Source organism: Sciurus vulgaris (assembly GCF_902686455.1).
Source record: "Sciurus vulgaris genome assembly, chromosome: X".
NCBI lineage: Eukaryota > Metazoa > Chordata > Mammalia > Rodentia > Sciuridae > Sciurus > Sciurus vulgaris.
The window spans coordinates 33086003-33158091 of record NC_136471.1 but is presented as its reverse complement, the minus strand read 5'-3'; the positions used below and the strand labels follow the sequence as shown (position 1 = coordinate 33158091).

At 39.9% G+C, this 72089-nt stretch overlaps 1 protein-coding gene across 1 annotated transcript; it reads right to left on the bottom strand.

Annotated features, from left to right (window-relative positions):
* Nucleotides 1–12991: 12991 nt before the first annotated feature.
* KIAA1210 lies at nucleotides 12992–63493 on the bottom strand (the record flags this gene model as incomplete). Its single annotated transcript, XM_079124226.1, has 10 exons — nucleotides 12992–13185; nucleotides 14815–14920; nucleotides 17510–17667; nucleotides 18634–22935; nucleotides 24711–24819; nucleotides 27437–27631; nucleotides 46066–46221; nucleotides 50258–50384; nucleotides 56750–56918; nucleotides 63433–63493. The coding sequence occupies 10 exons, from the start codon at nucleotides 63491–63493 to the stop codon at nucleotides 12992–12994; spliced, it is 5577 nt and encodes a 1858-aa protein (XP_078980352.1).
* Between the last annotated feature and the right edge of the window lie 8596 nt (nucleotides 63494–72089).

Genomic DNA, 72089 nt, shown 5'->3' with positions numbered 1-72089 from the left:
AGTGTGACCTCCTGGATAGGTTTGCATGCCCAGGCAGTCTCAAGAAGATGACTAAGGCTGTGGAAACCATCCCATGTATTTCTAGGTAACATGCTTGTCATACAGAGAACACACATATGGGAGCTGAAAGGCAATTTTCCCTATTTCACTTCAGGGAGTTTTGCGAAGCTTCCTGAAGGTACACCTACTCAGTTTTCCCTTTCTCCTTTGTAAGCTGGTGCCAATTTTTTCCCTTCCCAGGGTCTTGGAACCACCTCCAACCATCTGGGGAGATATCATGCTGCCACAGTGAAAAACCATCTCTTTTGGGATCTTCTATACATCTTCACAATACCTTGCTACATGACAATCCCAGTGTCCAGTCCTACCTACTAGTAAAAAGAAAATAATCCAGGAGTGTCATTCATTGCCAGACTATAATATTGACAGTAATCAATCAATCAGATTTCATTCCCATTGATAAGTGCAGGAGAAAACTGGAGAGGAAATAGTTGAGTATAAACTAGACTTTGGGCAAACATATCAGAACACTGATACTCTATATGGCTGGTAGGATTTAGTTTCCAGAGATACTGGATAATCCCCTCTCCCATGGAGCACAGGAATAATGGGGTATGAAGCACAAGGATGTGAATCATGGACAGTTCTGTTATAGTTGGATTTCTTCAAGCAAGCAACAGACAAATCAAAGTTCCAAGGGGCATTCCAGTGATACTTGGAATACACACAATCATTGTGGTAAGTGAATATATATGGTTAAATGAATAGTTAATCAGTTTATATAGATGTTGAAGAGGATGGGAAGGCACTGACCAGGGAAGTGGGGAAGAAATGAAAACACAAAGAGAATTACATGCTTGTATGGAATGCAGAAAGTCCATATAGTAAAGAATATTAGTGGTAATGAGTAATTATCAGTAGTAGTAATTATGGTCTCCATCTGCTTTATAGGTCCTTTTGCCATTCTGCCCCACTGCAAAAATTTCATTCCTCTGAAGGGTAGGTGCACATGAGTGTGCACACACACCCAAGTGCCATATTTGTCAGAGTTCTCCAGAAAAACAGAACTGATAGTATATATAAGATAAGGTTTGTATATTATGTATAATATGTTTTATATAATAAATTATGTATAAAATAAGGTAATGGTCTGTGAAATTAGGGAGGTGGACAAGTCCCATGATCTGCTCTCTGCAAGTTGAAAACACAGGAAGGAATGTCAGTGGTGTAGTTCAAAGGCCTGAGAACCAAACAGCCAGTGGTAGAGATCCAGTCTGAGTCTGAAGGTCTGAGAACCAGTAGTGCAGAGAGCAAAGTTTCAATGTCCCAGTTAAAGTAGTCATGCAGAGAGAATAAATTCTCCATTATCTACCTTCTTGTTGTATTTGGGTCATTGATGGATGGGATGATGCCCACCCACATTGAGGAGAGCAATACACTTTACTCTACTGATTTCTGGAAACACCTTCACAAACACACCTAGAAATAATTTTTAACCAGCCATGAACCAGTCAAGTTGACACAAAGTATTAACTCTCTCACACACACATCCCTACCTCTGTCACTGTATATCCTGGTTTCCTAGTGACCTCCCTTCACTTCAGTTAAACTCCTAGTTTCTTCAGAGCTCTGCTGAAGTACTTCATCATGAACACACTTCCAGGCACCAATTCACTTCCCTCCTCCCTCTTCCTAGCTCATAATTTTCTCTTGTGCTCCCATAGCACTTTTTTCTCATCCCCATTTTAGCACTTGACACCTGTGCCATCATTATTCAATATCTGTCTTCCCTTATAGGTAATATAATAGAGCAAGCCAACAGTGCTTAGACATCTGTGAGTCCCTAGTCACAAGCACAGCTCCCAGAACAGGGTAAATGCCCAATAAATGTCAATGAATGATTGAAAGACTAAGGTCTGAAAGGTTCAACATGAAGTTTCATGAGTTGATAGATGTTGTATATATTGCTTGTTTGCTTTTTAGTTGAGCAGTCAATGCTGTTCAAAGTGACTTAAGAATTAGTCCTTATGAGTAGTCTGCATGGAACAACTATAGAGGAAATATTTTCTTAAAAGTTGAAAAACATCAATTTAGTATAACCTGGAGTGGAATCTGCTAAAATGTGTTGCAACTGATGGTGGTAAAAATTATATGTGGAGCAGAAAAAGGGTTTGTGAACAAACACAAAATTTTTGAAAATAGAGTATTTAACTCCTATGGTCTATTCATTTTGTTATTTTTCTTCAGTTATATTGCAGAAAACATTTTAATCCCTCGTGTGCTATTTAGCTAGTTGTGTTGATGTGCAACTTCACTTACTTTCATGAACATAACCCATTGCTGTTCAATGAACTTATAAGTTCGCCCTTCCACAGCAATTGTATGGATGAACAGTGGTAAAGGAAATTTTTGTATGTGATGTGTTTTATTTTAGCTCTGGACTGATATTGAATTATTTTTGATCAAGAAAACTATCTCTTTATTATTATTATCACTGAATGGCTTTGGAAATTAATATTTTTGTAAGCCTGTTAATGTTTCTTGATGAATTCAACCTAAAATTACAAGGTAAACAGTGCTTATATGAGATTTATACTGGGTAAAGTCATCTCAATGGCAATTAGTGTTGGTTGAATCAAAGTAATGTCAGGTTGCTTTAATGTACTTCTCACATGAATGTGCAGTGGATATTTTATCCAAGTTCAGACTAAAGTTTCAGTATTTTCCCCAGACTTCTATACAAGTACAAATGAAATTTCCATATTTCAAACCACTTAACTGTACATTTGAGGAACTTCCACCTAACTGTAAATTGGAAGTGATTAATCTGCAGTGTAATGACATGCTAAAAGGCACATGCCAAGAGAAGAAGATTGAACTTTGTAAATGTCTTCCAAAAGATGAATATGCTCAATTAAAACCATATGCTTGTGAATTGATATCAGTGTTTGAAAATACCTCTCTCTTGGATTGGTATTAGTGTTTGCCAATATGTATTTGTGTGAAAGGATATTTTCAAAGATGAACAATGTAAAATCTCATTACAGATAAACAGATGAACATTTACAATCAATTTTGATGATAGAGAACATTAATATTGAAACTTAAGTGAATGTTATCCTCCCAAAAGTTTCATTCTCATCTTTAACAAGCCTATATTATCTTTAAAATGTATGCAATTATCATTATGTTTTTAGTTTCAATAATAAAAATATTTGTGGAAATTTGTTTTTTCTCCTGTTATACAAGTACTTTCATAATAACCTCGATTCTGCCTCTGGACCCTGCAGAAACTAATGTTTACTCTCTGCCCTTGACAGAATAAGTTTCCCCAACTCAAGGTGCCTTCAAGTAAGATCATTACACTTTCGCCAATAATAATCAAATCAAAATAAACAGTACTGGCATGGGCCTAAGGGGTTGCCTTCGTTACTAAGGCTCCAAAAATAAAGGTAGGTGATTCTCAATAGTCCTAGAACCTAAGGTCCTTGATCGTTCATTGGATGTGGGGCACGTCAATCTTCACTTTTCAGCAAATGAGCTTAGAGCTTGTTATGAGGGGACACAGCACCCTGTTGACCCTTCTGACCCGTCCTGTCACCTGTCTCTCGAAATTTTTCGTTTCTAGTGGGGGTCTTCTGAGGCTCAAACTTAATAGACAGCTCCTGGAGCCTGGGATTGGCTCCCTGCCCTTAGTTTAGTGGAGCCTCCTTAGGCACCACTGTAGATTGTCCCCTCGGTGGGCGGGTCATCCACGCTCCCCTCCCCTCAGATTCCACTGCCAACCCCCTTCCCTCAACGGCAGCCAGTCAGGCCGTTACCATCTTCACTGTCCTCATTACCCCAGTTCGATTGCAGCCCAGTTGAGGTACCGACTGGTGTCATGTCTACCACAGGGGATCGAGACCCAACCCAAGAGGGCCCAGATGGAGAGTGGATCAGGGCGGCTGGAGTGGGTGAAGAGATGGGCCTCGATTTGGGCCCAGACGAGGGAGACATGGCACCTGAGGCCATGGAAACCGAGATAGCGGGGCCTGAGTTTGTGGAGATCCTGGAGCCCGAGGGAGGCCCTGAGGAGGAAGAGGGTGCTCCGGCCCTAGTCCTGGCCAGAGCCCCGGACGGCGGGAATGAAGAGGAAGACTCGGACATTGGGCCGGCAGAGGAGGGGGGAGAGGACCTGGCGGAGAACCAGGAGATCCTCATAGATGCCCGTCAGTTCCCCATGGTTGGCTTCCGGTTCATGTTCCTGGATCTTGTCCACTCGCTTCTGCACCGCATCTATTACAACGACCACATCCTGATCCGGCCCTACCGTGGCCCTGTGATGGTTCGATCCCGCTCGCCACTGCCGGATGGCTCAGGCGAGCTCCCAGTGCTCCATGTACCCCAGAGGCCGAATATGAGGGCCCCGTCCCAGGAGGGCCAAGATGAGGGCCTTCGCCTGGGCCTAGACTTGCCTGAGGTAGCCACCTCGGTCCTGGAGTTCCAGGAACCAACAGACATCGCCGAGGCAGTTCAAGATTCTGTGGAGCAGACAGAGACAGTGGCAGAGGAAGCAGAGGAGATGATAGAACAGGCCACAGAAATAAGAGGTGAGGAATGGGTGGTGGGGCAGCTGCGTAGGCACTTGTTTGTGGGTGGTGGCAGGGAGCCAGGATGTGTGCTGGCATAGGGAAGTAGCAAGGCCCAGGCCTCGGGTGAGGAAGTGGTGGGTCCCGACCTCCTCCAAAATAAGGCCGAATGTGCTGTTTAGAAGCCCGATTCAAAGCAACCTTTACGGTTTTGAGGAAACGTGCTGCCCTCTACCAACCTGCGTTTAATAAGAGCTGAGATTATCAATGCAATTTGTGAGCCGACAGATGAATGTCAGTGGGAAATAAGGTGTTAAGGAGGAAACGAAGGAAACCTGAAGGAAAAGAGCAAGCAAAGGGTGCACCTCCTCTTCGGTTCATGGCTTTTAAAAGTGAAAAGGATCTTAGAAAGTTGACCCCTAGAAATGATTTGGGAGCACTTGGTACAAAGGACATATTCTGGGGTTGAGGAAACAATTGGCTTCACTGCAGAATTTGTCTGTGACAGAAACAAATATTTTCCCAACAAAGATCTGACCAAAACATTGAAAATGTAAACTGACTCAATGACTTTGATCCTTTCTTCCCCAAAGGAGAAGTGACCAGCGGCATTAGGTGGGAGATTTCCTGGGAGGAGGGGAACATGTCACTGTGCAAATGATCAAGCAGCAGAAGTATGAGGGCCACGGGAGGGTGATGCCAACCAGCAGGAAGGTGCCCAGCCGTGTTTTCTTAGCTGCTTCTATCCTCCTGCTTCAGTGGGAGAGGACGGATGCTGCTGCTGGGTATGAACGGGGCTGGTTTTTCCATGAGTATATGATCCCACTGTTTGTATTATTCTTCACTAAAGATATAACTAAATATCAGTATGGTAACTGGACTGAAGAGGAAGAACATGTCAGAGGTGAAGAACAGAAAGAAGCAGAGGAAGAGAAAGAGAAGGAAAATGAAGAACAAGAAGGACCTGAAAGGGATCCAGATCCAGTGGATGGTAACCTCAGAAAACCCAGGTATCTGTGTATAGCTTTGGGTATCACTCAACAATTCTGGCATTTATCTGCTGCTGACATCTTTATGTTTTTTAATTCTAGGAAATCGAGAAAAAATTTACTTAAAATCACATTAAAATTTGATTTAGCCTACTTTGAATGTTACTAGAATACTCATGTACCTAGTAGTATAAAGTAAACCATATTGTGATATATTCTTCACAGTTACTCTTGTTCTTATGAGGTTTTTTGTTCTCTGGCAGCAGCTAAAGTGACTGGGCCAGGCACTAGTGAGGTCTTTATTACTTGGCTATTGAATTGGAGTCTCCTGTACTATCAGGCAATGCCTTATAGAATATGACTACTAACAAATAGCAAAAGTTAGGAATTTCAAGTAGGACCACATTTAATGGTTAATACCTATATATTTGTTTAGTTGTTGAATTTTGTATTTTATGTTAGTCAGAAGAAAGAAACTTGGTTATAGTATGATTATTTATCACTGAGATGGTAAGTCTTAAGCTATATTTTATCTTTGAGCATGTTTAAATTATCAATATTTTTCTTTTCTTTTTTGCACTTCACAGTTGTGTATTTCACAACAGCCTCTTTCTCATATGGTAGATGTGAAAACTAAGGGTCTGGGAGGGTAAAGGAATACCATTTGTGGGATGAGCACAGGATTTTAAAGCCTGAGAGATTCATTTATATGACAGAATGGCCTTTCAGGTAAAACAAACAAACAAAACACACACACACCAAGAATGGCTGGTGTTTGGCAAGAGGGATACAAGGTTGGTGTGATCACATAATTGATGCCCTCAGTTGCATGAGCACCCTGATACCCAAGGGTTTGAGTTACCAGAGGAAAATGTGCTGTTCTTCTGTACTTATTGAGTATGCAGTAGGCATATGTAGAGCCTATTTTCTTAGATATAGAAAGCAATTAATATTGTATAATTGTTTTTTCTCTTATTGTATTCATAGTTTGAAAGAATAGAAAAGGATGAAAAAGGAAGAAAGAATCTGATCTTCACTCTTTTTATATGTTTACTTTTCAGAAGTCCAAGACAATTTTATCAATATAGATTTCATTCCAAATTTCATCACCTCAAGAGTGATATCCAATTTTACCTGACTTTTCTATTTATTTATTACACTATTCTATTTGTTTATTAAGTTTTAGTGGCATTTATTCAAGTGAACAAATTAATTTGCTTTCAATGACTAAGTTGAAATATAGGTATATTTTTAAAAAGGTAACACTCAAATCTATTTTACCTCTTTTTGTTCTTCATTTGAAATGGATCACATTCTACCACTTGGTAAACTAATGAAGTCTTTTATAGCAGACTAAACAATTAAAATGTAAGTTTAAAACTGTTTTATAAGGAAAGAGATTGAGGTCAAAGTTTTAGTTAAAACTATACTATTCATTTTATTAGTCACTTAGCCATGTGTGGCCCTGAAATGTGATTAGTCTGATTTAAGATGTACTGTGTGTGTAGAATAAGTCTAACATAATTCTATGTATGCACATGAGAAAAACCTAAGTGAATCTCACCATTGAATACACCCAAAAGAATGGGATTCTAATTGCAATAAGATATATCCCATGCGTGTACAATTTGATCAAAATGTATTATCTTGTATACCTAAGAAGAACCAATAAAAAAAGAAACACCACCTGACTGTTTGAAGTTTGTCCAAAGTGTTTTAGTAGTTCATGGATCCATGTGTTCATGGAGTAATAGAAGCTCATAAGGGGGTACAAGGGTTCTAAATTTGTTTGAGCCTAGGAAACAAGGTTGTGATGACTGAAATTCCCTCACGTGTGAATTCTCCTGTTGTAGAAAAGTAGTAAACATAAAAAGGTGTAAAAGAGTAAAAAACAAAGTAATTTATTAAAGATTCTTTGTCCATGTTGTTGATTTCATCTGTATCTCTCAATGCCAATTCATTTTCTCAATAAATCTTAATAAAATATACTTCTTTCAAGCCATCAAAAAAGATGTACTGTGTGAAAAACAATGTAAACTATCTCAATAATAACTAATGACATGTTGAAATGATATTTGGTTAAACAAAATACAATATTAAAATGATGTTCATCAGTTTCTTTAAAAATTTTTAATGTGGCTACTAGAACATGGATAGAGTTATATGTGTATTGGATAGTGCTGCTCTAGAGCATGGTTTTAAAGGAAACTTCACTGGTGGCTGGAGTTGCCTGGAGGCCACATGTTGCTGCTGAGGTTGGGTCCAGACTTTGATTTGGAGTGGTGGCTAAGTGTAGTCTCTGGACTAGCAGCATCAGCATTACTTGTATGCTTGGAAGAAACGCATGTTCTAAGGTCACATGCACAATCTCTGAATGAGCAACTCCAGGGATGGGGACCACCTCTGTGTTTTAACCAGTCCTCCATGGGATTCTGATGTATACCATGATTTGAGAATCACTGGTTTAGAGCAACACAGGAAGCAGATGACACTTAAGATAGGACCAGCCTTAATTCAGGTAAACTCAATGGGATGACAAGGGCTGAGCTGGGAGGAAACATAGAGGGACAAAGATTGGGAAATGGCAGCAAAAAATGCATAAGGGAAGAAGCTGGTTCCAGAGGGATATAACATGATACCACACATGTGAAATCTTAAACCATGCAAAATGATCATCATATATTGATTGTGCATACAAATATCAAGTAGAAAGCATGCATAAGAAGGCAGCATGGTTGGGAAAGATAAACACCTCATTTAGGGTGGGGGTTATCTTCTGGGGCAAGAAAAGAAGGCAGATTTTACTGGAGAGGGCTTTACAGTGGGTGTCAACTCTACTTTAAATGTTGCATTACTTAACCTGGGTGGTTGGTAGATACATGCTTGTGATAATGTTCTATGTACCTTTGTATAGGTCTGAAATATAAGTTAATACAAAATGAAATAAATTTTAAAAAGGAAAGAAAGAATGGGCTTAATCTCTAGACTCTGTTGAAGTGGAAACAAATGTGAAGTCATATTTGACCAGAGTAGGGGATCTGAGGGCGGGGAGGGCACGGGAGTTTGAGATTAGATAGCCTCATTTCTGCATTTAGCATCTTCTCAAGTACTCTCTTGCTAGCACTGATACTTTCTCTCATACTGTGGGAGGATGTCTAAATTATAACTTTTATTAGCATTACTTTTTAATATAATTTTAGATGTTGATGGACCTTTATTTTATTACTTATATGTGGTGCTGAGAATTGAACCCAGTGCCTCACACATGCTAGGCAAGTGCTCTACCACTGAGCCACAACCCCAGCTCCACTAGCATTATTTTTAATTGAAGTGAAATTTACATAACCAAATTAATGATTTTAAAGTAAACATTTCAGGGCTGTGGTTGTGGCACAGTGGTAGAGCGCTTCCCTGGCATGTGTGAAGCACTGGGTTTGATCCTTAGCATCACATAAAAAAACAAGTAACTAAAGATATTATGTCCATCTACAACTAAAAATAAAGAAAGTAAACATTTCAGTGATGGTTAGTGTATTCATGATTCTATGAATTACCACCTCTATTTAATTCCAAAACATTTTCATCACCCCCAAATCCTCTATCCATTAAGAAGTCACTCTTCATTTCCTGCTGGACCCCAGCCTCTGGCAACCACAAATTTGTTCTCTGCCTCTATGGATTTGCCTATTCTGGCCATTTCATATAAATAGCATTTGCATCTGGTTTATTCACTTACCATAATGTTTACAAGGTTCATCTACATTATAGTATATATCATTATTTCATTCCTTTTTTGACTGAATAATATTCCATTATATGTACATTCTGAAGTTTGTTAATCCGTCCTTATTTTGATGGACATTTGGGTTGTTTCCACCTTTTAGCTATAGTGAACAGAGCTGCTATAATCATTTGCTTCCAAGTATTTGTGCAATATTTAAATATGTGTGTATCTACTCCCCTCACCACCTCACCTCCTGCATTGGAAACTTCTGAATGATCAGGACTTTAAAGTGTTTTATTTATCTTCCTGTCCCAAAGTCCTAGAGACTGAGTTTTCCACATAGTAGGTGTTCAATTAAAGTCTACTAAACTGAACTTAGCACTTTCACGACCCCTTTTTATTGTCTCCAGGGCTGATATTTTAAAGTGTACTATCATACAGGAGTCCTTATGGCTAGAACTACACAGTGAGACAGAAGCACAGGGCCCCTTATCACCATTACTTAAATTGAAAGGGCAGGATTGTTTTCCATATAGTGTTACTTGAGGGTCTTCAAATTGGTTCTGACTTGTTAGTGTTTGTGTTTCATAAGTTGTTAATATGCTATTGCTCTTAGACTTAGGCAAGAACGATGTATGTGCTGAGCTCCATTCTTTAGAGGACCCACTTTGGCCCTATCATCCATGCCCCTATCTATAGGGTCAGGAACAAGGGTTACTTCCTTGCTAGGCCATGTTCCAGGAAACTGGGACCTCTGAATAGTTTCAAGTCTGCTGTCAGGGTCTTTGTGCTCCTCTTGGAGCTGTCCTTGGGAAGTTGATTATTCTATCAGGGTATCTGCTCCCAGAACTAAGGGGTGGCTATATGCCTGGAACAGGGAATGGGACCTGGTCTTGGAGACAGGCCAGAATCAGGGTCAGGGGAGCAGGAATGGGAAGGAGGATCACACCAATGTGGCAGAACTTTGAGGAGTCTGAGAATTTGAAAATCCAACCTGACCCTTCAGGCCATTATTAAGGTACATTTGTCATGTAGTATTAGTTGATTTAAACATAGATCCCCAACTGAACTCTTATCTTAACCCAGTTAAATGTCTGGTTGGTCAGGCTAAATATCTGGTCTAAAACCCTTTTCCTTCCCTTACTCCAAGTCACACCTTCTTGCCTAAGTACAGTGGCCCCATGTTTCCAAAAATACTGGTTCTAGGAACTCACCTTGCTGTAAGACTTAGAACTAGTCCCTGAGCTAGGCTAAAGGACAACCACCAACCATCATGTCCCTTCCATTCACCCAGCTGCACCCCTCCACCCATCTCTCTCTTTGTTCCCTGGCTAGTCATACACAAAACCTCTTCACTATCAGTACTCCCCAATACGAGTGCCCACCTGGAGCCACTGGCTTGGTCAGGCACACCTGCGTCGAGGCCCTTTATGTGCAGCACAAGCTCTTAAGAACACTTTACTCCTCTGGCAACCTTCTGGTCTGAGTTGCCAAGATTCTACTTGACTTCCCTCCCCAAGTCACCAACAGACTGAGACAGACTACCAAACAGGCTTTGTTGAATTTATTTGGTTTGCACATATCAAAAATCAAGAAAGTTAAAAGAAGCTGAAATCTTACCAAAATATGCCTTAGGCATTAATAATCCTTAAACTCTTCATTTTAAAACAGCTTTGTTAACAGTGGAAAATAAATTGTTAATAGAGAGTTGTCAGAGTGAGAGTAACAAAATAGAAGTCCATTCAGAAAAGTAAGAAAGAAGGTATAACAGCTACTCTTCCAGGATTACCTGGATAAGGGGTATCTACTTTAATAAACTACACTGTTCACTATGGAGACACAAAGGAAATAATTCAAATCAATTGAAAATCTAGCATAGTCAAAAAGGCTAAGCTACAATATCAGGAAAAACAGGTATTTTATAGAGAAAATGCAAAATCCAGCATGTGTTTGTACAGTGTCACCTTATACCACCATCAGCAAAACCCAGCACCAGGTATTTAAGTTAGCTCTTTCATCTCATTACCTCTCTGGACAGTTTTGCATGGGGCAGCACCCCACTAGAGTGTAAAGGTGCAATTACATTTGTAGGCCTACATTTCTGTTTAAGCACAGTAGCTCCAGTGACAGAGGATGATAGGTGATTGCTATCCTGAGAAGTTGTTTCTAGGGAAATGAATGAGGTTTATTGCCCAGGTATCTAAGGGAGCTCCCCCTAAATGTTTGGTGGGCTTGGGAGTGGAACAAAGGGAAAGGACATGGATAAGATTTAAGTGCCTTCTGGCGCACCTGGATGAGGCTCTAGGGTGGTCTGCACCTTGGAAAATGAGCCAATTGAAAACTGACTGGGGGTCAAGATGCCCATGTCTAAGGAGTAATCCTTAGCCTGGGAGTTTTTAGTGGAGACCATGCCACCAGAGAAGACTCCAGCAGGATGGGAAGGGAGCAGTCAAAAATGTGCTGGGCTTGGCGCCCTCCCCTCCCTGTGACCTACCCTCTCATCCTGACTCTTCCTTTCCCCTCTGCATTTTTGCACTCCTTCTTCCTCATGTTGGGGGTGAGCGGGTCACTGGATGGGGGCTCTCTGGCCTCGTAACTTGGGAAGTGCCTGTCCCTAGGAATGAGGGCGGGGAGAGGCTGGTTTCATCACTTGTGGCAGAAAGTTCCCTTCTCTGTGGCTTTGTCATGGCGGCATTGCTTTGGACTAAATCTCCATGAAGCAGACTGCTAAGGGGAAGGAATTAAGGCTACATGGAATTCTCCACTATAAGACTGGAGTCAAAGGGGACAGGAGCTCTCTATGGCCGCAGACATGCATTGAAGTAGCAAGATGTTGAGCTCGCCACCTGCCTGATGGAAACAACAGCTTTTGGCATCTGTAGAACATTGAACAGGGACTTAGTGCTTAAGCAACAGGACACGATGATGGGAGGCACATTTACATTTCTGGGCAACTGGAGAGGGTCATAGAGGTGTTGGGACAAGAAGCCAAAAAACAATGGACTAACCATTTAGTGAGGTAGGATAATTTCCAAGAAGCATTCTGCTCATAGAGACATGTACACATCTGCCAGGGCTGCCACAGATTGAGATGGGGCCTGTGCAAACAGGGAGCTCTGTGTAAGTGCTCTGTGTTACTGTCACCCAAACTGAAAGCACTGGGGGCCCCCAGGGACGTGTGGAATGTGTTTCAAGAAGTAGTGGGCTGACTGGAAGACTGGCCTTTGCAAAATTTTTCTTGGAGACTCAAACTTTCCGCTTCCACCAACCAAGTAATTCAGCATTTGTACAGGCTCATAAAACCTAAAAGCCAACCCCTGGCTCAAATCATCTCAGTATTTCCATTAGGATTACTTTATTTGGTTGAGGAAAACAAACACCTTTTAATTGCTCCAACAAAATGTTTATATTTTCTTCCTTCTAAGGCATATTCTCCAAAGTTAAATATTTCACAATTCTACAGCAGTGCAAAGATTTCTCCATAGTTTTATAGAGGAAATGCTGGGTTTCTGGATGCTGGCAGTGACTGTACTGAAAGTTAGGCATTAATGGCATTTATTTCATTCAAATAGTTAAAAGTTTTAACTCCCATTTCTAAAGCTCTTTTGCTTAATAAAAAATGGTCATGTAAAGAAATTACTACCCAGAATTACTATAGCTATTTGGCAATTATCATTTAAAATACTGATGCTCCATGCAGGAGCTATTTATTGCATGATCTCTGCTATTTGGCTCCATGCTTTGGCTTTCTTCTTGGCCATGGAGAACCAGACAGGCTCAACCGGCTCCATAGGATTAACAGGCTCAAATGACTGTTCGAGCCCAGCTGGAAGACTTGAAGATCGTTTGGTTTCTTTATCGGTGGCAGGCATGCGAAGCATCTTCTGATCTTCAAAAGCAACTGGAACCACAGCAAATAATACACAAGCAGTAAGAATCCCCAGAGATGTTGATATATGTTTATAACATGAAATAAAACGTTTCATGTTTTCAGATTTCCTCTGACCCCTTTCTCTTAGTACTTTCCTACTCCTGCTCCCTTCCATGTCAGGTTTCTTAAAGTCAGGGCATGACTTTGTGATGTCAAAGGAGTAAAATCAACATGGCTGTGGCCACAAGGGCCTGGCCATGGAAAGGCTTGAGAAGTAATTCTTGCAGTTCTTACTGCCAATTTTTGGGTAGTTATTACTGGCTCATCTTACACTTTTGAATTGAGATCAGAAGGGAAACATATCTGTTGGGTTTTTTTTTTTTTTTAATTTCAAATCAGGTAGTGGTTTTTTGTTTGTTTGCTTGTTTTTGTTTTTTCCTAATCCACAACGTGTGAAATTAAATCACTGGTGACTCAATAGCTCCATCCAATAAAAGTCAATATTAAACAATGTTACCAACCACCCCATCCTGGCCGAGCATACTATCTCCCTATTCACCAGTTCCACTCCCTCCCTCATCCTCCTCTGACTCATTGACTCAGTAACTTAGACTCAACCAGTATTTCTCAATCTTGAAGGCACATTAGAATCTCCTAGGGCTCTTTTAAAAATAACAGAATGAATCAAACAACATTACTCTATGTAAATTTATGATTACACAAATGGTATGCCTTTGCGCCATGTACAAACAGAGAAACAACATGTATCCCATTAGTTTACAATAAAAAAAAAAGAAACTGCAAAAAAAAAAAAAAATACCAGTGCCCATGTCATTTTTTGAACCCACCTCATTAGATTAAGCCAGGACCATCTAATTTTTGAAAAGCTTACCAGGTGATCAGGTGATTCTAATGCTCAGGGAGAGTTGAGAACGACTTGACAGTAGTATAGTGCCCACAAAGCAATAAGCAGGTCAACTGCTGCTATTTCATGGCTAAAATAATGGGTTCCTGAATTACTAATTTCTTCAAGAAGGGGATTAAGGGAGAGGGCAAAGATGGTTCCATTTAAATCCATCCTCCCTTCCTACTCCTGCTGGAAAAAATCCCTCTGACACAAAACTCCTACTGTTGAGACCATATTATTATATCACATCACAGTGTTTTTTCAGCAGTTAAAATTTTTCCACTTCTCACATCCCTGCTCAGAATACAGAGGGACTAAAACAAGTCTTTTAAATAGTTAAAAATGATTCAATAACATTGGGCCTTTATAGTGAATTATTTTCAACAGCTTCATGGGAGATATAGCAGGTGATAAAACACAGCTTTGCCATGAATTGGAAAGTGACTCGGTACTTTTCTCTTGCACAACTGAGCCACAAGAATGTTTTAGTGAGTGATGACAGTTTTGGGCCTCCACAACTTCTTCAGTGAGATGATAGACTGGGAGACCTTCTGAAAGTTACACACTGGACTTAATGTTAGTCATAATAAATGAATTTTCCTAAAGTAAGTTAATATCTGTATCTTCTTATGGAAGAGTCATGACACTGATTTAGGGAATAAAAGACATATATTAACTGAGCTTGCAATTGCAGAAATTTCACAACATTCTTCCAGAGCATGATTTTGTGGGGTCAGGATATGTGCTTTTACCTGATTTGGCAGGCTTAGGTGGCTTCACCAGGGGCATCTTCTCCTGTATATGGAGAGTGGAAGTCAAAATCCTTCTTAGTTGGCTTTCATTTGTAGGGCCAACTCCCTTTAATATAAAAATGAAAACATAAAGCTTATAAATCCTGACCAAAAAAAAAAAAAAAAAAAACCCAGCAAATTGTTTATTCAGAAAATCATATGGAGCAATATTAATTTTTTTTTGGTTCCAGGGATTGAACCCAGGGACGCCTGACCTTGACCACTGAGCCATATCCCCAGCCCTTTTTGTGTTTTATTTAGACGGGGTATCACTAAGTTGCTGAGGCTGGATTTGAACTTGTGATTCTCCTGCCTCAGCCTCCCAAGTCTCTCGGATTACAGGTGCATGCCACCACTCCTGGCCATACAGGGCAAGTTCTATACTGGGCATTATGAGTTCAACAGAATTAAAAAGAAAAAAGAGAGATTATATAATATATCTATATAGACATATAAGAAAAGAAATAGCACTGAGCCCTTTCATTTGGAATTTTTGTTGACAAAACCTAAGCTGGCTGATGTTTACCACCTTTCAGACCTGGAAGAAAAGGTTGTCTGATTATACGAGTAGTGTAAACAGAAAAACATGATAATTATTTAACTTGGGAGCAACCTTTTCCCCAGCACTTAATAGCAAGCCAGCGGAATGTGATGGTTAAAAATGAATCTGATCAATTCATTGATGTGAGTTTCATAGGATTTCTGCTTTTCAAAACTTCCTGACATGACTAGAGCACTTCTTTCATTAGAAAGTGTTGTGACTGTAGGTCTTTTTTAAATTTTCAAACTAACCTTTCCACAATAGGCATAAATTAATGAGTTTATACATACGAGATTTCACCCTGACAAAAGCTTTTATGTGATACTCCCCCCATATAAACACAAATGATAAGGAAATATCTTTTAAAAAATTAAATAGTTTTTCGCATGATCCTTCAACAAATTTAGTAAGTACTTAAATGCATAGGAATTGGTGAGTGCCATGGTGTACACCTATAATACCAGTGACTCTGGAGGCTGAGGCAAAAGAATCGAAAGTTTAAAGTCAGCCTCAGCAACTTAGTGAGAACCAGTCTGAAAATTTTAAACTAAAAATAAAAAGGACTGGGAATGTAGCTCAGTGGTAAAATGCCCCTGGGTTAAACCCCAGAATAAAAAAACAAAAAAGCATAGGACTTGAGATATTTTTGATATGTTAATTTGATACGGTTTCTTGAGTCAGTTTTGAGCAGTTTTTATAAGAGCAAGTTTTATGAGCAAGGCATCATCCCATCATCCCTGATCCACATGTGGTACCGTTAACTTAGTTTATTGCATAACATTTTTCTAGCCTACAAGTAGGTATCACACCAAGCCAAATCAATACATAGAAATCCAAATGCTTGAACACATAAAGGTGAATTGTTATCTACAGATATGGAAAGATGCCCAGAAATGAAATGTTCAAGAAAAAGTAGTACAGTAATCCCCCTTTATTCATGGTTTCACCTTCTATAGTTTCATTTACCTGTGGTCAATGACAGTCCAAAACTATTAAATTGAAATCTTCAGAAATTTACAAGTTTTAAATTGTTTGCTTTTTTCAGTAACATGATAAAGGCTCAGGACATTTCACTCCCACTGGGATGTAAATCATCCCTTTTTCCGGCTTATCCACATTGTATATGCTATCTGCCTGTTAGTCACTCAGTAGCTATCTTAATTATCAGATTAACTGTCATGATATCACAGTGTTTGTGTTCATAGAACCCTTATTTTACCTAATAATGGCCATAACTTGCAAACAGTAATGATGCTAGCAATTCAGATATTCCAAAGAGAAGGTGAAAACTGCTTCCCTTCAGTGAACGGGCAAAAATTCTTGACTTAATAAGAAAATTTTAAAAATCATGCACTGAGGTTGCTTAGATCTATGGTAAGGATCAGACTTCCATCTGTAAAATTGTGAAGGAGGAATAAGAAGTTCATGCTCCTTTAGTTGTTGCTCCTCAAACTGCAAATGTTAGGGCTACAATGCATGACAAGCGCTTAGTTAAGATGAAAAAGGCACTAAATTCTGGGGTTCAGTATTATATATGGTTTCAGGCATCCACTGGGGATCTTGTAATCCTCTGCAGTTAAGCCGGGACAAGTGTATTTACAGTTTGATTCCCATTGATAAAAATGCATGTACATATTTATAGGCATAAAATATATGTAAGGAGAGATACTTAACCTTTGCCCCAGTGTTTACCTTTGTGGGTTTTTTCCCTATTGTTTTTGTTTTTTTCTATTTACTCCTTATTTTTCAACCAATTTCATGGAATCCTGCTCTAGAATATTTAGGACAGGATTTGATTTATTCATTACTTTTTTAAATTCATTTTTATGTGGCACTAAGGATTGAACCCAGTGCCTCACACATGCTAGGCAAGTGCTCTACAACTGAGCTACAGCCCCAGCCCTATTCATTCCTTTCAACAAACCCTTTAAATGCATCAAGGAGGTCACATTTGTACAAGTAGAAAGCAAGTCTTTTCCCCTGAAGAGTCCTCCTGCCTTGATAAATGCTCCCAAAGACAAGGGGCCTGCATGACTGACAAAGTTCTCAATGTAAACTTGTTCAGTGACTCCAGAAACCCTTTTGGAGTGTTTTCCGAGCTGCCTCATATCCTACCCCATATCTAGGATCCTTGGTCTCATCCTTGGCTCCAGTTCTACTTGTGGATTTGGGCTCTTTTACAGGAACATAGGCCTGGGAGCCCCTCTGTCTCTGCTTTGTCATGGATATCCAAACTGACTCTGTGATGGCACAATCTGACTGCTGAGGCTTTCCTGAGAAAGAAATGAAAGGTATTAGAACTGAAGCAAGGCAGGCACAATGATGTCCTAAGTGGGATTCGTGTTAATTACCAAATGAAAACAAACAGTTGTCAAGTAGAGAAGGATCCCTTTCTTTTGTGCCCTCCTTACAAGGCAGGAGTCCCTTGAGTAGTTAAGAAGCTTTACTTAAAAGTGAGCATACTGTCCCCTTACTGGACCCTTTCCTTCCTTTGTCCATCCTTCTTCCCATCCCCAAATCGGGGCAGGGCAATTGTTTCAGGTGGGCTGGGGAAATCCCTAAAAGGCCATAGGCTCAGGCTATTGATGTCATTCCTCTAACTCCAAGGAAAATCTTTGAATTTGCTACTCGACAGTCCCTCATGCAAGTGTGTGGTTACATAGGTGTGGTCACAGGATTATACCAGACTAAGTGTGGGTGGGAGTGATGGTAGAAATATTTTGGGAGAGAGTAGTGCTCACAAGATCACCTAGTTCTGGATTCTTAGACATTTCAGGTGAATGAAGAAGCTGTGGAAATACAAATATTTACAGTAAAATACAATTTCAGACTGCAAGTCTGAACATTGTGCTATTCTTGAATTGGCTCTGAAAAATCTACATGGTAGATTTTGAGGGATGTAATACATCTAAAAGTATTTTGAGAAAAGCAAATAATTCCATCCAAAAGTATGGTGTACACAGGGTGGCAAGATGGAATGAGGAGATGATTATGGTCTGTTACAGAATGTGGGTAGATATCCAGACCAGTGCCCCCTTGGGAAGGGGAAGATTCAAAATGAACTACTTCCAACTCTTCATCTAGATTGAGGCATTACCCTACATCCACAAGACTGCCCTAGCAAAGCAATAACCTAATAGGCAAGGCTAGAACAGACTTCAGGCCCATTTGAGACTTTGCTTTCTAGTTCTTTCCTCCGTTTGGTGCCTATTTGCCATTTGGAGAGAGAAAACTCTTACCCGGGGGCTTGTAAGCTGATTGCCACTTGGCCATGCCTTCAGATTTGTGCCTGCTCTGCTGCTTCTCTGCAAAGTTAGAGATATCACTGAGATTTTCTGTGGTGCTGAGGAACACCTGGGGATTGCTTCTTCTCATGCGCTGTTCCTTGCCCACAGAAACTACAACTTGGCCCAAGGGTGGTGAAGAGAGCTGTGTCAAGTTATCTCGTTTCTCATTCTTTAGCTTCTGTGGAGAAGGGATTCTTCTCAGTCGGACTCCAAAAAGGCTTTCCACCTCAGCTTCATTGGTGGGTATGATTGAATGGCCATTGTTATTTCCAGTACCACTCTTAAGAACTTCCTCCTTAATGTGAGTGGCCCCAGAAATGGGTGTTTTCCCAGCAGGAGTAACGGTGAGCTTCCCAGGTTTGTTAGCAGAGACTGGAATGCTCTTAACGAAGTCTTCAGAAACTGGGCTGTGTTTCTTGGTTTTCTTTGGAGAAGCAGGGCATTTTGGTAAGGACCAACTGCCTGGATTGTTCTCAAAATTGGTTGCCTCGGCCCCAGCACTTGCAGAACTTGAGTGGGCCTGTTGTTGGTATCCAGGGTTTCCAAATGCCTGGAAAGGATTACAAGGAGGCAGGGGTTCTGCAGGACTGTTCCATTCTACAGGAACGTTCCCTGAGGATGACAAAGTTGGTGGCTGTTCAGACCCATCCAGAGTTTGGGAAGGGTGTCTGGGAGGCATCTGCTCTTCAGAGCTCCTCCACTCTTCGGGGGAGTCGTCAGAAACTGAGGAGACTTCCTGGTGGTACTCAAACTTCCCCAGGACCTGGGAAAACTGTCTGGTAGGTACCTGCCCTTTAGAACTGCTCCACTTGCCAGGGGCATTCTCTGAATATGAAAGACCTTCTTGTGGGTCTTCGGGCCTCCCCACTGACTGTAAAGTGTGCTTCATAGGCAGCTTCTTCAAAGAAATGCCTCCCTCAGGGTCAGCATTCTCCCAATCTGAGGAAACTTGGCGCTCCACTTTAGGCCTCAACAAAGATCTGGAAGAATGATGTAGAGAGACAGGGTCTGCATAAATAGCACTCTCTGAAAAGATCTGCTGTGCCATAAACTTCACAAATGATTGGGAAGGACTGGGAAGCAGTGATTTCTTAGGGAAATATTCTTCAGCAGAAGGATTCTCTAGACGTGAGGACATTTCCTGAACTTTAGACCTCACTGAGAACTGGGTGGGATACTCAGGAGGCAGTACCCTCCCAGGAATACCTTCCTCAACAACAGCACTCTCAAAACTTGAGGACCCTTTCTGGACTACATGCTTCATAACAGAACGGGAATGAGGCTTGGGAAGTGGCACGTCCCTAGAACTGCCTCCCTCAATGGCAACATTCTCTGGATCTGTAGAGTCCTGTTGCTCAGTTTGAGGGTTCCCCCATGGCTGGTAAGTATATCTGGGAGGCATTGGACAGATTCGTTCTGTAGAAGTGCTCACTGAACCTGAGGAGATTTCTTGTTTGACTGTTGGTCTCTTCTGGATCTGTAAGTGATATCCAGGAGGTCTCAATTCCACAGAAATATTCCCTTCAGCTGCAGAGTTCTCTGGATCTTCAGAGACTTGTTGCTCAAATTTAGAGCTCACCCATGGTGGGAAAGGGTTTCTTGGAGGCATTGGCTCCACAGAACCACTCCACTGTGCAGAAGCACTTGCTAAACCTGTGGAGATTGGTTGCTTCATTACTGGTCTCATCGTGGGCAGAGGAGGCATTCTGGGAATGGGTGGGACTGTAGGAATGCCCCACTGTGTAGCAGAGCTCTCTGGACCTGCAGAGGCTGGCTTAAATGCAGAGAAGAGCCACGACTGCAGAGGGTGTCTGGGAGGCACTGACTCTGCAGAAATGCTCCCCTCAGCCTCAGTGCTCTCTGGATCTGCAGAGATATTTTCCTGAAATTTAGGGTTCATCCATGGTTGGAAGCTGGGTCTGGCAGGCACTGGATCCTCAGGATTGTTCCATTGTGAAGAAATGTTCATTGAGTCTAGAGTCAACTGTGGATGGAAATGTGGCCTCACCAAAGGCTTTCCAGGGGGCAGGTCCATAAATATGCCCTTTTCAACAGCAGTGCCTTCTGAGAAGATTTGCTGGATGTGAGGATTTGTTATGGGCTGGGGAGAATACTTGGGGTACAGTGGTTCCATGGAAGTAACACCTTCTGAACCTGAGAACATGTTTTGTTGAACTTTAGGGTTTATCAAGGGCTTGGAAAGAAGTTTAGGAGGCCCTTCAACAGCTTTGCTCTCTGGAAATGAGGAAGTTTGCTGCCCCACTGGAGGATTCAGCCATGGCTGGAAAGGGTTTATGGGAGGCCTTAGATCTACAGAAATGCTTCCCTCCACAGCAATACTCCTTGGACCTGCAGCGACCTGTGGCTGGACAAGGGGTCTCCTCAGGGGCTGAGAATGAAGTTTTAGAGGCAGTGGCTCCATAGAAACCTCTCCCACAACTGTAGCACTTTCTGCATCCAAAGGTACTTGTTTCTCTTTTGGTCTCACCGAGGGCTGGGAGGGACACCTGGGAGGCAGCAACTCCATAGAAACAACTTCTTCCCTGGTTGTAATTTCTGAATATGGGGAGAGTTTTTGCTCAACTATAGACCTCTTTAATCGCTTAGAAGTCATTCTGGGAGGCAGTGGTTCCCTAAAAATGCCCCACTCAACTGCAGTCTTCTCTGGACCTATAGACCCTTGCCGCCTAAATTTTGGGCTCAACCATGGCTGAAAAGGGCAGCTGGGAGGTAGTGGCTCCACAGAACCACTATATCCTGCAGAAATGCTCACTGAACTGGGGAACACTTGTTGCTGAACAGTAGTAGTCTGAGAAGGGTGCCTGGGAGCCTTCTGTTTGACAGACACTCTCCAGTCTTTAGGAGTGTTCCTTGAAACTGAGCGCACTTCTCTTTGGTCTTTGGGCTTCCCCAAGGCCTGGTCAGAGTGTCTAAGAGACACATCTTCCTCCAAGCTGCTCCAATCATCAGCACTGTTGCACTTTTCAGCATAACTATTTGATTCTGTGGAGGCTTCTATATCTTCAGACTCCTGTAAAGCCAGCCGCTCCTCAGACATGGAGGTTGCAGCAAATCTTTTTGATTCTGAAAAGACTCGTTCAAGCTTCCGCAAGGACCGGGAGAAGCGAATGGCAGCCAGTTCCTCAGCACCCCTCCCCTCCTCAGTACTACTCTCCGAATCTGAGGAGACTTCTTTAGCTTTAGGCCTTCCCAAGAACTGGTGAGAATATTCAGGAGCCCGCTGCTGCTCCAAACCGCTCATTTCCACAATGAAACTTTTTGATTGTGGGAAGACTTCTTGTTCACCTTCAGGTCTCTGTGAGGACTGGAAGGACTGTTCAGGGGCCAGCTGCTTCTCAGCATCACTCCCCTCCTCTGAAGCACTATTTGAATCTGAGGAGACTTCTTCATCTTCAGGCTTCTCCAAGGACTGGGAAAGGCTTCTGGGAGATAGCCTCTCTGTAGAAAGGCTTCCCTCTGCTACAGTACCTGCCATACCTGGAATAATGACTGTAAAGCCATGGAGAACATTTCCAGGAGACTTTTCTTTACAGATAGTTGGGACACTCTGGGCTAACTCCATTTTGGATTGGGCATTTTGCAGACCATGACTGGAAGCTTCTTCCTCTCCTGACTGGACATAAGAAGGATCCCTAAGCACCTGAGCCTCTGCTGCCACTGAAAGAATGTCCTCTTCTTGGGTTTTAGAAAGTCTTCCCACAATTGGTGAAAGAGAAGCTCTGCCTTCTGGCTTCTTGGCTCCACAGGCCCCATTTTCATTGTAGAGTGGCGGACCACTCACCATGGACTCTACCATGTCTTTAGGTATGGGTTGTGGTGCTGATGCTTTTTTGGCTCTAACCTCAAGGCCAAAATTCTTCTTTCCCATATCACCTTTATCTGAAAGCAACTCCTGAGAAATAGTTGTTTCTGCTTGTGGAGTTGTGAGCTGCTCCATGGCTTGCTTCTCCAAGGCTAGGTGCCGGAAAGGGCAATCACCGGCAGTCTTATCCATAGATGAGTAGTCATATCTATCGACCAGGCCGTGCATTTGACAAGATTGTAGAAAGCATCTTCCTCTGGATCCATACTCATTTGTTCCTGAAACATTTGATACTTTCCTTCTACGTCTTCTTCCATATGCTGCCAACATTGGGTAGTTCATGTTCCTAGTAGCATCTGCGTTTGGAGCCTTCTCTGCTATCTTATGATCATAAATCCCAGTTTTGTGGCTCTGTTCCTGGTTAAAGGGACCTGCACCAAATAGAAATAAGGAAAGGAGAAATTTATATTCTTTAGACTTCCTAAAATAGGAAATAGTCTGTCCTGGCCTAGTTGATACCTATTTGCTACTGAATTTGCTAGCATGAAAAATCAGCTGTTCAAAAGACAGAAAACAAATTGGTCACTATTAACTTTCTATAGTTGAAAATGGTTTAAGTCAAAGGGAAATTTCAATTTCATGGACTGATTCCAGGGTTAGCTCATCATCATTTTATCTATAGTGTGGTCCATCATTAGGTCCAAGACACATCAAGGAGCAAATTTTGAACTTGTAATAATGATTATCTTTGAGGAAACTGGGTCTGGGGGAAGGGAAATTTTACTTTCTCATTAATATTTTCATTTTCTACCTAATATTTATCTAAATTGCTTGAAGTTCGAAATTATGACCATGTATGTTTTATTTTTTAGAAAGCTATCATCGGAAGTTATCTGAGAGGTAAGATTATTGCCCTGTGTTCTTCTATTTTCTCCTCTCTTGTATTAAAATAATTCTGTTTAATAGAAATGAAAAGCAAATATTTGAATACATGCAAAGCAATACTTGCAACACTTTAATAATCCATTGGTCCACAGGCTTCAAGTCAAGCACAAGGTAGCAGTTATACAAATTGCTCCTCTCCTTTCTAAGGAGTTCCTTTTTCTAAGGAACAGTTTGATCTCCAGGTGGCAGGGCCCCCTTGCTGCCTATCCTTCCTCACCATCCACTGCTTCCTTAGTTCGATTGATTGGTTTCATATGCAGCATACTGCACCAGAAGTAGCAGGTTGTACTCAAAACCACTTCCTTCACATGGAATGCCAACCAAAACGTCTGCCCCCATGGGTATTGACTGAGTTCTGTCCCCCTCGTGTAAAATATAAATCTGAAAAAAGATTACTTCCTTTGCTCTTTCCCTCACCCCTCCCTTCTTCCCTCTCTCCCTTCCTTCCTTTCCAGGTTGTTTTTGTGGTTCTGCTTGTTTTCATGGGAACATATGTTTGGGGGTGTCCTGTCTTTGAAATCCTGTGTGAAATTTTTTGTGGCAAAAACATGAAATAACTGTTAAACATAATTTGTTGAACTGGAATTTTGTTTTATCAAATATTGCTTGAAATTAGTTGGCCATTAGCTAGAGCCAACATCCATATCCACATACCCATGAACACACAGAGAGAGTTTCTCTCTGGTGGTATTTGTTGGTTGGGAATTTGACAGGTCTTGACTGCCAAGGACATCTGCTTGCAGCTGTACAAGTCCTCTTGGTCCATGGATATGGAAACTTATCTCGCTGTTAACACAAAACCTTTTCTCTGTACTGGAAGAGAAGGGCAACTATAAAAAGTTATTTAGAGCCAATTCTGTTATTTTTGTCTGGTTCTATTGTTGAAGGGGGATACTGAAGGGGAAATCACTAGCTATACTCTCATATCTGAGCTCATTGAAGAACTCAACATACCCATTAACCTCAGAGAAGATTAAACAAATTTACAAATAGACAAAACACTTTCTTGGTTGGAAATTCATTTAGATAAAAATAGGAACCCAGGTATGACACTTTACCTAATCCCACACAAGTGGCAACCATATTAATTTGACAGTTTAGATGAAGAAACCGGACCACACTAGAATACATCTTAAATTGGAAGCTCTCTGAGGACCAAGGGCACAATTCCTGGTAATTCTTGTTCATAACTCATGTCACATTGAACTGTGCAATGAAACTTAGAATATATGTTTCTGGGTGAGGGTGAAGATGAACCAACCTGCACCATCTTTATTCAGCTTCTTTTGATCAATTTCTTTTGGGTTATTTGTATTCCTTTCTCCTTCGGAAATCAGTGGAAATTTTGTCTCCTCCTGCTTTGGTTTCACCTAAAACAGGGAAAGAAAGATATCAAATCTGAATGACATGATCTCCACCCACCCTTGCATGATTTTTAAAAAATCAGGAAAAAAGTAATTGATGCTAGGTTTGTACAGTACCAGTAAAGATGGAAGTTATTTCTTTTTTAATACCTTTATTTTATTTATTTATTTTTATGTGCTCTACCACTGAGCTACAACCCCAACCCCAATGGAAGTTATTGCTAATGACACTTACCAGGAGTTCCCTAGGAATGATTTTACCTATTGAGAGTCAGTCATCCAGATCTGGGGTTCCCAGTCTGAGTGACATGCTGCAGGAATCTACTGAACAACATTGGAAGTACATAAATCTGAAAGTGGTGCTGTTGGACCTTAAAACAATTATGCCCTTGGCAACACTGGAATTCTCAGATTTGCTCACTGGACCATGAACCAAATTCAAATCCTGTTTGGCTCTTCTTTGGGGAATTTAATGAAACCATGAATCATGTCTTTTCAGCTCAAAAGAAGAAAGAGGATTGGAGTTTGTTGAGAGGGAAGACAGAAATAGATGAAGGGTTCAGTCCTTACTGAATGGGTTGCAATTGATTTAGTACAAATAAGGTTTGTCGATAATTATAGTGGGGTTCTAGAAATGTCAGGGTAGCATCAAACTGAACAGTGTTCAGAATTTGCATAGAACAAACCATTTGTGCCAAGCATTTAAAAGCAGATATACAACTTTTTATCCTGTCATTCATAGTTCCTGAGCTCAAAATAATTTATTGTTGAGTACATGAGATCAGATACACCTGGGTTCAAATCTCTTCCCCATAATTTACTTGCTATGTGACCCTGGACATGGTGTTCTATATATCTTCATGTCCACATCTATAAATTAGGAATTAGGAATCCTAATTTCAGAGCATGGAGAAAGTGGTAGCAGCCCCTGTATCATAAATGATCCTGGATCTTTTTGTATTCATTTATGTGTCAGGAAGAGAGTCACAGAGATGAGGCAGATGTCCCAGATTACTCTGAGGGCGATGCCTAGACCTCTTCTATGCAGAAGGAAGAATGTCAGAAGGGAAACACCAAGTTTCCCTTAGCCAATATTCTCTGTCTTCCAGATCTGTGGCGAGGTGTCCAGGGGGATAACATATATATAGGGTTTAAAATTGGTCACCCCTTGCTTGACACCAAACCAAGGAGCTTGTCTCAGGGCTACCAGAGGTTTCTCCCTTGACCCCTTGCTCTTCCAACTGTTCTTTCAACTCATATTTTGCCTACTTCCTAAAGCAAAGTTGGAATATCTCAGCTAGAGGCAACATTTGGGGTAAAAACAAGTCTTGGGCTGGAAGTCAGAAAATTGGATTCTAGTTCTGGCTCTGTTATCATCTGGGTGTCCACCTTTGAGTTAGTACCTGAACTATTTGTGCTTCAATGTCTTTGCCTGTGAAATGTTTGCACTACACAATAATTTAGTCTTCTGATTTATAGCCTCTTACTTTTAACCCAGAATCACAGAAGAAATGGGTATTTGACCAAAGTGAATTTTCTAACCAGAATCTTTAAACACCAACATCTTTAAATTCTTAACATTGGGGAAAATTTTTTCCAAAACATTCCCTATTTTCTTAAACAGAGATCAAGGAACACAATATAACTCTTCCTGATGACCCAGATGAATAAGAAACCCAATCTATTATCTTGGATTATGATAGAGTATAGCCCTGAGGGTAAGATTGAAGTGGCAACAGTTCTTGATCCCCTATACTAAATGATCTCATATTATTTCTATCATTTCTTTCTTCTATCAGCTGTCATTTCTCTTTGCTCTCAGATCTGAGCCTGATCTGCAGCCATGATTTTACTGTTGTTCTTTTGTTTCGTTTTTGTGATGCTGGGGATGGAGCCCAGGGCCTTATACATGCTAGGCAAATATTTGACCACTAAGTCTATGCCCCAAGTCTATTTTTTGTTTTTAACATCAGTTTGCCTGAGTACAGCTCTGCTTGCTAGAAAGTCATGTGATCAAACTCTGTGATAACTATGCGGAGATCTTTAGGAGGAAGGTTTTTTTTTTTTTTTTTTTTTTTTTTTTTGCGGTGCTGGGGAATGAACCCAGGGCCTTGTGCTTACAAGGCAAGCACTCTACCGACTGAGCTATCTCCCCAGCCCCATAGGAGGAAGGTTAACAGCACAGTTCTGCATACTTGAAGTTGCTGGAAGCTGACCTCCAAATGAGTAATGAGTGGAACAGTGCTACAATTTGTAACTCTCAAATGAGTCTCATTGGATTAATAACTAAAAGAATCCTGATCTGGGCTAGGGTTGAATAACCTTTCCCAAGCAGGTTGAGTGAATTCCAAGATGCAGGCTCTGGGGCTTACAGCACGGCTTCTGCTTTTATCAGTCCCTCTTATATAAGATCTAAATGGTTAGGACCCACCATCCAAAAGACACAAGCTTGATCATCCCTCTGGGGGGGAGGGGTCAAGACCAGGACAGTCCTGTTGACTTTGCCATCCCTACTTAGGGTATGGGTCCTAACACCATACCATTTCCTAGGAGCAGTCTGCAAAGGTTGGGACTCATCTTTTCTTATGCAGGAGTTAATTCCCAGGTCTCCTGAAGGACTTACACTTGCTTGAAGGCTCTTCTTCTTTTTTTGTTTCCTGGGATTTAAAGCCATTTTGTGTCGAGCAGCTGAAGAATCCAAACAGCCTTGGGTGGTGGCTGGGATGCTGAAGCCAACAGGCTGCTGGGTAATATTGGGAGAGGTACATGCAATCGAGGACTGTGAGAAACCCATTCCAGTTGATGGTTCAGAGAAGTTCTGGAAAGTGTGGGAGAAAATAAATGAGTCAACCTATATGCTGCCACTGGTCTCAAGGTTGGAAATTCTTCTGGCTGAAGAATTCCTCAATTCCTGGCTGAAAAAATCTTCCATGAACTACTGCCCCTTTTTCTTCCATTTCTGGTCAATAAGTTCCACACTTCCAGTAGTCGCCTTGTAGATGAAAACAAGAAAACAGGAAGAAGTTTGGGTTGCTCCCCTGCTTAGAAAGCATTCAGGGGTGCCCCATTACCCTCAAGACAGGAACACAAGTACTTAATGGATTTTACAAGATTGGAGGGTTTGCATGTTCTCTTGTCTCGTATCCCCTTCTTAGGGACAGGAGGACATTTGGCTGGGGTGGGAGGTACAACCTGTCAGTGAAACCCAGCAGGGCTCTGAGAACTACTATATTGGAGGGCTAGGTAGTGCAAAGAAAATCAGGTTGGAAGAAGGCCTGCCTGCAGCTGTATTTTCATAGAAACCATACTACCTTTATTTATATTTATGGTCCATGGGTGCAAGGTTGATCAAAGGATCCTGAGGAACTGAGGGCTCCCACCTCCAATGGGGTAGGAATGGAGCTTGTAATCTTATCCACATTATGGCTGACCTCCATCTCTCCAAACTAGTTGGTTCTGGCACACCTGGATAGATCCCTTAGTAGGAGCTCTATATATTCTCCTCTGGGCTTTTGGACAGTACTTTCCACACCTCCAAGAGACACCCAGAGATCCTTCCATTTCTAACAAGCTTCAGAATTCTGTGTTCACAGATGCCCCTTTGAAGACCAGGTAATAAGCTGTCTCTCCCCTGGACACCAGTAGCAAGTGATATAATTTAGCAGGTAGAGAGAATTTTTTTTTTTTTTTTTGGTACTGGGGATTGAAGCTTAGAGGTGCTTAACTACTGAGCCATATTCCCGGCCATTTTTATTTTTTATTTACAGACAGGGTCTTGCTAAGTTGCTTTGGGCCTCACTAAGTTGCTGAGGCTGGTTTTGAACTCATGATCCTCCTGCCTCAGCCTCTTGAGTCATTGGGAATACAGGCGTACACCACTCCACCCAGCTAGGCAGAATTTCCACTTGTGTTTACCCACTAAATTCTTTCAAACTAGCTCTGCATGGTGCCAGGGACCCCTTTGGTATTTGCAGCTTTCACATGCCTTTAAACTTCCTACCACCATTATATATTGATCCAGCAATAACCTTAGCTGGTATATATGTTCCAAGAATGGCTCTTTTTTGGCCTGTGATTCCAGTGTCTGTGGACTTAACAGAGTGCTAATGGGTCAGGCTGATGATAAATAGAACTTACCAATCTGTTCCTGATTTTGAGCAAAAGAGAAAGGAATACGACAGTTCTCTCATGGGATCAATCACACAAATTAGGGATGGTCCCAAACCTTTCTTATCTCCCTATTGCAACTCATCTATGAATTTATATGATACTACTTCCTGATGTTAGCTATTGGCCTTGTGTTATCCCTTAGAATTATGAATTTAATATTCAGTGCATAAAATAATATTTCTTTTTTATTATTCTAAACTTTCTTGCTTCAGAGTAGTCTTACAATTCAGAGCTTTTGGGGATGAATGATAACATTTATGCCCCAAATAATTTCACATGATTTGTCTCCCTGACCACATTCCTACTATTTTCTGCTCCAGACATTTTTTTGGTTTGCTGTTCTTCAAACATTCCAGGCATGCTCTCCCCAGGGCCTTTGCACTTACTGTTCCCTCTGCTGGGCAGTTCTTCCCCCAGGACCATGTGTCTAGCTCCTTCACTTCCTTCAGGTCCTAATTGAAAAGTTGCCTTCTGTGTGCATATATAAATGTGTAACAACAAATCCCATCATTCTGCATAACTATAATACACCAATAATAAAATGTGGAAAAAATACAATATAGCTCATGGGAGAAAAAAGGCACCTTCTCAGTAAGGCCTTCCACAACCAAACTATTCTAAATTTTTAGCCCTATCCTTTCAGAATCCTATTGCCTTCATTGATTTTTCCTGATCATTTACTGTTATGGGCCAGACTACATGGGCAATGACCAAACAGACTCCGTTTTACTCTAAGACTCCATGTTATATAGGAAGTCCTTCTGCCATGAGAAAACTCTGCCTCTGTACCCATCAACAGTTGCCTAGCATAGTATGTTTGGCAACGCATAATGGCAATTCTTATACAATGTAATATTGTTCTCCCTCTGGGTTCCATTTTTCTTGCGCAGTGTACCCTAACATTTGTTTAAATGTTAGTAACCATTCTCTGATCATCACAGCAATAGCCACTTATGATTAATGTACTGACATGCTTTATTTCTGGTATAAAAGGTGTACTCTAGCCCTTGGAGGGGATCGAAAGGTGTAGATCGAAAGGATAGGGCTAAAAATTTACAATAGTTTGGTTGTGGAAGGCCTTACTGAGAAGGTGCCTTTTTCCCCCCATGAGCTATATTGTGTAGCCTGCCCCTCCATCGCACCAGCTGGTGAATCCAGACTGCCAACTGGTGAATAAAGATGGTTCCGTCTCCTGCTTTAAGATAGACTCAGTATTATTATGATTTTGCCATAACATTTTGGAGGCCCCAGCGAGATGATCACTGGAGTCAAGGCTGTGGCTCTTGGGTACATGGGAGTCCTGGATCCTCTGAAGTGGAAAGAGGTGCCCTCCCTCTGTCATTGTGGGAGCTCTCTGCTTTGTGAGGGTCTGGACCTCCTGTGATGACAGATTGGAGCCTGCCCATGACAGAGCACCTGGGGTGGCTCACGCCTGTAATTCCAGAGGCTTTGAAGGAGGACGAAACTGCATGTGTCTGGAAGTACCTCATTTTTTCTCCCAGTTTGACTTGATTATAATTCCTTAGAGGTTCCTAGTGCCTGATTATAAATCTTCTGAAGTGTATCTGAGGCTCTCCTCTGGAGGTGTATCAAGTGCTTGGCTGTAAATCTTTCAAAAAGTGTATCAAGTGCTTGATTGTAATGCCCAAAGGTGTATCAAGTGGCCGTGAGTCTGATGAGGCCTCAGTTAAGGCCCTAGCGCTCCAGTAAATGGACTGTGACAACTGTCTGGAGGCTGGGACCCAGTAGAGGAGAATGTCTGTCGCGTTTCTGTCTTGTGCTCTTTGTTGTTTGTTATTGTTTGTTTGTTTATGTTAATCTCCACCTCAGTTTGTTTCTAACATTTTTTTTCAACCATTTGCCCTAGCAAGACTTGCCAAAATTCTCATCTCTCACCTTCTTTTTATTTCTGCCTATTGTTTTAATTATCAGCCATATCATGGGAAACCTAATCCAAACCTGGCCTAATTACCAACATGAAAAAATGGTTAAAAAGGTTTCTAACCATGTTCACTAAAGCTTACATTAAAATGTAAACTGCTGCCAACAGGAACTTCCAACTATTGGAATTGGTCCAGCAAAATGCAGGCTAAAATTTTGATGGCTGCTATCCAAGAGACCAGAAAAACCAGTTTAGAACAAGACCCCAACCTGAGGGGGCTCTCCCAAGGAGACCAATGGAAACAGCTCCCTTGCTGTCTCTTCAGGAAACTCCTTCAGGGAGGGATAGGGCATGGCCTTTGTCTATATTCTCTGAACTCTTCATCTCTGATGAGCAGGACCACATCAGGATGGAGGCCAGAAAGACTTTTAAAATTCTATTTTTTTGAGTTCATAATTTCGATCTGGTGCACCTAAGTTAATTTTTGATCAGACCTATTTTAACACTCTGTTTTATTCAGAGGCCAATTTATAAGGGTTAACTCTCAATCTAATGGGTTTTAAAAAATTAAGTTACAAGGCCTTTTCTGTCTGCCTGTTTTATGTGTATGTAAACCAGTGTACTGTCATGTCTACATATGTTTGGTACCAAAATTGACATATGAGCTCATAAATTAAAAATTTTAAAAAAGGATACAAACAACTTGAATTCATGTGATTTAAAAGGTTCAACTTAAATCAGGTAAACAAAAGCATGTCTTTCAAGTTACACAGTTTTGTTTCTAGGTGGTCAAAAAACAATAAAATGTTAATGTCTATAAAATGGTTAATATCCATTGTTTCTAGATTTTTCTTCGACAGGAAGGAAATGGCTGATGCTGTCCAATACACTTGTCTGATATCTTGGTTTTTAAAAATAAGTAGTTTAGATTTGACATATATGGGATTGATCATAGATATGTTAGAGACATCTGACTGGTTTACAGAGTTAAAATGCTCACTGTTAAATATAACATCCAGTACTCTTAACTCCTTAAATTCCATAGGGTAACTTACTTAAAACATTATTGGTGTTTTCATAAATTGGTAAATTAAAAAGGGTTTAAAATTACTTTGTATCATCACTGAAAACAAGGTTATTTAAAGTCTCAATAAATATAATTCTACATAAAGGATCCAAAAGTTTCAACTGTGTTTCAATTAGAGTACTGTAAATCACAAAAAGTATCTCATCTTATTAAAATGGGTTAATTTATCTAAATTCAGAAGTTTATAAGGGTTGCTTCAGAATGTAAACAAAAATAGGGGTCAACAGATAGGAAAAGTAGAAGATTCTAGGTTTGAAAATATATGTAGTAGAAGGGAAAAATGTTTCTGGGTAAAAAAGTCTTTGTGTGATGAAATACACGAGGGTCTAAGTAAGTACTAAGAAAGTCTGTGTGTAAACAAAGGGCAAATTTCAACAAGTTTGTGAGTAACTAAGTTGGTTATATATATGTGAGATAATCAATTAAAGCTATTTAAGCTTTCTACCTAAGGTCAAATACTAATGAACTGATATAAATCAGAATTTATATGTTAAACTGACAAGAATTTCTTAAAATATTAATTTACTCTTTTTTTCTGAGGTGCTGGGGATTGAACCCAGGGCCTTGTGCTGGACAGGCAAGCACTCTACCAGCCCATTAATTTACTCTTAACACTGTGTTTGTTAAGTTTTATTCTTTAGAGCAATTAGTGTTTAAGAAATTGGGGTTTGTACAATCATGGTTAAACAACAACTGTTAGAGTATTGTACTACATTACAGAGTCTAAATTTTTCTTTAAAGGCTAAACTTGGTTAATATAAAAACATCAATGTAATTATTATGCTATTACTCTTCTTTGTATATTAAATGTGTTCATATATTTCAGGTATACAAGTCCTTAAAGTAAAAGGTTTAAAGGAACATTTTATCAAGCTTGCATTCTCCAAACTAAAGTTTTTGGTAACAGATCTTTTACACTGGGATGTAAAAATTTAAATTTTTTTAAAAAAGATAATAAGAGCCTGATCTATTTAAAGGTTATGTATTAAAATGACTCCAACTTCTACTCATTTAAAGTTGTACTCAAAGGATTGATTTTTATTATAAAGATTACTATGATCTCAAACAAGGGATATAATATATACTTTGCTATCTGTTAGTGCTGTAAGGCACTATATTAGGCCATCATCTATAGACAGATAATAAATAAGAGGGGTTAAATAACTATGAAGTTATAAACATTAAAGTTAAAGCTCAATACTCTTACTTTAAGACTGATAAGATTGGTTTGCTGGATGTTTAAGACCATTACTTAGAATTAAGATAAATAGGGCCAAGAAAACCAATATTTGGCTCTTGCCCTCTGAGTGAGCTTGAACCCAGGAAAGAAGGGAAAGAACTTTGTACTTCTGGATCACATGACCTCCCCATCAGGGAAATTACTGAGAACACCCCCCAAAAAAAGCCAATCAGTGCACAACCTGCAAAAGAGGAGGGTCATTGGAAAGGGGAGACAACCCTGATGCTTCCAAGAGAGGCCACATGGCCAGCAAGACCTTGACCCATCCTAGCACAGATGGCACTAGCAAAGCTAAGAGGCTGCTCACAAGTTCCCCAAAAGTAAGCCCCAAGGGAACTCAGCTAACTCTTAACAACAGATAGGAACAAGGTCAATTTGAACAGCTTGATCTTAAACACCTAGCATAAACAATCAAAACCAAAACAGGTATTCCTAGACATTTTAAAAACAAAACAGTAGTTATTTTAAAGTAACTTAAGATGTACAATTGTGTTAGTCCCCCAAAATAAGTAAGACTGAAGGTAACAAAACAAGATTCTTAGACAAAAATTCCTGATAACTATCAAGAGAAATTGCCAGAGTTATAAGTTTTTAGTCAGTTTAAGGCCTGCAGATCTTCCTAACCTCCCATACAGGTAGACTTAATCAATATTTGCTAGTATGATTCTCTAGCCCTAAGTAACAAAGATAAGGGATCTCTACTAGGCACAGAGGTCATACCAATAAAAAGATATTTTACAAAAATTAGATGACAATAGGTTACTTAACTAAGTATTGTGTTTACATTCCTGATAACTATGACAATGTTAAAGATTTACAAATAAAAGCCTTATCCTTTCCAACCTTGTTGGGCTTTGTTAGGCCTTGTTATCAGGAAAACCTCTCAGCTCTTCCACCTCCTGGTAAGGGATTATTGATTTCTATCATCTTCATGATATTCATTGACATGTTTCAGAAGCTATTTATTTTGTACTCATGTTTTTTTGTTTCTTTCATAGAACCAAACTTTTACCCCTAGAAAGACCCTATTTATAAAAGGGGACTTGAAATCAGTTGCCCCAATCCATGTTGCTCCCTCTCAGCCCAAAGCAGCAAGAGCGGTCATCACCCTTTTTCCTTACAGCAGTAAGAAGTCCCTAAAATTAGAGGGATAATAAAACAAAAATTAAAAAGACTTTCAATGTAGACAGGTAAGTGGGTTGGATCACAAAAATAAAGACCAGTTTGGGCCCAGAAAATTGGAGACAACCTCTGAGAGATGAAAATGTTAATGCTTCCCAGAGCCCTTCTGCCACCCTTACCAAGTACCTGCTCCTATTCCAACCTGTTGTTAAATCTCTCCAGCAGGTTCAACTTACGAGAACCAGCCCCAAGAGACCACTGATTTCCAACACCCATTCCAGCCAGGAGACTATGTCTATGTCACATGGTTCCAGAAAGAAGAACACCTAACTGGAGTGGCAGGGACCTTACAACATGAATTTGTCACATCCGAGTCAAGACAGAAATGTCACCTACAGAAAAATGAACAGCACTCAGAGACCCCCAACAACCCTCTAAAGATAAGACTAAAAAAATGTTAATCATGTTTTTTTCTCTTGCTTGGACTATGTTATAGGGCCCAAACTGCTAAAACAACATATATTATGTATTTATTTTTATGTGGTGCTAAGGATCAAACCTAGCATCTCACACATGCTAGGCAAGTGCTCTACCACTGAGCCACAGTCCCAGCACCTAAAACAATATATTTGGCTGGTGAAATTAATGTATATGCATGGCCATTACAATCCCTTACCCCAATTTAAAAGATAAATCAAGGATTTCATTGTTTCTTGAAAAAGGGGGGAATGTTATGGGCCAGGCTATATGGGCAATGACCAAACAGACTCCATATAACCCTAAGACTTCATGTCATGTAGGAAATGCTTCTCCCACAAGAAAACTGCCTCTGTACCCATCAATAGTTGCCTAGCATAGTATGTTTGGCAACACATAATGGCAATTCTTATACAATGTAATATTGTTCTCCCTCTGGGTTCCATTTTTCTTGGGCAGTGTACCCTAACATTTGCTTAAAGGTTAGTAACCATTCTCTGATCGTCACAGCAACAGCTGCTTATGATTAATGTACTGACATGCTATACTTATGGCATAAAAGGTGTACTCTAGCCCTTGGAGGGGATTGAAAGGTATAGACTTAAGCCTGCCCCTCCATCAGCCAGCTGGTGAATTGGAACCTCCAGTTGGTGAATAAAGATGGTTCCATCTCCTGCTTTAAGATAGACTTGGTAATTTATTGCGATCTCACCAAAACATTACTACTGTCTCACATATTATGCTTTCTTTATTTATCTTGTTTACTGTCTATATCCCCCATTACAGTTTAAGCTCCATGAAGAAAGGTTTTCATTTGTTCTATTTATACTCTTATCTCTGGTACCTTAAATTTTGCTTGGTACATAGTAGCTGCTAAATAAATGCTTTTTTGGAATTAGCAAATTAGTTGTGTTCAAAGCTTCCACCAGCCATGCTGAGAAGTTGTCAAAGCAATCTCCTTTGTTCCCTGTATCACTTTATTCTGTCTGAGACCTCACTAGTTTCAAGTGAAGAAAGAAGGAGAAATACAAGGAGGTCTGGAAACCCTAAAATGCAACTTGATCTGTATGAAAGCTAATTTATGATGCCTAGACCACAAGAAAAAATATGTTTAATAAAGAAATACCTTCAAAGCAGTTGGCCTTCCAAACCTTATGGTATAAACACTATAGATGAAAGCATCACTTACTCTAGGGAAACTCATTCTACCTTAAAACAGAAAAATCAGACTCAGTAAAGATGTGTCTATTTCCAGATTGGGTGTGTGCAAACAAGAGCTTATCTGTTCTCAGTCACAGCCTGAGCCAAGAGTCCATGAAACTGAATGAGGAAATATTCTCACTGTGTTTGCTCGATTCTCATTAAGGAATCTCTGGACATCAATCTAAACACAGAGCCACATCTAATCTGAAACCTGGGTTTAAAACTAGACAGTAAAGTTGTTTGGCTATGGAACTCAAGATCAGACTTGTGATTCAAAATAGCCCCACCAGGATCTCTATTGTTGGGTTTATAGTATGTCATACAGATATGACATAAACATATATTGTATGACTTTCCTTAAATTCACCAATGGCTTAAATAAAGTATTTATATGATTTATGAAACTCTGGATAGTAATTCTGTGAACACACAAAAAGTAAAATCACCTGGGATGGGGGGCTGAAAAGCACATTTAGGTGATATACCAAGGCCCAATGCTTAGCATGCACAACGCCCTGAGTTAACTCCTGTGCCAAAAACAAAGCAAAGCAAAGCAAAGCAAAACAAAACAAAAAGACTTAATAAATAATAATATCAGGGAAGGGCATCAAAATGGCTCAAAAGACTCTCCAAGTGAGCCTTCTGAGACCAGAGTTGAGAACTACTGCCTAGTGCTCTAGTATAAAGAGAAAGCTTCACATGTTCAATGGAAGTACAGAAAGTTCCATAATAGAAGACAGAGAGACAAACCCACATACATATAGTTACCTCATACTAGACAAAAGCACCATAAACATTCATTGGAGAAAAGATAGCCTCTTCAACAAATGGTGCTGGGAAAACTGGAAATCCATATGTAGCAGAATGAAATCAAACCCACATCTCTCAGACTGCACAAAAATCAACTCAGAGTGCATAAAAAACCTAGATGTTAGACCAGAAACCCTACATCTACTGGAAGAAAATGTAGACATCATATTGTCTTAGAAACCAACTTCCTCAAAGAGACTCCTAAAGTGCAAGAAGTAAAATCAAGAATCAATAAATTGGATGATAGCAAACTAAAAAGCTTCTTCTCAGCAAAGGAAACATTAAAGAATGTGAAGAGAGAGCCTACAGAGTGGGAGAAAATCTTTGTCACCTGTATCTCAGAGCATTAATCTCTAGGATATATAAAGAACTCAAAAAACTTAACACCATAACATAACCCCAAATAACCCCATTAATAAATGGGAAAAGGAACTGAACAGACACATCACAGAAGAAGAAGTATAAGTAATTGGTGCTATGGTTTGGATGTGAGGTGACCCCCAAAAGCTCATGTGTGAAACAATGCAAGAAGATTGAGAGGAGAAATGATTGGGTTGTGAGAGTCTTAACCCAATCAGTGAATTAATCCCTGATGGGATTAACTGAGTGGTAACTGAAGTGGTAGGGTGTGCCTGGAGGAGGTGGGAATTGGGGACACCCTTTAGGGTATATATTTTGTATCTGGTGAGTTCTCTCACTCTCTCTCTCTCTCTCTCTCTCTCTCTCTCTCTCTCTCTCTCTCTCTCTGTTTTCTAATCATCATGTGAGCTGCTTCCCTCTTCCACACACTTTCTCCATGATGTTTAGCCTCACCTTGAGCCCTGAGGAATGGAGCGGGCTATTGGGCTATCTATGGATGGAAATCACTAAAACCATGTTCTGGTCAGGTGTTTTAGTCACAGCAGCAAAAAAACTGACTAAAACAATCGGTAAAAAATATATGAAAAAATATTCAACATCTCTAGCAATTAGAGAAATGCAAATAAAAACTACACTGAGATTTCATCTCACTCCAGTCAGAATGGAAATTAACAAGAATACAGATAACAATAAATGCTGGTGAGGATGTGGGGGAAAGGGTACACTCATCCATTGCTGATGGGACTGCAAATTGGTGATACTATTATGGAAAGCAGTATGGAGAGTCCTCAGAAAACTTGGAATGGAACAACAATTTGACCCAATTATCCCATGCCCTGATATATACCAAAAGGACTTAAAATCAGCACACTACAATAATGCAGTCACATCAATGTTTATAGCTGCTCAATTCACAATAGCTTAACTATGGAACCAACAGTGGTGTCCCTAAACAGATGAATGGGTAAAGAAAATGTGGTATATATACATAATGGAATATTACTTTGTCATAAAAAAGAATAAAACTTTTACAAGAAAATGGATGGATCTGGAGGCTATCATGCTAAGTGAAATAAGCCAACCCAAAAACCAAAGGTTGAATGGTCTCTCTGATATTCAGATGCTAATACACATCAAGGGTGGAAGGGGAAGAATTGAAGTTCAGTGGATTAGACGAGGAGAATGAAAGGAAGGGAGGGGATGGAAATAAGAAAGACAGTAGCATGAATCTGACATAACTATCCTAGGTTCATATATAAAACACCACAGTGAATCTCACCATCTTGTACACCACAAGAATGGGATCCTAATTAGAATAAGTTATACTCCATGTATGGATAAATACATCAAAATATACTCTCCTGTCATGTATATCTAAAAAGAACAAATTTTAAAAACTTCTTATGCAACATAGAAAAAAAGAAGTTCAGGAAGTTCCTAAGCAATCTCATCAATTGTCTTAGAATAGGAGCCAGAAATACATGGATTCCCTCTGGGAAGTAGAGCTTATTAGGTGCTTCCCTCTCCCTCGGCCCTACTGGTTAAGGCTAGAGAAGTGACCACAGGAGCCAACCCCAGGATTGTATAGTTACCCAGGAAAAGAAAATTGAACCCTTCCTGGAAAGACTGAAAAAAAGTGAGTAGAGGAAATGGAAGTCTTTTCTCTACTCCTTCCCCAACTTCTGCAACCCCATTCCTCCCTTCCTATACTCTGACAGCCAACACATCCTCTCTGTACCAAATGTGCATATTATTAAGGAAGGCTGAAATTTTTCCAATTCTCCTGCATTTTAGAAGGAATTTAGCACAGACAACTTCTAATTAAACGCTGGAGTTAAATGAGCTCCTTTTGCCTCAACATCAGCCTGTTCCTACTAACTCAGAATCTTCCTGAAGAGAGAACATGGTTGAGCCATGGATCAGAAGAGATCCTTTCTACTGGGTGTTAGGTGGCCATACACTCCTTTGCTGTTTGCTGGGGTAAGGGCAGCTCTTTGGAAAATTAAAACACATTTTGTCTCCATGTTTTCCTTCTTTCAAGTACCTCCACCCAGCACAAAGTAGTTCAGTCAATAATTTACCCTTTGGTCATCCTTTTAATATCTTCCCTTTCTGTGGTATGATGCTAGAGTTTCCCCACTTGCTTTCCTGTTGATAGGGAAACACTTGAGGAAGGAGAGTGAGCAGGACAGCTGTCTTGTTGGGACAAAGGAAAACCCTGGCTGTTATGCATGAGCATTACCTGGAGGCCACGTAGGCCCAGCTTTCATCCAACAGTCAGCAAAAAGGCTGCCACCCCGGGGATAAATACACTCTGAAACTATCTGGGGGGATGTGAGCCTGGAATGCCAGGAAACTGGGTTCAGTCAAAAGCTGGAATGGTACATAGTCTTGGGAAGTCTCCAGCAGAAGCATTTTTTGGTGGGAAAAGTTGTTCTTGGGGAGAGGCTTCTGTGCCAGGAAGTACTGGCACAGGGTATGAAACCCCATACTGGCTGTTGAGATTTTAATTCTCTGGGTGTATCAAATTAGCTAATGTAGCCATTCCTGAGAGTGCTTATGCAGCTGCTACTTTGCTCAAAATCCTTTGCAACATTTTTGCAACTCGAAGTTCCAGGAGGTGGAATTTCAGATATTCCCTGCAGCCCCCCTCCCATCCCCCTCTCTGAAGTTTGTAATGTCTTAACTTATATAGAAAAATAAATGCATTAACTTATATAAAAATAAATAAATTAACTTATATTAAAAAAATGCAGGTAGTTATGCACATGCTCTATTACTGAGCTACACTCCCAGTTGGGGGGGGGCTGGGAGTGTAGCTCAGTAATAGAGCATGTGCATAACTACCTGCATGAGGTCCTGGGTTCAATCCTTAGCACTGCACACACACATACACACTACATGGACTTTGGAATTGAATTTGAGATCCTAGCCATACCATAGATTGGCTCTTTGACCTTTAAGAAATTCCCCAACTTCTTTGATCCTCAGTTCCTATATATGTAAAATGGGGATAATAGCAATATCTACTTTGGTGTGCTATTGCAAATATTAAATGAAATGATTCATGCAATGTGCTTAGCACAGTGCCTTTCATAAAAGGAAGTCTCAAAAAATATTACCTGGTATTTAAACATTAGAGTTTAAGTAGCTGTCAGTTATTCCATTGTATTGGTTAATAAACAATGCTGCTTCTATTGCTAGGCATTAGTTTTACATATTTACATAAATGCTAAGAATCGCATGATTGAATGAAAAGTGTTCTGAATAGGAGCAGGAATTCTGGGTTCAAGTCTCATCTTCACTTCCTCCCTGCCTCCTCTGGCACTGACTGGTCCTGTGGTCTAGGCCAAGACATTTCACCTCTCTGAACCTCAGAGATTTTTAAAATATAAAATGGGAATAAGTCTATCTTTCCTATCCACCTTACAGAGTTATTGAAAGAATTGAATGTACCTCTATGTGCAAAATCGCTTTGTAAACTGCAAATTTCTATGCAATGCTTAGGAGGGGTCATCTTGCTCTCCTTTGATATATGAAAAGATTTAAAAAAAGATTGTTCTGGACTTCAGAGATTTTTTGTAAAAAAAATAAAGATGAATTATGGAGCAAGCCATCAGAGGTAACTCAAGAGACACGATGAGAAGGAAGCAACCTTGCAGCAATATAAAATGGCTCTTAATTAGCTGTTATAGTTTGGTTATGGAATATCCCCCAAAGCCTCATGTGTTGAAGTCTTGGTACCCGGCCAGCAGCACTACCAGGAGGTGGTAGATTTTTTGGGAGTTAGGGCCTAGTTGGAAGAGGTGGGTCATTGGGGGTGTGCCTTTGAAGAGCATATTTTGTTCCTGGACCCTTCCTTTTTCTCTTTCTGCTTCTTGTCTGCCATAAGGTGAATAGCTTTGTTCTGCCACATCATCCTCACAGTGATTTTCTGCCTCAGCTCAAGCCCATAGTGATGGGGCTAAGGAACCATGGACTGAAAACTCTGAAACTCTGAGCCCAAATAAATCTTTTCTCCCTTAAGTTGTTCTTCTCAGGTACTTTGTCACAGTAATGAAAAGCTGACTAACACATTTACCATTACAATGGAAACAGCACTAAGAATTCAGAAATAAACCCATTTGTCTATGAACAACTGATTTTCAACAAGAGTGCCAAGGAATTCAGTGGGAAAAGAATAATCTTTTCAACAGTGGTGCTGGGGAAACTGTATCCACATACACAATAATAAAGTTGCACACTTATCTCACACCATACAAAAATTAAGTCAAAATGGACCAAAGACCTATATAAGACCTAAAGCTATAAAACTCTTACAAGAAAACACAGGGGTAAATCTTCATGATCTTAGATCATATAATTAGATGTGACACTAAAAGCATGGATATCAAAAGAACTAATGGACAAAATTAAACTTCATCAAAAAAAGTTTTTAAAGTTGTTCATCACAGAACACCATCAAGAGAGTTAAAAGACAACTCACAGAAGGGAGAAACCACAGTATTTGCAACTCACATATCTGATAAGAGTCTAGTATTCAGAATATACAAAGAACTCTTACAATTCAACAACAAAAAGACAACCCGATTAATAATGGGCAAAGTGCTTGAATAGACATTCCTCCAAAAAGATACACAATGGTTAACAAGCACATGGAGAGCTGCTTAGCATTGTTAGTCACTAGGTAAATTCAATCAAAAGCAGTCAAAACCACAATGAGATACTACTTCACACCCACTAGCATGGCTACAATTTAAAATAAAGGAAATCACAAGTATTATCCAAAATATCGAGAGACTGAAACCCTCATACACTGCTGGTGGGAATGTAATGTAAAGTGATATAGTGCCAGGAAACAGATTGGTGGTTCTTCAAAAAGTTAAATATATAATTGTCATATATTTCACCAATTCCACTCATAGTTATGTACCCCCAAAATTGAAAACAGGTTCAAACAAAAGCTTTTATATGAATGTTCATAATACCATAACAGCACTATTCACAATAGTCAAAAGATGGGTGGGATATATTCTGTATAGTCAATGAATGAATGGTTAAACAGAAAGTAGTGCATCCATACAAGGGCATATTATTTATAAATAAATAGGAATGAAGTTCTGATACATGTTACAATATGGATGAACCTCAAAAACTTGAAAGATGCCAGACACAGAGGCTACATATCATATGATTAAATTTATATGAAATACACAGGACAGGAAAATACAGAAGCAGAAATAAAATGAGTTGTTGTCAGGGGCTAATGGGAGGCAGAAATGGAGAGTCACCACTTAATAAATTCTGTGTGATCTACTGCCCACAATCCCGGACCCCCCAAACTTGAATCCCATACACAATCATACATGTCTGTTCTCTCCATGGGCTCTGACAGCAAGTCTCTCAAACCATCAATTTTAGAGGGAAGCACCTTCCATTTCCCTCTGTATCTTAGTTTGCACTTCCCACTAAATAGAATTTTCAGTGGATTTGTTTCAGAGTCACTCCCACAGGCCAAAACTCTCCACTGATCCAGTGCACAGAAGAGATCACTGGGTCTTGGAGATAGAAAAAAATACAGGGGCTTCTCTAAGTAAGATCAGAAAATAGAACCCTTCTCAAGATGGCTTCTGGTTATGGCACCATGTGAATATGCTGGGAAACGTAGACAACTTGTTCTCCAGTGCCAGTTCACAATGCAAATCACAGGACTCCCATCTGTTCAGACTATATGTTTTCAAAATGCCAGATTCTGCACTTGTGGAGATTACTGGGATTCTCTCTCTTTCACCCATCCCCTTACCAAAAGGGTACTCTCCCTCCCCTGACAAATCACCAAGTGTGTGGTGCTTGGGCACTCTTTCTCTCGTTATTCTAATAGTCCAATTTTGGGGGTCTCACCTAGTCACTGAGTCTCTACTGCTGAACTCCAGAGCTCTCTTATGACTCCCCACCCCAATCTGTACCTACATACCTGTTGTTTTAGTTCTATATCATGTAGAAACAGGAAAGCCCTATGTGCCTCTAACCCATTATCTTGGATCTCCTACCTTTTAAAACATTTTAAAGTGTGCAATTCAGTGGTATTACGTACATTCACAATGTTGTACAGCCATCACCCCTATCTAGTTCCAGAATTTGTTTGGTTCTTTCAAAAGGAAATCCAGCACCTGTTAAATTAATTCAGTAAACTAAGAAGATACAAAATCCACATGCAATAATCAGTAGTTTTTCTATACTCTAATAATGAACTTGAAAAGAAAGAATTCAGGAAAGAAATCTCATTCACAATAGCCCCAAAATAATAAAAGCCTTCGAAATAAACCTAAGAATGTGAAAGAACTCTACGATGAAAATGACAAAAAATACTGAAGAAAGTAATTGAAGAACACACTAGAAGGTGGAAAGACCTCCCATGCTCATGGATTGAGAGAACCAATACTGTTAAAATGTCCATTTTACCTAAAGCAATCTACAGATTCAATGAATCCTCAATGAAATATCAACAACATTCTTCACAGAACTGGAAAAAACAATCCTAAAGTTCATATGGAAGCACAAAAGATCCTGAATAGTCAAAGCAATACAGAGCAAAAAGAGCAATGTTGAAGGCTTCACAATACCTGATTTCAAAACATACTGCAGAGCCATGTTAACAAAAACAGTATGGTATTGACATAAAAATAGACCTCAAATCAAGGAAACAGAATAGAAGACCCAGAAATAAATTCATGCATCTTCAGTCAACTGATTCTCTAGAAAGGTACCAAACACATGCATTGGAGAAAAAACAGCCTCTTCAGCAAACGGAGCTGGGGAGATTGTATATTCACTTGCAGAAGATTGAAACTAGATCCCTCTCTCTTACCCTGTATAAAAATCAACTCAAAATTGATCAAAGGCCTTAATGCAAGATTTGAAACTTCTAGAAAAAAACATAAGAGAAACACTTCAAAATATTGGCAGGTAACAATTTCTTGAATAGGATTCCAATATTTCAGGAAACAAAAACAAGAATTGACAAGTGGGATAACATAAAATTAAAAGGCTTTTCAGCTAAAGAAACAATCAATGGAGAAAAGAGACAATCTACAGAATGGGAGAAAATCTTTTACCTGTTATTAATCTGACAGAATTAATATATAGAATATATAATGAATTAAAAGAAACTTTAAGAAAAAAGTAATCCAGTACAAAATAGGCCAATGACCTGAATAAACACTTCTCAAAAGAAAAAAATACAATTGGCTAATAAGTCTATGAGAACAGTTTTAGCCAGGCAAATGCAAATCAAAACTTCATTGAGATGTGATCTCACCCATCAGACTGGCTATTATCAAGAAAGCAAAAAATAACAATTGCCAGCAAGGATGTGAAGAAAAAGGAATCTTTATATACTATTGATGGGAATGTAAATTATTACAGCCACAATTGAAAACAGTATAGGGGTTCCTCAAAAATCTGAAAGGAGTACTTTCATATGATCAACCGCCCCTAGGTATATACCTAAGGGAATGAAATTATCATACAAAAGAGATACTCAGGTTTATTATGTTATTGCAGCACTATTCACAATAGTCAAGATACAGCCTAGATGAATGGATAAAGAAAATATGATGTATATATACACAATGGAGTATTATTCAACCAAAAAGAAGAATAAAATCTTGTCTTTTGCAGGAAAATGTAGAATGTGTGGAGGACATCATGTTAAGCAAAATAAGTCAGACACAGAAAGATAAGTATTGCATATATTTAAACATAAACAAGATGACCTGAATGTAAGAAAGGGACTATTAGTAACTACAAGAGGCTCATGGGAGTGGGGAGAGAGAGAAGGGGGAGAAATGATGAAGAACAAGAGAGAAGGGAAGGTAGACAGGACCAATTCATGATATATACATGCATGGAAATATCACAGTGAAACTCATTAATTTGTACAATCAATATGTGTTTATAAAAATGGTTAAAAATAATAAAATGGTTAAAATGGTAAATTTGGTATCTGGATCTTTCCACAAAAACTGTTATCTAATTCGATCCTTCCAGTTGAATTTTAGATTGTTCATCCCAACTCATCTGACTCAGTGACACTCTTCCTCTAGTCATAACCTGACTCCATAAATCAATGAGCATCCATCTACCTACTACCAGTTTGTGCTTTAACTTTGGTCCTAACCTAATTTTTTGATATATATAACTGAAGGCTGCTTCTCTTTTAACATCAAGATAAGAGTTTTGTTCTGATTGGTCAATTATCTTTATTATAAATTATGTTTCTGTTTACTTTGTGGTTTCCAAAGTTAAGTGTTCTAAACCCTATATCGCTTCAAAAGCCCTTCCAAGTTCCACAACCAACTAAACTAAACACACATTAATTTGAGAATGGAAGTAAGGATATGGGCAGAATCCATTAATTTTCCAATTCTTGATGGATATTATATTTTTGAGAAACCTAAACATAAGAAATGCATACACTCAGGCTGTCTTATGTTTCAGCTGATTTTTCATATGGATATGTGTCTATCTAACAATGCTACATGTCCTGAATTTTGAGATATATTGTTTGGATTTAAAAGTGTATAGGATTTGCTTCCCTTAAACATGTATATTTTTATTTTGACAAAATAACCAAGAACATCTGTTAACTATTTTTTTCTGACATACTGTCCTCCATTGCTTATGAATTATAATGGTCATTGTTTGGTTTATAGAATTGGATAGGAAATGTAAACCACCATACAAATCAAAAAGTTAAGAATGGCAGTCCCTTCACACAATCAGTCTAACTGTCCCCCTACTGTTTAGCTACAGCAGGAGAAAATAGAAGAACACAAGAATAAATTATGTCTCTGATGGGTTACCATCCCCACAACCTGCCCCTCAGGAGGAGTCTAATACCTTCTTTGCTCCCAAGATCTTGTGTGATGAAGCCTTCATGTGTGGGTTTGGAGGTAGCTCATCATCACCAGAGATTTCTTCCATGTCCTTAGAAATTGTGCCAGAACGGATAAGAGGTGGGCTGATACTGGGCTGGCGTGGGCGCAGTGGAGGGATCTGACAAGGGGGAGAAAGGAAGGGAAAAGTTAGAATGCATGCTGTCCCCTAAGTTACTGGCATTTTCTTGTTCCTTAATTGCTAAAGGACTAAGAAGTATCCCCTCCCCCGCAAAAAAAAAAAAAAAAAAAAAAAAAAAAAAGGAAATGAAAAGAAAACAAATGATAGGCCCAGGAAACAATCCCCTACCCATCTATCTTCACTTCTAGTACCAACTTAAATCAAAGACTAACAGCTTTAGTCTATCCTCTGGGTTGCTGCACACATTTGACAAAGCCCAAAGACAGAAACTTCACATTGCTTGTTTGATCAAAACCGAATACTGCTGTTATCTCATTACAGATGCTAACTACAAATCTTTCTTCATTATGATCTTTGAACTTTGGCCATGCCTTTGGAAGCTCAATTCTTGTAGAGGTGACTCTTTGGGTCATGATCTGGGATTGGCATCCAAACTACTATCCTCACCCTTGTTATTCCAGGAATTGTCTAGACTGGATCTTAACTGTTTGTTCCTTGTCTTAATTCTGTCCATATTGATTTCTCTGGGATTTTTAAAAGAAAATCTATAGACCTAGGACTACAGGAGTAGCTCAGTAGTAGACTACTTGCTTAGCATGTGTGAAGCCCTGGGTTCAATCCCCAGCACAGAGAGAGACAGAGAAGAAGAAAGAAAGGAAGGGAGGGAGGGAGGGTAAAAAGGGAGGAAAGAGGGAAGGAGGGAAGAAGGAAACAGAAAAGAAAGAAAATCTATAGATCTAGTTCTGTTTTCCTCAGGGAATAAAAATTGATCATTCAAATATTCTTATGAGTTCGGCCAACTAACTTAGTTAATCCCAGTTTGAAGATGACGGGACACTTGACTTCAATGCACTGGTACTTGCCAGGGTCCTCTTGATGTGGTTTGGAATCCCTGATTTTATTTTAAACAAATGTGGGATAAGCATCTACAATGTGTCACGCCCAATCCTAGGAGCTGGGCCTACAACAATGAACAAAACAAGATTCTTTCTTTTGTGAAGTTAACATGCTTGTTTCTGTTGTAGGCTCTGCCAGACTCAGGATGTAGAGCCTTCAGACATTGTAGCCAAAGAAAATGGCAACACTGGAGTCTTGCCCAAGTTTTGCCTCTGAGTTACTCCAGATCAGGGTCTCCAGTGCTCCATTATTACTACCAGGTTCTATTGAGGGCTCTTAAGAAGAGGCCAGATTGACCATCTCCAAAACCAGCTCCAATAATAGTAACTATAAATAATGACAATTTTTACTAAAGGTTACAATGTGCCAGTCAAGGGGAGCTCTCCATAGATGTATGTCTTTAAGTTTCACAATTCTTTGCGGTATTTGCTAGCATGGTCTCCATTTCACATAATAAGGATAACAAACTTTGAGAGATGATGTAATTGGCCCAAATTCTCTCATTGGCAGGGCAAGCATTTGAAAGGTCTGTCCAGCTTGATAGCCTGTGTTCTTAACCACGCTAGTCTATGAACTCTAAGAACTGGGAAGGGGAGGTCCCATACTGAAGACCAAGTTTGGGAAGTTAAAAAGCATCAATCAAAAGAGATGGTGCACCTGCCTCTTTAAGAAGAGCCACAGAGGGCAAGTTGGGCCTGAGAATAATATGAAAAATTGCTTTGCGGTCTTGCTTTCTTAAATAACTGAATTTAATTTGATTACATACCAGGAAGATATTAATAATATGCTGCAACATCTTCTTAACTGTGTGTGCTCAGATAAAGAGAACATAAAATGTCTTAGAGAATAATCCAGGAATCTACATTCCTAACACTTCAAAGAGGACATCAGGTAAATATCTGGCAGGGAAAAAAATTGTCTTGGTCTTGATATTTCTAACTCAACTATATATCTAAATTTCCTCTTTCAGAAGCCTCTAGTTGCAGCTGGGTGTGGTGGCACATGCCTGTAATCCCAGTGGCTCAGGAGGCCGAGACAGGAGGATCACAAGTTCAAAGCCAGCCTCAGCAACTTAGGGAGAACCTAAGCAACTCAGAACAATGTCTTTAGATAAAATATATAAAAGGCTGGGGATATGGCTCAATGTTTAAATAACCCTGGGCTCAATTCTAGTACAAAAAAAGCATCTAGTTGCTTTGAATGTCACCTACAATTCACTATGGGGAAGGCCCCTTTCAAGGAACTCACCCCCTTGCCAATTCCATCCTTGTCCCTGCTTCTATGTAGCTACTGGGTGTCAGGAACTTTGACTTAATGCTATCAACTACCCTGCATTTAGGGTTGTCATACTGGCACTTACAGGAAGTTTCCCATGTAGAGGTCAATATGATTGTTAATGACTCAGGACTAATTGACACCCTATGCTGTCTTCAGTCCTGTTTCCCAGGGCAAGGCCTAAGGGAAAGGTCCTAGGCACTGGCCCAAACTAAGCATTAAAGAAAATTTGCCTTTGGGCTATTATGGTTGTAGTTTTCCCCACCTCCTTCATGGTGAGAAGCAATACCCCTAGAACCTTTTTCTCTTAATTTTCACACACACAAAATCACTCTTTAAAAACTGGAATATCTCTGTTATGTGGGTCTCTTGGTTTCTGAGATTAAGAGAGGAGGGGGAAAGGGAGGTATCCAGGAAACAGGTATCTTTTCCCAATATGAGAAATAACCCTATGGCATTTGGTTATGGTCATGAGGTGGCAGAAAGCATAGTTATGGAGTCAAATGAAAACTGGTATTGATATTTATAATTGAAGACCAAAAAGTGCATGGAAGTGACTTCCTGTTATGATGCAAAATGATAACAGTCTACTGACCCTAGGGGCTTTACAACCATAAGGTAGGCACCATTGGTGATTACTTCAGTGTTTTCTTCTCCACTCTTCATGGCTAAAAAACCTAGCAGAACTTCCACACACTGTACAGAAACTATGGCAATTTGTATGGGGACTTATGCAGATTGTCATAAGTAAGTCCTACTTGCTTTTTGCCAAATGCAGATTAATCAGGTCTCCAGAGGAAAATATCTCCTCATGTGGCTTTCCTAGCCAAATGAGAATCTTTAGGCATAATCCCACCCATAACTGAGAGAAAGAGGAGGAAGCTGCTAAGGATCGATGGCCTGGCAACATCTTTGGGCTCCATCTGGGAAATTTCTGAATCAGAGCTCCAGAAGTCTATGACTGAGCAATGGAGGCCTACTATAAGATTAGGATTAGCCAGAAGTAAGAGAAAATCCTATGTACATCTTGCATTTTATTGGAGCAAAAGGTGTATCTTTTCCAAGCAGATGCAAAGAGGTTGGGCATCTTAGAAACTGGGGTAAAGGAAATACCTCGGTTAACACATCTGAGTCAGGTTTCCAAATCTACAACTTATTGTTTAGGTAAGCTTGAATTGTTTCTAAAATTTTTCTGAGTCTTCAATCCTCCCAAGCAATTCTTTGAGGTAGGTATTAATATTATACCCATTGTAGATTAGAAAAGGAAGCCTCAGAGAGGTAACTAGCCCAGAGTCACATAGTAAGTAGCAGAGGGATAAATCAAGCATAGATCTGTCTGTCAGACTTAGCTACCCATGTTTCAAACAATTCCACTCTCTTACCTCAGTGATCTTGGAGCCCGCAACCCAGACTCCACTTCTGGGTACATATCGGGGGACAACTCCAAACATCGCTCCAGATAAAGCTCCATGTACATTACTAGTCCCAATTCTAGGCAGAGTTCTGGAAACATGAGATCTCTGTGGAAGAAAGAAAAAAACTTGGGAGTTAGTATGCTGACATGTAAACAGTGTACTGGAACTGCTAAAATAGTAAAAGTATTTTGGGGGTGTGTAGAGAGAAGTAAATATCATATATTAGCCAACATCATGTGCTGGGCAATAGGTAAGCATGTCATGTTTATACATTTTGTCATTCACTGCTTACAACAGTCCTATGGGATAGAATCAGCTGAGAAACAGAGGCAAATTCCTCCCTCCTTTTGTGGGGAATGGGAAGGGTAGAAGTAAGGAATGGATAAATAATAGTCCTGTTAGGCACTAATACTCAAGTCCACCATTACCTGTAGAGGTCTGCCTCTCTGGGACTCCAAAGAGGGGTGCATTTTGATTGCTGATCTTTCCGTTTCAGGCTCCAACATGAATATGCTATCATGGGATAGGGCTTTGTTTCCCATGTTGCTCTTGATTCTGGACAGAAAGGAAATGTCTTGTAAAGCAGCCCATGGGCCACAGGAACAGAAGACAAATGTATACTCACAGTATGCCCTACCATAGATAACGCAGGAAGAGTGTGGGGATGCATACATAGTGACTCAGAAAGCTGTTTTTAAGATATTAAGTAAAAAAATAAAGAATATCATGGACCTATTTAATATATACACAAATATTGCATACATATATAGTTTATATTCAAAGAAAAAAATCTGGGAGGACATTTCCTCTGAGGAATGGTACTGGGACAGGAGAGGAATTTTCATTTTCTATTTTATGTACTTTTGTATAATTTTAATTTTAAAAATTATAAACATGTCTTTTAAATATAATAGTTTTACTGAGGTATGTGTTACATATCACACAATTCACCCATCTAAAGTATACAGTATAATAGTGGTAGTTATGGGGACTGAAAGGGATGTTATAGATCTTTCACATCCAGCTGCTCCCTAGTGTTTTTCGTTTTGATTTGCTTTTTTAAAAAAATAGCAAAGATCTTCCCAAATGTAAGAGGCTTCCATTTATCAGTTTTTTTTTCCTCTTTCACACAAAGGCTGTGTGATACATCTGTCCTATTTTCAAGTTCATATTATGTACCACCCACTCCTCCTCTCCTCCAGTTTGCTTTTCCATTTGGAAATACACTCTGATTAGGAATGGAGCTGGGTCAATCACAATTATGTGTTAAGACAAATTAAGGGAAATCTAGAAACAAATGAAATCTAAAGGCCTAAAAGACTCCTTTTGGGATGTGGTAATAATGTATTTTATCTTTAAAATTTTAGCCAAAGGCATCACAAGACAAGAAAACTACAGACCAAAATATCTAATAAATATAGACCTAAAATTCTGACTAAAATATTAACAAACTGAATTCAGTAACATGTAAAAATAATTATATGCCATGACAAAGTAGGATTTGCAAGGAATACAAAGTTAGTTTAACATGAAATCTAATGCATGTGATACACTACATCAATAGAATAAAAACAAAATCCACATGATCATTTCAATAGATATAGAAAGAACATTTTAAAACCTGACGCCCTTTTATGATAAGTGTGCTCAAACTTGATAGAGACATTTATGACAAAACCACAGCAAATATCTTACTTGATGGTGAAAGACTGGATGCTTTTTCCCTTAGATCAAGAACACAAGGGTGACTGCTTTTGCTATTTTGACATTGTATTGGGAGTTATAGCCAGGGAAATTAAATTAAAAAATAAAACAAAGGCATCCAGAATATAAAGGAAATTATGTCTATTCACAGATGGCATGATTTTGTAAACAAAAACTCCTAAGGAACTCACTAAAAACTACTAGAACTGATAAATGAATTCAGCAAGGGTACAGGATATAAAATCAGTATACAAAGTTGTATTTTATGTACTTGCAATGAACAATCTGAAAATAAAATTAAGACAATATTTCCATTTATATCAGCATCAAAAAGAATAAAACACTTAGGAATAAATTTAACAAAAGATGTTTAAAATGTACCTTAAAAGTCATAAAACATTGTTGAAATTAATTAAAGAAAGCCTAAATAAATGGAAGGACATCCCATGTTCATGGATTGGAAGGTTTAATCTTGTCGAGATGGCAATACTCCACAAACTGATCTACAAATTCAATGCAATCCCTACTGGAATTCCAGGTGCAAGATAGTGTAGCACTGGCATAAAGGTAGACATATAGATCAATGGAATAGAGTTGAGAGTCCCAACATAAACCCATAATCTATAGTTATTTGGTTTGCAACAAGGGTTCCAAGACCATTCAATGGGAAAAGAATAGTCTTTTCAACAAATTGTTCTGGAGCAACCTGATATCTACATGCAAAAAACATGAAGTTGCACCTATCTATCTCACACCATATATAAGAACTAATTCAGGCTGGGAATGTGTCTGAGCACTTGCCTAGTATGCATCAGGCCCTGCTCACTCCCCAGCACCACACACACACACACACACACACACATACACACACACACCTCAAAATAGACCAATGACTTAAATAAAAGAGCTAGAACTATAGAAGAAAACATAATGGTAAATGTCAAGATGGCAAAACTCCACAAATTGATTGTGAAGATCACGTGTGTGGATTTGGCAATAGATTCTTAGACATGACACCAAAAGCTCAAGAAACAACAACAAAAGTATATAAATGTATTTCATCTAAATTAAAAACATTCGTGTTTCAAAGGTTACTAGCAAGAAAATGAAAAAACAACCTACATAATGGGAAATATACTTGCAAATTATATATCCAACAAGGGATTGGTGTATAGAATATATAACAAACTCTTACTATTAAGAACTCTTACCAGTAATGATACTTATTATTGAATTCTTAAGTAATTCAACAATAAAAATGTAAATAACCAATTAAAATGAAAAATATCTAGAAACTTTTCCCAAAAAATACACAAATTGGTTAACAGGCATGAAAAGGTCTTCAACAATATTTATCAGCAAGGGAATTCAAATCAAAACCACAATGAGATACTATTTCAAAAACACTGGAATGGCTAGAATCAAAGCTTCAGATAATAAGTATTGGCAAGGTCGTGGAGAATTTTGAACCCCCATATATTGCTAATGAGAGTGTAAAATGGTACAATCACTTTTGAAAAATAGTCTGGTGGTCCCTCCAAAGGTTAAGCATATAAGTACCATTTGTTCCACTCCTAGTATATACCCAAGAGAAGTAAAAACATAAATCTATCCCCAAACATGTGCACAAATATTCATAGCAACATTATTCATAATAACCAAAGGGTGGAAACAACCCAAATATCCATCAATTGATAAATGGATAAAATATGATAAATTCATGAAATAGTATACTATTTGGTAGGAAAAGGAACAAGGTTCTGAGGCATGCCAAAACATGGATTAATCTTGAAAACATTATGCAGTGTGAAAGAAACCAGTCAAAACAGGTCAGTTATTGTATCATACCCTTTATGAGAAATGCCCACAATAGACAAATCCACTGAAACAGAAAGCAGACTAGTAGTTGGCAAAAGGTGGAAGGAAATGGATAACTATTGCTAATGGGTACAAGGTTTCTTTGGGGCGTGATAAAATGTTCTAAACTTGGGGAATCACGATGGCTGCACATGTAAAAGGTAGGATTTATAGCATGTGAATTCTATTCCAATACAAAATTTTGAAGCTATTCCTGTTAGGTAGGGAAAATGCATATATGCATATATGCATATCAAAGTTGATATTAAGCATGAAAGGAAGGAAGGGAGAGAAGAGGCAAGAGAAGATGGGACGAAAGGAGAGAGGGGAGGGGGAAGAAGGGAAAAGAAAGTAAGCAGCCTACATGCTACAACATGGATGACCCTTGAAAACACACCAAGTGAAATAAGGATGACCTTTGTATTATTCCACTTATATGAAATGTTGAGAATAAGTATCTTTATAGAAGCAAAAAGTAGGTTAGTGGTTCCTCAGGGATGGGATGAAGGTAGAAGGGAATGGGGACTGAATGAGGTTTCTTCAAGGAAGGATGGAAATGTTTTAAAATTAGATAAAATGAAATTTTTAAACTCAAGTATGCTAAATGCTTATTACCTTTATTACAAGACAATACTTGTAGGTAGGCACTTGTAAAAAAAAAAAACCTGTCTATAAATGGTAACTAGAGAAACAGCTTCTACATTACAGGGTTAACATTAGCCTTGTCACTGTGAGTCTGTCTGGCTGTGAGGCCTGCACACAGGTGTACTTAATCCCTACAAAACTCTGCTACCAAATGGCCCTGGTAATAATGGAACAAACTCTGCTTTACTAAGAGCAGTCCGGAAGAAAAGTGAGGTGACTCTCTAGATTAACACTCAATGGGCATATGTAACTGATCTAGAACTGGAAGAATATTGTTTTCACACATCTATACATACACATATTCTCACTATGCATACGTGTTACTCATTCAGTGCTGCTCTATGACCTGCTGGCTCAAATCAGGCTGAGAATCAGTGTAGCATCTGTGACCTTGCCTTCTCTGTTTTGTGCAGAAAAAACCCATAGAAAATCTCAGGTTACAAAAAGGCTTAGAAATCTCATTTCCATGCTGTGCATCAGCCAGAGTGCAGCTATGGAACTGGACCTACGGTGCCAAGCTCTTCCTGATCAAGAGATGACATTAGTATCAAGTTTTTCAGAAACCAAAACTCTTCCCCAATGAACATATCTAGTGTTCATTGATCTGCTCCCTGGAAGAGAAAGAAAGAAAGAGAGAGAAAGAGAGGAGAGAGAGAGAGAGAGAGAGAGAGAGAAAGAAAGAAAGAAAGAAAGAAAGAAAGAAAGAAAGAAAGAAAGAAAGAAAGAAAGAAAGAAAGAAAGAAAGAAAGAAAGAAAGAAAGAAAGAAAGAAAGAAAGAAAGAAAGAAAGAAAGAAAGAAAGAAACTATAAGTCCAGAGCTAGGGAGATAGCTCAGTCAGTAGAGTGCTTGCCTTACAAACACAAAGCCTCTGGGTTCGAGCCTCAGCACCGCAAAAAAAGAAAAAAAAAACTGTAAGTCCAAACAAAATCAGTCTTAATTAAGAGCAATAAAAAAACATTACGACGGCACCCATTAAGATATCAAATGAACAATGGGATTTGTCCATTCTATCGGATACATTTTAATACAGTCTTGGATATAGATACTGGTTCTATTGTATAGAACAGGAGAAAGCTGGCTGTAGGTCTGGTTATGATTGGTTGTTTCAGTGGATGAAAAATGAAGCTAATCTCCTTAATTTCTCCAGGGTTTCTTCCTTAGCACGTTAGACAAGAGATTGGGGTTGGGGGTGATCTTCAGAACCCAAAGTTATATTCTTTTTATTCATTCATGCTCCTTACAAAGATGAGCTCTCTCTTCCCTTTCTTCCTCCCACTCTCATACACATACATTTATTTTTTTAAAGAATTTTTTTCACAATACCTTTATTTTATTTATTTTTATGTCGTGCTGAGGATGGAATCCAGTGCCTCACACATGCTAGGCAAGTGCTCTAACACAGAGCCCCAGCCCCAGCCCATACACACTTCTTAATGTGGAGAATACATCAGAGAGAATGGATCATTTTGGAGGGGGAAGTACAAGTAAGAGGGGGAGATTGCAGAACTTTAGTAGAGACAGTTCTACTAATTCTCAGAGACAATGAAAATAAACCTCGACACCCCTTCCTCCTCACTGTCTCGTATTTAGCAAGGCCAGTGTTAGCTTTACTTAGATAAATGGTCTATAAAACAATGGTCTACAATGGCACTATTTATGAGAAATGGAAGAGTGTGTCCAAAACCATGTCTTGCACTGGCAAGGCTACCACAAAGTCCTTACTCTGGATCCACTCTAAGGTGTTTCTCATGGAGCCATATGTGTTATCAGGCCATTATGTCACAGAAGTGTTGGAAGGAGGGATCAAGGGTAGCATAACATGGTAGCTAGCTGCCCTACTGCCATCAAGCAAAGCCTTGCAAACATGGCTAGCAGCACTGGTGAGCTCTGTCAGGAGTCCAGGAAGTCTGCAGTTTCAGGCCAGGAGAACAGGCCCAAGTAAAGCTTCACAGAAGGAGATCCAATGGACCCAGGGACAGCTGGGGGTACTAGATGTTCAGATGAAAAAGCACAATAAGATGTTGAAACTGGGGCACTGAAGATAAAAAAAAATTTAATAGGAGTGGCAATAGTAGCTGAGAGTCTTCCACATATACCCTCTGTAATCAGTTAGGCTACGGGGGTGGAGGGAGCAAGGGATTGAGCTTGCTTGCCTGCTTGTATTCTTTTACAACAATGCAGTTATTTTTATGCTAAAGTCCCTCCCCCTCCAGCTCCATGGTTTTACTATCTGGGACTTTAATCATGCATTATGAGATCTGCTCCCCTTGATGAGATTTTCAGCCTAGAGGCCAGGCAAGCAAAACAGTCCAAACTTTCTGAATGACCAAGGCCCTACATATGGTATAAAACAGGCCTCCACTTCCTCACTGGCAGTGGGCCCCACATCTCAAGTTATTGTAACCAGTACAGGAAGGGTTTCTGGATCTGTCTACACCCTCTAAACCAGTGCTCCTGAGGAATGGTGTGTGCGTTGACCATGCTCCAACCCACTGGGATGCTTAACCCAAACAACAAACACACGTGTGCACAGAGAAGAGGCCCCTGGTCACAGCTGCCTTGGCAATGGCTGCAAGCCCGACCACTAGCAGTGCAGAGGCCAAGATTCCCTGAGACCAAAGATCCATTGGTAAATTGCCAAAGGAGGTTCTAGATATAGCTGCCTGCCTTTATGCCACCCCAGCCCCCCTGCTCATCCCCTACCTGAGCTTACCTGTGTTCACCAGTTTCGTCGTCATCAATTTGCTTCAGAGAAGAGGTGTTAATATTGCTGTTGGACAAACTTGGCTTTAAGAGTCTCCCTCCCTGTCCATCATCAGGATCTTTTTTCTTCTTCTTGCCAAAAAAGCTCCGGAAGGCTTTAAATTTGGATTTCTTCTTTCCTGAAATTGAGAAATGGAAGTGAGGCAGAGTGTGATAGAGGAAGGAAAGGTAGGAAAGGAGACAGAGCCTTCATGACAGGAACACTGTTGTCCTAGGTACCCTGTGGATCTCACCCCCAGGGCCCACAGCACCTCTCCTTTGGTTTGTACCTCTCATAGAAACTCAGTAACCAAGAGTTTGAGATGCTGGTAAAAGAAGCAACCCAAACCATAGCTTATGAACTTTGGGCAGCTTCTATCAAAGTCAAACAAGGTATTTACTTGCCTCTCAATTTCAACTATTAATTAAAACACACACTGATATATCCAAATCAATTAGCAATAGTTGAATAACACAGACAGTTGTCAACACACACACATGCACACACACCACTTTCCTTTTCCTAACAACTTCATTTGCGTGAAGGGGTGATTGAACCAATGGAAGGACTTGTCACTTCCCAGACTCCACTCTGGTGGCTGGAGTTACTGCTATCCAGTGGAAGAGCCAAGTTCACATACATGAAAACCACTTTAGAAATCTTAGAAATCCAAGCAGGAACTGATACCACTCAGACTGGGTGCTGAAAAGATGCACACCCAAAGTGTGAGTGTCGTTGACTGGTGCAGTGAATGAACACTTCCTTGAGGAAGGAGTTTGTGAGCAAGGGAGATGTCTGGGAATGAGGAAGAAGCTGACTGTGCAACAACTATGTCAAACTCAGGTAACAAAGGGTTTTTCGAGGTTGTGTGTGTGTGTGTGTGTGTGTGTGTGGACTACTACGTATGTTGTTCAACTATTGCTAATTGCTTTGGATTTATCTACACAGTTGTTGCCCATTGCAAGTGCAGATAAATGAATGTTTGCTCCATCTAGAATAATTACCAGGACAACAGTGAAGAATGTGAGCTTTAAATGTCCCTAAAGCTCTGTCTGCTTGGATTTTCTTTAGTTTCCTACCAAGCATATGTACATATCTATATCAGCAGAAGAGAAGAGGGGAAGAATTAGCTCTTGTTCTCAGTGCAATAATTTACCAACCCAGGTGTCTCATTCCAATATTCAGCAGTCTGGTCTCCGGAAGGCTTCACCAGCATAGCAATGCTGCAGTGCTGGTGAGGGCCTCATATCAGGGTGTTGTCAATGGAGCAGCCATTGTGAAAAGTGTGATGGTATAATGGAAAGCAGCACCAAAGAGTCTGAAAACTCTGGAAACCTAGGCTTGAATCTGGTATCAGTAGGCTCTGTGACTTTACCTTGGGAAGGCACTCAACCCCAATGAGATTCAGGAAAACAAAGGGGTTACACCTGTTCAGCATCCCCCAAAGCCTGTTCAGAGGGATGCACCAAAGGTTTGTTACATGAAAAGGGAATCTGTCATTCAGGTAATCTGAAAAATGTTGAATTAGACAAAGTTCATTGCTTTCCAATAATACTTTGCTGAAACTTCAAAATGCTAATGTATAGCAAGTGCGGATCAGTGAAATAGAGCAAAGGGACCAGGGGATGGGAGGCTTGGAGGGAGGAGCAAGCCCTTGGGAGAAATATTGGCCAAATTATATTGTTAACTAATATGTTACAACAAATCCCATCTTTGTGTACAACTATAATGCACAAACAAAAGCATGGAGAAAAATTAAAATAAAAGAATGAAATAGTGCTTGCATGTATAATGAAGAAGCTGAGCAACAACATGGTCTCCCAAATGCACATAAGCAGAATGTCTGGCAAACGTACTTTGGGAAATGCTACCTAGTGTTCCCTCTAGCTCTGTAATGCTATGACCTATTTTTGTACTCCTAGTCCTGCCTATTAGAAAAGTTTCTTAAGCTGGGCATGGTGGCTCACACCTGTAATCCCAGTGACTCAGGATGCTGAGGCAGGAGGATGGCAAGTATGAGGCCAGCGTCAGCAATTTAACAAGATCCTGTGTCAAAAAAATAATAAAAAGGACTAGGGGTGTAGTTCAGTGGTAGAGTGCCTCTGTGTCCAATCCCCAGTACTGGGAGGAAGAAAAGTCAGTTTTCTCACCTTCAGGGATGCCATTAAATCTAGTTTCCCACCAATCTGTGCAATCCATGCCTCTTTTCTCTGGACACATATAACTTGACTATTAGCACGAGTTTTGCATCTGAATACTCTCTAGTCTGTCCATTCATTCATTCGTCTACTCAAAAATATTTATTAAGGTCAAGCACTTACTATGTTCTGGGTTTCAATGACAAAGGAATAAGATATAGTCCCTATGTCTTAGCTACTGTCCCCACGTCTGTACCCTCTTTAGCATCCCCCTTCACAACTAGCACAGTGCAAGGCATGCGATATCACTCACTCACAAGACAATTGAGTCCAGTGAGGAGTGAAGAATACCCACATATCTTCTCACTCCCCTTGATTGAGATTACTGAATAGAATCATCCTTATGTTTTCTATAATTTAAACACTGGCCCTTAACTGGGGTTGATGTAAATTGTGAATAACATAGGCAAAGAACTTAGCATAAGGTCTGGCATGTAGTAAATGCTTAATAAATGTGAGCTAGTATTAGGAACTCAATAATTACTTGTTTTTTAAGACCAGATTCAATGCTTATCTAGATTATGCATGATTAGAAGCAGAAGCCATCATGGGGTAGGGCAATGAAAGACTGTTCAACTTTTTGCTTGATAATTGTTGCTTACATAATTCATTTTGGATGACCTGGTCAATTTCTAATCAACTAGGAAGCCTATATAGGGTCATGATTGGCCAATTCTACCTAGCAATAGAAAGAACAAAAAATATAAATACAACAACAAATATATATTTTCCCATGTTCCCTCCTTTAATTTTTTCAGAAAAATAAAATACTTTCTATAAGAATACATTAAAATATTTTAAATGATATTTAACCTCACAGAACCACTGTGAGGATTCCATGTGAAAGTTCTTGGAAGTGTATAGCACAGAGTAGGCTGACTCTAAAATCATCTCTGTTATGCTCTTTGGCCTTCTCTCTCAATTACCCCACCTCCAAAAGAGGTTTTATGTAAAATTCTGATTACTATAATGACAATTTCAAAGTTTGGTGCTGGAAAATGTTTCACAACTGACTGTCTGGGGAAAATTCCCTGATCCATATTATTTGCCTATTGGTGCAGAGCAAATACTCCCATGACTAACTTGAAGCTACCCACATGAATTTGAGAAGGAGATGGGCCCCATCTCCCAAACCAGCCTGGACCAGCTCCAACACACTGCAAAGTAATTCCCGCCCAAGGAGGATGAGTTAGGCAGAAGGCCTCTCACAAGCAGAAAGGAGCATGCTACATTTTAGCCTTGGGAGGCACTGCCATTTTCCAAACAGAAGAAACAATATTTATTGATTTCTGATAAGTAGGTATACTCCAGGCCTCCAAAACTTTATGCTCAGAACATAGCATAAAGAATGGTATGAGCATAACCAGAGAAATGAAAACCTGTACCCCATTTGTATACTATGAAACAAAAAAATGAAAATATAAAAAATAGATATGATAGCAAAAGAACAGTTAAAAACTTGGGGTGAGGGGTTGCATTTCATTAAAGATACAGCTTTTATAGTAGGCAAAAAAAAATGGTATGAGCATTCACTAGGTGTGGAAACACAGTGACTATTGCCCCTCCTTGCTTCAAACCCCCAGAATGGAAGAGAGGAGGGCAAATTAGAGAATTTGGGGTTGCAAATCTGCTTCTTATAAACCAGCAAAGACAAAGAAAGGAGAATCAAGAGCCAGTAATGCCATCATTTACAAACACTGAATAGCTGAATAAAATACCTCTAATTACCTCTTCAGACTGTGAAACCAAATTTACCAAACATGACAATGCATAAACAGACAAAATTGTGCAATAATATTTTTATGTTTCTGAATTAAGAAAATGACTCGTGACTTTAGAACTGTAGCAGGTGCTAAAATTGAACATACACATATTCTAATTTTCTCCCAATGTTTCATTCTTTGTTGATAAGGAAAAACTTATTTTCCCACAAGGATTCAAAACACCTTAAGCACCATGTCTTTTTCAAGCATGACCACTAGAAGAAAAGAATGCTTCCATTCCAACTTATGGTGTAGTATGGAAGTCACATAGCTTTGAAGGCAGGGAGTTGGGCAACATAGAGAGAAGGTAACTGCTAAACATGGTGGGTGGGTAGCCTGTTGATCCAGAGTAGTGTGATCACAGCCTTAGTGAACAATCTGTTGCTGTGGCCAGACATAAAACATCAGCTTCAGGAAGTCTAATTCTTCAGCCTGTTTTTTGTTTTTTTCTCCCAGTGCTGGGGATTAAACCCACAGCCCTGAACCTGCTAGGCAAGCACTCTCCCACTAACCTACATCCCAGGCCTCTTCAATTTGCTTTTTATTAGAACACCTCAGTGCTCTCGACTGCAACAGACCCCCAGGTATGGAGATGAGTCCTGATCTCAGCCCTGGAAATGAGATACAAATCTGGGAACAATTACTATTTTAGGTGGGGGTAAGGGTACTGGTGAATGAACCTAGGGGCACTTAACCATGATCCACCCAGCCCTTTGTATTTTTTATTTTGAGAGGGTCTCGCTAGTTGCTCAGAGCCTCACTAAGTTGCTGAGGTTGGGCTTGAACTTGAGATACTCCTGCCTCAGCCTCCTGAGCAGCTGAGATTACATGAGTGTGCCACCACGCCCGGTACTATGTTACTTTTGAAAACAATGACAGAATTCAAGTTGGTTGCCATATACACAAATGCATAAATCAGCCTTTCAAGTTTCTTTTTTAAAGGGTTGCTTTTATACTGCCAGCAGCAGAGCTCTGTAAAGTCTGCCTTTCAAAAACTAATAAAAGCACAAAGGACAGATAGACCTAGATAGCAGGTAGGGATCAAAACTCACATTTGTATTCAGCTGGGTTTATATAAGCCACTTATATACTGGGCATCTTATACCACCATGACGAATAGCAGTCATGGTCAGTGAACCGAAAACTGAGAGCTGACAGTTATCTGGACTTCTCCTATAACAAAGCTATTGACTTCCCTGTCCAAGCCCAAGGACTGTGTATTCCCAAACAGCAAGTAGCTTTCACTATTATCATCCAGTGAGGGCCCGCAATGTGTCACATGCCAGAAAATAGCCCAGAGAAATCACAGCTAAATCCAAAGAAGAAATTGTTGCTTCTGAGTTGTATATTTTCTTATCCACCATGCACATAGGCAGCACATCTGGGTCAAAGTTAGCTTTAAAAATTAGTGCATAATGACCGTATTCTCTTACATTGCTGCTTGTAAAGAAAACATCATTTACCCTGCTTGAAACTAGCCCACATAGTGTATACCAAACTGCAAAGCTGTGAGGCCAGCCTCAGTGTTATTTTACAAGCACCAAGACCAGTGTTCAGGACTAATGAGAAAGAGAATGAGAGAGTAAAGAAAACATTTCTTACTAACCTTTCCTCCCTTCAAACTCCTAGTTGCCATCTTATTCTATGGTCAGCACCAATTAGTTCTAAAAATCTACCTAAATATTTTATCTTGAAAGAATCTTGAGAACAGAGAAAAGGCATTTCCTTAATATCTACTCACCTTCTTTTGTAGACATCTGTCTAGCTCATATCCAAAATGATAGATCCATTGACTTGGTAGTTGGGTCTACTTTGATGAGGAGGCCTTTCATTTATTTACTCATCCATTCATTTATTAAATATTTTGGAGTGCCTGATCACTCTCTCTGAGACTTAATACTAAGCAGGAGTAGCACAGAAATGAAGAAGACCCAAGTCTTGTACTTAAGGATCCGTAACCAGCCTCAGCATCCCTTGACCCACATATTAAGTGAAGTCAGGCCTCCAGGAAGTCACAAGGAGGTTCCAATCTCTCTGTCCTTGAAAAAGTCTTCTGCACCATATACTACTAAAGAAAACTCAGCAAAAAGAAAAAAACAACCTGAAGAACAACCAACGTACTGTTAAATTTAGCTCTGACTTTAAAAGCAATGTCTTACTTTGTGTCTTTTCCTATTGTGTGTGTATATCAAATATTATCACTATTTGTGACTAATATCTCCTTTTCTAGTACTCCATTTATGGTCACCTATCACTCACAGAAGGAACCACAATTTAGACAATGAATACATATCTGTGTATGTTTTGTAAAAGAGAATTTTTGTAAATTGAATCCTATTTAACAGAAGTGTGAGGTGCTATGTTTTGTTTCTATCCACCTTTACTACTAAAACCCCCAATTCCTCCATTTGTTAAACATGGACTACTATCTACCATAAAATCTCAGTTGAAACTGTCAGATCATGGGCTGTTCTGACTGCTTTTTTCCAAAGAAGATTGCAGACAAACCTATAGGCCATCAGAGTTGGAGATGACAGAGAAAAGGTTAGAAAACTGAAAAGTATATATGAAGTAAGTCTAATGTTATTAGAAATTTCATATGAGCTTATTTTCTTATGACTTGGTTCTTTTTCCTAGGAGCTGAGCACAGTAAATCTAGTTCTGGTTATCAAGGTTTTATTGAGTTACTTACCCTCATCACTGGTCTCTACAATTTCTGAACAGCTAGGAATTTCATTTAGTGATTCAGCCATACTAGGCTCACTAAAATAAAATACAGATCAAAAAACAGAAAGATCATTGTTTGATATCCAGGATCAGCAATCATTTCACCCTACTCCTTATCTATCCTTCAGTTAGGTTCTTTTTAAAATATTTTAGTTGTAGATGGACACAATACCTTTATTTTATTTATTTATATGTGGTGCTGAGGATGAAACCCAGTGCCTCACACATGCTAGGCAAGTGCTCTGTCACTGAGCCCCAGCCCCAGGATTCTTAAACTGTTCAAGAAAAGATATACAAATAGAATCATCATTGGGGAGAATTAGACTCTTTTAAAAAGACAATGATTTTGTTAATATGAAATGTACAGAATATACAAATGCATAGACATAGAAAATGCCTTATTTAGGGCTGGGGTGATGTTGCTTTGGGGATGATAGATGAAAAATTACTGCAATTTTCTGGGCTATTGTAATGAACATAGCAGTATCCCTATTCCCTGCCACTAAGGAAGACTTTTTAGATGTTCATAAAATAAACTATCTCTGACCTTTAGGGAAGCCCATACAAAAGGAGCCTGTTACCCAAAAGAGCAGGTCACAGTAGGCTAACGTGGCTCTTGACCCACCACCTTTGGTGTTAGAAGCAAGGAAAATAACCTTTAAAGAGAAAACTGTGAAAGACAAAAGGGAAAACAAAGAGGGCATTGTGACAGCATCTGAACCCTAGAGCACTAATAGAACAATTCAGTCTAACCCTGGACTTTACATGGTCTGAGATTCTTTCCGGCACATTTGCCTTATTTCCCCAACCAAATCCTAAAGGCCCTAAGGACAACATCACCATCAACCCCTCAGCTGGGACATGTGGAACTGTCTCCCTGCAACAAAACACACCAACATCCCCGGGATTTCAACCTCTCTTCCTATTACCACAACAGCTCTCTGTTTCTTGTTAAAGCTAAACTCAAGAGTTATCTGTACTCACTGCGTTAGGGCCTTACTTTGTATTCTCTTCATCACTCTCCATTGAACCAGGTTTCCAAGGCCAACCGCTTCCAAAACCCGTTACCAAAACTGCTCTCGTTAAATTCAGCAGTTACCTGACCTTCTGGCAGCATCTGACTCTCCTTTTGGTCACTCCCCTTTTTTGAATAATTTTATCACTTGTCTTTTGGAACATCACACTCCCCCCAATTTTCCGCCTACCTTATTGGTTGTTCCTTCTCAGTCTCATTTGCTGAATCGTTCGCCTCTCCCTGACTTTGAAATGTTGTATCTTCAAGGCTCTGACCTTGGCCCTCTTCTTTATTTACAATCATTTCCTAGACCAGTCACATTAAACAGCAATGTTAACATTAGCACAATTACGAGCCACATATGTAATTTTAAATTTTCTAGTAGCCACATTTTAAAAAGTAATGATAAAAATAATTCCCCCAAGGGCTGGCTCAGTGGTAGAGTGCTTGCCTGGCATGTATGAGGCACTGGTTTCAATACTCAGCACCACATATAAGTAAATGAATAATGAGCTGGGGTTGTGGCTCAGTAGTAGAGCACTTGCCTAGCATGTGTGAGGCACTGGGTTCAATTCTCAGCACCACAGATAAATAAATGAATAAAATAAAGGTCCATCAACATCTAAAAATATATTTTTAAAAAAGGATAATCCCCCCAAATAGGTGAAATTACTTTTAATAGTATAATTCATTTAGCCCAAAATAACCAAAACATTATTTCTACATTACTGATATAGTTAAGATTCTTTTTTTCATCAGTTGCATCAGCCTCTTACTCAAACTCCTCCTCCCCAAGTCAGTGACTTGTCATTAAGCTCAGAGTAAAAATCTCAGCTCCTTACCATGGGCCTTATTTGATCTGGCGCTATCTCCATTTCCCCACTGACCACCAAGCCTGCTACTCTCCCACTTGGTTCCTAGGCTCCAATACACCAAGACTCTTTGAATCTCAGGATCTTTTTTTTAATGTTTATTTGTTCTTTTTAGTTATAGATCTCAGGATCTTTACATTCACTGTTCCCTGTGCCTGGAGGGCTCTTTCCCAAAACAGTTGTCGGTAGCATTCACACATAAAATGTTACTCCACTCAGAAAGCACTTCCAACTTTGCCCTAGATAGAACACCCCATTTCTCCATCACATTGTCCTTTATCAATGTCTTCACAGCACTTCTCACTACCTGAAATTATATTCTATATTAATAACTTAATTGCTCATTTCTCATCTGTCATGCTACTAGAATATAAACTCCATGAGGGCAGGAGCTTTGTTTATTCTGTTCATCACTGATACTCCCAACACCTAGAATGGAAGTCACAGGATTTACTGGTGAATTTGACGTGCTATGTGAGGGGAAGAGAAAGATATTCTATAAATATTGGTTGAATGAGTGCATAAATTCAATAAAAGAAAGGGAGGTGATCTAAGACCTGCTTCTATAGTCAGCAATAGAAGTAGAAGCATGCTCTAGGAGGCAGAGCAGGACTCATCCTGGTGGAGAAACTCCCTTGTTTCTCAATTTAGCAGGACCTGCACTCTTCTTCAGCCAAGTGGGCCTCACCCCTGGGTGATTCACCTGTGCAGAACATTCTTGGGCTCCTCTCATCTTTGTTGCCTAGAGTATATTCCCAGAAGTCCCAGCCATATGAACCCTGGACGTGGATCTTCATTCAGTTGGGCTAGGCCAGGACCCTCACAGAGGATGAGGAGGAGGAGGAGGTTTCTCTTCCTACTTAACAGCCATCACCACTGACAGAGTTTCTTCTTCTTGTCCTCAGGCTGACCTCACTAAACAGAACTTTGCTTCCTATTACGGTTTGGATCTAGACAGTCCCCCAAAGTCATACGTGCTTAAGGTTTGGTCCCCAGTGCAGCAATGTCCAAAGGTAGAGCATTTTGAAGGTGATTGTATTACACAGGATCTGACCTCATTGTGGATTAATCCATTGGTGGATCCATAGCTCAGTGGGTTTGACAGGGGATGACTTTGTTATGAAAAGCAAGTTTTCTCTTTGCTGTTCACCATGAGCTAAGCATCTTTCCTCTAGTACATGCTTCAATCATGATGTGCTACCTCAATACAGGCCTAAAAGCAACCAGATCAAATGACCACAGACTGAAACTGTGAGCCAAAATAAATCTTTCCTCCTTTAAGTTGGCTTCTCTCAGGTGTATTGTAACAGTGACACAAAGCTAACACACTTTCCAAGTACATCTTCATAGAGGTCTATATTTCTCTCATGTGTCTCATTATTTATGATATTCAGCAAAAACTTTAAGCCCTCTGTAATCTGGTGCTCCCTAAACCTCTCCAGTCTCCCAGCAGCCCACCCCCACTCACATTGCCATGGTCCAGTCACCCAAAATCAGCATCAGCAGTCATTCCCTAACATAGCACGTTCTTCTTTCTCTGTGATCTGTACAGGCTATCTGCTCAGCCTGGAACACCATCCTTTTAATCCCCACATCCTTGAAATCCTACACAATTTTTAAGACCCAGCTCAAATGTTGGCACTTCTGCTCCAGGCTTTTTTTTTTCCTTCTTCCTGTGGGTTCTTTTATTGTTGATACTGTGCGTGTTGTCTTATGAGGTTTTTTGTTTGTTTGTTTGTTTTTGCATCTCTGTGTGTGTATACAGCTTTTAAAAATTTTTTTAGATATACATAACAGTAGACTGTATTTTGACATATTACACATACATGGAGTATAACTTATTCTAATTAGGATCCCATTCTTGTGGGATGATGGTGAGATTTCCTGTGGTATATTCGTATGTGAACATAGGAAGGTTATGTCCTATTCATTCTGCTCTTTCCTATTCCCACCCCCACTCCTTTCCCTTCATCCTCCTTTGTCTAATGCAATGAATTTCTATTCTTCCCCTCCCTACCTTCCCTTGTTGTGTGTTAGCACCCACATATCAGAGAGAATATTCAGCCTTTGGTTTGTTGGGACTGCCTTATTTCACTTAGCATGATATTTTCCAGTTCCATTCATTTACTGGCACTTGCCATCATTTCATTCTTCATTATGGCTGAGTAATATTCCATTGTGTATATGTACCACATTTTCTTTATCCATTCATCTGTTGAAGGGCACCTAGGTTGGTTCCATAGCTTAGCTATTGTGACTTGAGCAGCTATAAACATTGATGTGACTGTGTCACTGTAGTATGCTGATTTTAAGTTTTTTGGGCATAACCTGAGGAGTGGGATGACTGGGTGAAATCGTGGTTCCATTCCAAGTTTTCTGAGGAATCTCCATACTGCTTTTCATAGTGGTCCCACCAGAAATGTATGAGGAGAGTGCCTTGTCTCCCACATCCTCACCAACATTTATATTACTTGCATTTTTGATAATTGCCATTCTGACTGGCTGCTCCAGGCTTTGATCTTTGCCCATACTTTTTCCATAACTGATGTCACCTTGAGAACAGGGACCACATTTTGCTTATCTGAGTATCACAAGTACCTAGCATGGTACTAAGCACAGATAAAGTGCTCATTACATGTATTAGTGGAAGGATGGATGCAGGAGCAAGTAGGGAGGAGTAGTGGTATAATAAATAAGAGACAGTGATAAAAGTGGTCCCCTTGTTTATACACATGGGGACAATTTGATACACTAAGTAGAAAACTTCTCTGCATGAAATCCTATGAAAAAGCTGGTTCACCAAGTAAGGAAAGAAGATAAGCAAGGTTTGGGTTTTTTTTCTGCAGTACATGATGAGAGACCTTCAGAACCAAGTCCAAGGAACATAAGCAGTCATGTAATAATGATCATCAAGAAGGCTGTCCCAGCAGGGATACAAAGTTGCACTATCAAGTCATAATTAAAATGCTTCTCAGCCTGGGGTTGTGGCTCAGTGGCAGAGCACTTGCCTAGCATGTGTGAGGCACTGGGTTCAATTCTCAGCACTGCAAATAAATAAATGAATTTTAATGGGGGCAGGGGGTGGGGGTGAGAGAAGAATGGAGGAATTTTAGATTATGTTGAGGGAAATGAGAGGCAGGAGTGGGTGGGGGTATGAAAGATGGTGGACTGAGACAGAAATCATTACCCTACATACATGTATGATTACACGAATGGTATGAATCTACATCATGCACAACCACAGAAATGAAAAGATGTACCCCATTTGTGTACAATGAATCAAAATGCAGTCTGTAAAAATAAAAATAAATAAATAATAAAATTTTTAAAAATGCTACTCTAGGCCAACCCTAAATGCTCAGGTTCCAGAGTTGCTCTTTCCTTTTCAGCTGTCTCACTTGAGGGCTGGACAAGAGCTCTAGAGGAAAAAAGAGAGAGAAAGAGAGAGAGAGAGAAAAAGTGCACCTTCCAAGGTTGTTGAAATTGTTTAACCACATCCTGATTTAGGGTCAAAGATTCAGAAGACTGTGCTTAACAGTTCTGCTGCCTTCCTAGAATGGAGCATGCTAATGGAAAGCAGCAGGCCTCATGTTTTTTTTTTTTTTAAATCTAATAAAATGAAATGCTTTTCATAGAGTTGGTTGTAGATTGAATTCTAGGTTGGCCTCCAAGATTGTTCACCCTTAGGAGGCCCGAATGTGGGTGGACCTATCCTAACCAGGTGAGCCCTTTAAAAGGGGTCTATAGGTCACAGAGATTTAAATCTGCACCACATGCTGTCTTGTTGGCCTTGAAGGGACAAACTGTTAGGCTGTGGAGAGCCACATGGCAGGGGGCCACTAGTACCTGAGAGCAAACCTCAGTTTAACTGCCACCAAGAAACCAAGGATCTTGGTCCTACAGTCTAATTTTTAAAGAGACTGAATTCTGCCAATAACTAGTTTGAAAGATGGTCTTGAACCTCAGATGAGACTTCAGCTCTGACTGACACACTGACTGCAGTCTGATGAGACACTGGGTGGAGGGCCCAGTGTAGTCACACCTGGACTCTTGACTGGTAGAAGTTGAGATATAGTAAATTCGTGTTGTTGTAGGAGACTAAATCCTTTATCATTTGTTATACAGCAAGAGAAACTAAGAGTCCTACAAGCCCCAGCACTAATTAAGAAGTCAAAAGTGGGGTAGCTTTGGTGTTACATAAGCTGTAATATAGAACTGTGTACCCCAGGAGGCTCATTTTTACCCTATTACAAACTTTTCTCTTTTTGGGGGGGGTACCAGGGATTGAACCCAAGAGCACTTAAACACTGAGCCACCTTCAAGCCCCCCCACTTTATATTTTGAAACAGGGTTCCACTAAAATGCTTAGGGCCTTGCTAAGTTGATGAGGCTGACTTTAAACTTGTGATCCTCCTGCCTCAGCCTCCTGAGCCACTATGAACATTTCTTTATGAAGAATCTATGTTGCCCCTCTCTTAAGTGAGTTGTCAGCTAGAAGATGAGACCCTGCTAACATGCTGGAACATGAGAAAAGCCCTGAAAAGGCTCATCTTGTTTGGGATAGATTTCCCTGCCCTCAAAAGAATGTCTTCAATCCCTTTGAAACTATGACTATGCTTCATGCCTTCAACAAGGGGGTGCATCTGCCAAGAAGCAGATGAAGAGCCCTAGAATTGACAATAAGTGGAGGTGATTATCTTCTTCCTTGAAACTTCTCAGCTAGCTTTAAAGGAAGGATCTGATGCCAGGGTGTCAATTTATTGAAGAATCTGGGATCCTCCTGGAATGAAAATATCAAAAGAGGGCAGTATAACGCTTATTAATTGTTAAAGAAGCTAACCTCTGGTGGAGAGGAGTCTATGATCACACCTCTTTCTTCTTTTCCTTGCATGAGGTTGACAGGAGGGCACCAGAGGTTCAGTCATCCCTTGAAATACAGCCCTTGGACACTATAACAAAGATAGCTGCTCCTAGGATCACACAATGAGCTCCAGAAGTTCTACTCCAGGAGCCCACCAATATCCAGGATGGCTCCATTGTGGGCAGTCACCCCACTGTTCTGCAGAGTTCATTTGGTTGGGCAGGGTTTTTATACCAAGTTCCATTCAAGATACAACTATTTCCATGCAAAAATCAGGACTTTGTGAGATAATAGGCATGATTGGCATTTTCCCAGCAGGGACCAAAAAAGCAGCAGCTCTCAGCAGGCTCAAGGCCAACTAGTTAGCTTTCAGATTTCTGTTTGATTATGTTCCTAAAGGCAGGTGTGAGTACCCTCAAGGACTATGAGTCTCTAAGGGTAGTAACTTGGGGTAGGGTTGGGGCGGGGATGGGGTAGAGCAAACAAATGGCAGATAAAAGTTAGTTAAGCTTACAAGAATAAATTCTTCTGGTCTCATCTCAAGAATGATGAGGGTCTAAGCCTGTCTTCAGTGATTAACCTATGTTCTCCTGGTGGAAGGTGAGATGCGATGCCTTTTATCTGTGTAAATCTAAGTCCTGCTTTTAGGCAAGTAGAAGGAAAGCAGAGAGCTTTCCTATATCTGCTTTTTTGTTGTTGTTGTTTTGGAACCAAGAATTAAACCCAGGGGCACTTAACCAGTGAGCCACATCCCTAGCCCTTTTTAATTTTATTTAAAGACAGGGCCTTGCTAAATGGCTTAGAGCCTTGCTAAGTTGTTGAGGCTGACTTTGAACTCATGATCCTCCTGCCTCAGCCTCCTGGGGCTGCTGTGATTACAGGTGTGCACCACTTCAGCTGGCTCTGTTTCTTCTTAATTATCTTCATCACACCAAGCCTTCATATTTGATGACTCATATTCTGGTGTCCCATAGTCCCCCCTGTTGAAACTTTATTTTCAGAAAGTTTCACATATTAAAGTAGGATCTATGGCTATGGAGATACTTGAGTTAGAAATTTTATAATATTAGGTTGGCAAAGTCAGAATAAACATAGATTGTCATAAACAGAAAAGAAGGAATTGGAGCGCATGATCTCATATCTTATTTAATCAGTCTCTTAGTCCCAAGAATAGATCAATTCAGTTAAACAGCCATGTCTTATTTGAGGAGGTGGTGCTACAGGTGGGCTCCCATCACAAGTTAGACCTCTAGATAGCACAAGCAAACAGGTATTTAATAAGAGACATTCTCTGGAAACAAAAGAAAAACACAGCTCAAGTCCTCATCCCAGAAAAGCAGCTGCAGCCACCAGCAGCAGCTTTTCCTCCATCTCCTTCTCCTTCTGCTCCTCCTTTTCTTCCTTCTGCCTTTTTTCCACCCCTCACACCCTCCAGAACTTCTGCTTGAATGGTCTTAGCTTCTCCTCCAGCTCTGCCTTCCCTTTCTCCCCATTACACCTCCCCTGTCCCCTCCCCTCAGGAACCCTTTAGAAGCTCAGGAAGACCCATCTCATGCCACCTCTAACAACTTAGATCCGAGTGGGGCACTAAAATGCAAATAGTGTGACCTAAAGTTTCTTTCTGCCAACCCTCTAGTGACCTCAAGCCTAGTTGATAAGGAGCCTGTCTTTTAATGCATGTATCCTGTGATTAAAGGCTCTTTTCCTTAATTTAAAAAAAATTAAAAATTTTAAAAAGGCTCTATTCTTGCCTTTAATCAGGGGTAATTAATATTATACAATTAGAGTTGGGACTATGGCTTGGTAGTAGAGCATTTGCCTAGCATGTGTAAAGCCCTGGATCTAATTCCCAGTACCACACACACACACACACA